This window comes from Triturus cristatus, chromosome 3_2, assembly GCF_964204655.1.
Source record: "Triturus cristatus chromosome 3_2, aTriCri1.1, whole genome shotgun sequence".
Classification (NCBI taxonomy): Eukaryota; Metazoa; Chordata; class Amphibia; order Caudata; family Salamandridae; genus Triturus; species Triturus cristatus.
In genome coordinates this window covers 67,044,001-67,116,089 of record NC_140584.1, presented here as the reverse complement: position 1 = coordinate 67,116,089, position 72,089 = coordinate 67,044,001, and positions in this window count along the sequence as shown.

Here is a 72,089-nt window from a genome sequence, read left to right as displayed (position 1 = left end):
CTTTTGAGTTTATGTGCGAAGGATTGTGATTTGATGTTTGCATGTATATGTGTGGAAAATGAAAGGGAAACTTTTTCATTCTTTGCTTTTGCTGAGAGGTGCACAGTGCAGAGATTCTGTAAAAGAAAATATGGTGAGTGACTGATATACTTCTTAATCTACAAAACAACTTGAAAGATGAGTTATTTAATTGTGAGGGGATGTATGTAGACTATTTTGATTTTAATCAGACTAATGTATTTTTCCTGCTAAAGTGTAGGGAGTACTTTTTTTTCTCTACAATCTTATTGACAGTGTGTGTGCATGTGGAAACCATTTTGTGATAAGGATTTGTTTTTTTCATGTGTTTGTAGACAGATAACTATGCAGTTTTTATATTTTGGTAGAATTAGAAACCAGTCATTGTTTATGAATTTGTGAAATGAGTTATGTTTCGGCAGTAAAATGTAGTACTCCTTGTAGATGAAGAAATGTGTTTTGGTATAGTGCAAGGGATAGTGGTGCTTGTTTAGAAACACACTGTTAGTGAGGCTTTGACACAAAAGTGCAGTCCTGAAATATGTAGATTGTGTGCAGTTCCCTTACCTCTTCCACAGTAGTGAATGATTTTTGGTAAACTCCTAGGTATAGTGGTTGTTGTCTAGAATCACAATGAGTGTGTGTGCATTTGGGAACCACTGTGAGAGAAGGATTGGGTAACATCGTGTATTTTCTGACAGAGAGCTCTTTTAAAACCGGTCATGTTGTCAAGTTTTAGTAGCATTAGAAGCCAGTCTTTGCTTATGTGTTGATTAAATGAGTCAGGAATTGACACTAAAGTGCAGTCGTGAAATATATAGATTGTGTGCAGTTCCCTTATCACTTCCATTGTAGTGAATGAGTTTTGGTAAACTCCTAGGGATAGTGGTGCTTGTCTAGAATCACACTGTGAGTCTGTGTGCATTTGGGAACCACTGTGAGAGAAGTGTTTGGTAACATCGTGTATTTGCTGAGAGAAAACTGTTTTGAAACCTGTCATGTTGTCAAGTTTTAGTAGCATTAGAATCCAATCTTTGCTTATGCGTTGATTAAATGAGTCATGCTTTGACACTGATGTGGTGTACTTTAAATATGTAGATTGTGTGCAGTACCATTAACTCTTCCAGAGTAGTGAATGAGTTTTGGTAAACTCATAGGGATAGTGGTGCTTATCTAGAATCATATTGTGAGTTAGGATAGGATAGGATAGGATACGTATTTGTAGAGCGCAGCGAATGCCGAAGCGTCTTGGCGCTAGTACCACACAAAGGGGAGAAGAAATCCTCAGATACCAACCTCTTGAAAGAGCCTTGTCTTTAACATTTTTCTGAAGGTCTGATGGTTATATATAGATTTGAGAGAGTGGGGGAGCTTATTCCAGAGTCCGGCGGCACGAAACGAGAAGGCTCTGCCGCCCCATCTGGTTTTCCTGATCCGATTGATCTTGATGAGACCCTGAGTGCTGGATCTTAACACTCGGCCGGCGGTATAAGGAGTGAACAGCCTCTGAACATCACTAGCCCCGCCTCTGAAGACAGCTTTGTGTACGAGGCAAATAGCTTTGAAATCTATACGCAGACGGACCGGAAGCCAGTGTAGTGCCATGATACCCTCTGAGATTGATCGATCTCTTGGGACATCCAGCAATAGCCTTGCTGCTGCGTTTTGGAGAGTCTGTAGCCTTCCTATCTGCGCTTTGTTTGCCCCTAGTAGCAAAGCGTTGCAGTAGTCCAGCCTAGAAAGGACAAGACCGACTATAACCGCTTTGCGCATTTCTGCGCAGATGTAAGGAAAAATCTTACGCAGCGTCCTAATAAGGAAGGAACAGGACGATGCACGGCTGTTGACATGAGCTGAAAAATTCAGCTGATTGTCAAATATCATGCCCAAGTTTCTTACTTTGGGCACGGGGCAGGGACACTCCCCAGCCTCTGCCGGCCACCAGGATCTATTCCACAAGGGACTGCCATGGCCAAACTCGATAATCTCGGTTTTCTCTGTATTAATCTTCAAGAAGCTTTCCTGCATCCAGCCCATCATTTCTGATAGACACCCATGAAATTTAAGGGCTAGGTCAGTAGAATATTTCGCTGCAGAAACTATGAGCTGAGAATCATCAGCATAGGAAACTAACGGGAATCCGTGCTTCCTGACAAGTTTCGCCAAGGGAGTCACATAGATGTTGAACAGCGTGGGCGACAGTGCTGAACCCTGAGGAACACCACACGGCAGCTGAAAACTATCCGACTGTATCCCATCCCAAATTAAGCATTGCTCTCTTCCCTCCAAAAAGGAGGAAAGGAGGGACAGTGCCGTCCCTTGAATGCCAGCCTCCTGAAGCCTCTGGATTAACACCGTATGATTTACGGTGTCGAAGGCAGCAGATAGATCTAGCATTACCAAAACTGCCTTACCTCCCTTATCCACAATACTGCGGATCTCCTCCGCCGCCACCAGAAGGGCTGACTCAGTGGAATGCTGTGCCCGAAAACCGTGTTGGCTTGAATCAAGAATATTGTGGGTAGCCAGATATTCTGTCAAGGTTCTATTTAGCTCCCTTTCCATAATTTTAGCTGCAAAAGGGAGAGCGGCGATTGGGCGATAATTCTTGAGTATGAGAGGGTCTAAAGAAGGTTTCTTTATTAACGGTCTGACAATTGCACTCTTCCAGCTTCTCGGGTATATACCAGACTCCATGACCTGATTTATCAGGACACATAGTTCTTCAGCAATCAGGTCCAGCGCAAGGTGCAAGACAAGGGGGGAGGGGGGGCAAGGATCTTTAGGTGAGCCTGATTTCATCAGAGTGATCAGACTGCGAGTTTCCTCTTTTGTGATAGGAGGGAAAGTGCTGAGGCCAGGGATGTCCGCCCCAGTAGATGTTAATATCTGACTGTGACTATCTGGACTGGGATGCAGATTTAAGAAGTCCCTATATATTACCTGCACCTTCTCTTGAAAAAAACGGGCAAGTTTCTGGCACATTTCCAGGTTTGGCCGATAGCTGCTATCTGACAGCGGTTTGGAAAGAGCCGTAATAGTTTTGAAAAGCTCTTTGGCTGAGTTCCCTGCGTCCTTGATCTTGGTCTCAAAAAATGACCTTTTGGCGGATATAATTGCCTCTCTGTAAACTGATAGAGCATGGTTATAACTGGCCTTTTTGTCAGTGCTATAGTCGACTCTCCAGAGGCGCTCAGCCCTTCTACAGATGCTCTTCAGGACCTTAAGCTTACTATTGTACCAGGGGGCAGATGGCTTAGTTCTGCTTGAACCAAGCCGTTTGACAGGCACTACTTCCTCAGCCGCCTCCGCGAGCCATTTGTCAAAAAGCAGTGCTGCCTCAGAGTTATCTCTGCTAAGGAGGGGGCGTGAATGACCCAGAACAGCAATTAGATCATCTGCCTTCGTCTGAGACCAAAGTCTAGCTGTTACCTTCGGTGCTCTAGAGCGGGAGGACGCTACTGCTGTTTCCGCTCTGATGGCAAAAACTACTACGCTGTGGTCAGACCAAGGAAGGGCTGAAATGTTCCTAATTTCCAGGTCAATATTGTTCGTGAAGATACCATCTAGGGTGTGACCCATTATATGGGTCGGACCAGTGACCACTTGGTTAAAGCAGAGGGCCGTTAGATTATCCAGCAGTAAGGCAACCTCTGGTTGATCACTAAGTTCTAGATGGTAGTTAAAGTCGCCCAGAAGAATAAAAGGGTGAGGATCCATTCGGGATTCCAGATGGCTCATAAGCTTTGAGGGGAAGGAGGATTTAGGCCCAGGTGGTCGATAGATTAAAAGACCTTGCAATTTGAAAACATTTCCCAAATATATATTAAAGTAGAGTGCCTCTGCTGGGAGATCAAGATATGTTTCCACTCGCAGATTAAGATGTACTTTATGGGCCACCGCTATCCCCCGCCCCTCTTGCCTATCCTATCTTGAGAGAAGGCCACATAGCCGCTGGGTAGAGCAGTATTCCAGTCAGGACCTGATGTATTATCGGTCCATGTTTCGGTGAGAAAGATAATGTCAGGGGAGCGGCATTCTACCAGATCAGCGATCTGATATTTATTCCTGTGCAGAGAGCGGACACTTAAAAGAATGCAGCTTAGGTTTTGAAACGGATTGGTTTTAATATGTTTATGCGGGGTATGCATCCCGCTACTCCCTGCATCGGCTCTATATCTGTGTGCACCCCCCTCCCCACTGACACCATTTAGCCGATAGCAACAACTAGAGCACGTCCACTCCTCTAAATCTTCCTGTGTTGGTAGCGGATCATGACGTCTACAGGAATCCATATCTAGAGCCAGTAACTCCGCTCTATCATAGTAAAATACCTGACGTGCAGGGGTCCTGGCACTGGGCACGTCTCGAGCGCTGACAGGCGCAGACGGGCTTGCCTTTGGCGGGCCTTCGGCGCGCCCGATGCGCGCGGCCGGTACGCGGACGTCCCAGTGCCGGCTTTGTAAACATGCAACCACGCCCCCAGCTGACGTCTCAACCCAGGTGCAGTGTGGACCCGCCTAACAGCCGGGTCCGCTTGGGTCGAGCGTCGGGGCTGGCAGCAAGAAAGAGGACTGAACACGTGTATTTTTCCACCCACCAGAGCAGCAAACAAAGGTATGATCACTATTAGATAAGGTGCTTAATGAGGCAGAAAACGCAATGTGCAAAACCGCAATATATCAATGAGTTATTAAAACATCAGAGCATGCTGTAAGGGGAGAACGATAAAAATAGTAATGCAGACGATAGATAAAAGATTCACAACACTTTAAAAATGGCAGCAAATTAAAATAATGTTTCGCGCTTTACTGGGAAGAGCTCAGGCAGGCTGTGCAAGTTACGGAATGAGGATACAAGCCCCCTTTGTGTGTGTATTTGGGATCAGTGTGAGAGAATCATTTGGTAACATTATGTATTTGTTGACAGATAACGGTTTTAAAATCTGTCATGTTGTGAAGTTTTAGTAGCATTAGAATCCAGTCTTTGCTTATATGTTGATTAAATGAGTCATGCCTTGACACTGATGTGCTGTACTTAAATATGTAGATTGTGTGCAGTTCCCTTACCCTTTCCACAGTAGTGAATGAGTTTTGGTAAAGTCCTAGGATAGTGTTGATTGTCTAAAATCACACTGTGAGTCTGTGTGCATTTGGGTAAGGATTGTGAGAGAAGCATTTGGTAACATCGTGTATTTACTGACAGATAACTGTTTTAAAACCTGTCATGTTGTCAAGTTTTAGTAGCATTAGAAGCCAGTCTTTGCTTATGCGCTGATTAAATTAGTCAGGCATTGACATTAAAGTGTAGTTGTGAAATATGTAGATTGTATGCAGTTCCTTTACCACTTCCACTGTAGTGAATGAGTTTTGGTAAACTCCTAGGGATAGTGGTGCTTGTCTAGAATCACACTGAGTCTGTGTGCATTTGAGAACCACTGTGAGAGAGGCATTTGGTAACATCGTGTATTTGCTGACAGATAACTAATTTAAAACCTCTCATGTTGTCAAGTTTTAGAAGCTAGTCTTTGCTTATGCATTGATAAAATGAGTCAGGGTTTGACACTAAGGTGCAGTACCATGTACTATTCTGTTCACTGTGGCAGAACTGAAAATGTAAAAGTTTTATCTAAGCACTGTCCTAGAAGTAGTCTGATTATTTAGTCAGTTTCTAAGTACCAAATAGATTGCTTCAAATAAAAGTGTTCTGACATACTATACACTTGTCTTTTACACCTTCAATTCCCTAGTCAGTATCCATACACTTCCAGGAAATATCCTGTCACTTCCTTTGCAGTCCTCTAGAGACCCATTCAACAGCATGTACTAATCCATTCACTGTGCCAAAACCCAAACACTTATAAATTCACCAAGACACTCTCTTTCCAGTACTCTAATGATTCAGTCACTGCCTAAGTATTCATGCACAGAGCCAGGTCTTAGCATATGGACTTCTTCAAACCCCTATCCACTATGCATGCAGCCTTCTAACCACCTAGACACGTGTCTTTCACACTTTCACTCCTCTAGTGACTCATTCAGTACCAAGTACTAATCCATTCCCTGTGTGAAAATCCTAGCACTTATAAATTCGCCTAGGCACTCTCCTTGCTGTACTCTAATCATTCAGTCAGTACCCAAGTAGTCATGCAGTGAGCCAGGCCTTAGCACATGGACTGCTTTAATGGCTATGCAGTATTGATGCAGGCCTCTAATCACCTACACAGTTGTCTTTCACACCTTCAATTCTCTAGTTAGTATTCATACTCTTCTAGCAAACACCCTGTCACTCACCCAGTGTGTCTCCTTATAGTACTGTAATCATTTAGTCAGTTAGCATGTAGTCTTTTAGTGAGGTAGGCTTTAGGGCATGAACTGCTTCAAAGTAGTATGCACTATGCATGTAGTGTTTTAACAATCGTCACACTTGTGGTTCAGGGCTATAGTTTCTTAGTCAGTTTTTATATAAAATGTGTTTGTACAGTAATGGAATAGTATAAATTTGAAAGTTATTAATATACATTTATTTGTGATTCTTTTTTACAGATACAGAACAGGAGTGTTTCTCATCTGTTTGCACTCTTCTCATGCAAGATTGTTTGGATGAAGGGTCCTTAGGTGTTTCATCATACTTGCTGTGCCGCACAAGTATTTTTTGTTAGGATCCCCTCGTAACAGAACTCCTTGGCAAATCTTGCGAATGACGAAGGTGGCATTGGGCTTTGTTTGCCCCTTGGAAAAAAATAAAAATTTCTTCACCACCGATGAAAAACGTTGTGGGCGTGGTGCCTTCTTCAAAAAAAATTCCTCAGATTCGGTAAATATTTTAAAGCGGCAACATTTACAGTTTTTGTAAGTTAAACTTATAAAATGTTGTTAGCTGTATACATTTTATATATCTGTGATTTGTTTCTTGTGGTATTTTGTTAAGAATACCATGTTGGTTTTTTTTAACAATCTTTTTGATTTTCCAGGTCTGTCGTAGACATCCGTGGTTTCCACAGGAGTGTTCTGCTTTGTTGTTTTGTATTATTGTTGTTACATTTTGTTTATTAGTTTATTGTTTAGATTTATGTTAATAAAAATATAAAGTTTGAAAATAGTTTATCGTTTATATATTTATTATTATAAAAAATAAAGTTTGAAAAAAAAATGAATAATGTTTTTGGTTGTTCTCTTAACTGCTGTGTGACTCTTTCTTGTTCTTATTACTGTTATTTGATGGAGTCCACCATGGTGTTAAATTTTGGGGCACTTATCGCTGGAATACTAGTGATATCTGTAGTTTGCACCAACTTCTGAATAGTGTGTTAGATTGATCTCAACTTTACTTCTGTTAAAGTGCTGATAATGAAATGGAGAGTAGCCGTTCCCGTGCAGAAAGACATGAGGTGCACCTTTGCGATTTATTCTAAATACTAAAATCCTGTATTGTATTGCACTGAGGTATTGGCTGCACTTACAGTGTACACACGAAATCTCATAAGAAATCTCATTGTATTTATATTGATTGGGAATAGTGCATCAGGTGCTGGATCTTGACGAGATACACTGCTCAGTTCGTATATTGTTCTGCATACGAAAAAAACACATCACAACTTTCACACTAATTGCAATGCAAAACAAATTCCGGCGATAAGACACGTTAGCACCAGGGATTTTACACCTGCTTTCTGCTGGTGTTAAGCAGGACAACTACCTGCACCATGAAAGGGAACACAGCCAAGGCACAGGCACTAAAAACTTTTCTCTTTTGTTAACCCCCCAGGACTATCCCTCTGCTTTCACTCAGAAGCGCCGGGACACCCCGTTGGGGTAGCTGCGCGCTATATAAAATACACAAAATAAATAAATAATAAAATAAATAAATAAGAGCCACACCAGAACACCCACAGGTGTCATAAAGTCAATGAGCATGATACAGGGATACCCATGAGGGCCAGAAGACTCATCTCAACAACTCCAGGACTGCCAATGCCCCCCAAACCCATATCTTAGTAAGTGTGTCCCTGTGGTCATTGGCTTAGCGTGATAGGCACGAGCCCTGCAACATCACAGTGTGCTGTCACCTCAGCGTTGGCAGTGAGCCTGTATGTGTAGCTACGTACGCATCCTCCTGCATGCACAACTGGTGTGTGCTGGTCTGGGGTTCACAGGTCAGTGGAGGGGTGTGCCTATCCGGCAAGGGGAACGGGGTGTCACGGACATGTCCGTGTACAGGAAGTGCAGTAAGTGTGTCTCTGTGTTCTAGTGTGGCCTGTTACAAGAGCCGCAGCAGTCGAAGTTGTAAAATGGCGTGTACCACCTCCAAACGGCACTGTGATGTTGTTGTTGGAATGTAGCAGGACATGCGCAAATAGGCATTACAATGGTGTGCCGTACGAGTGCACGAGATACAACAGCTCACTGTACAAAAGTGTGGGGGCTCATGGGAGGGAGGAGCAGCCGTTTGGCAACATAACACACAGTGAACTCGACCATGTGCCCCATGCTGGGCATCTCATCCATGATGACCATGGTCGCAGACATCCCACAACACCAACGACTGGCCTTTGTACACATCCTGTATGAATGCAGCGTGGTTTTCACTTCTATGCTCGTTCAGTGGTGTGATGTTGGCGGGTTGTGTGACTTGTGCTCCTTGTTGGTGTGTTTCATTTTGGCCATTGTTTGTCTATACTTGTGCTGTACTTAATTGTGCATGTGTGCCATTCTGCCCATCACCCCTCATCCCCCTACTCCCTGCTTCTTCCTCTTCCTGGTGCTGTTGTGTCTATAATTTTGTTGCTGCACACATAAATACATGTAAAGAATAAATTAGAATAGTTCCTTGATTCTTTTAGGTTTCAAAACTTCTCTATTGGTTTCTTTTTAATTTTCCATATGAACCGTTTTTTTAATATTCAACAACACATAGAATACGTTGCACTTCTGACTTCTATCAACACACTTTCTAGAACATTCTACAACACGTGCAGGTTAAAAGTTCATCAATTTTTTAAAACTTTACGATATTTTTTTGTAACATTTTCTTGAACATTTAATGACACGTGCAGGTTAAAATTTGACGATTGTTTTAAGTTCGAATAGTGCCTTCTAAATGCAAGTAGCAGGTGTGGTTGAGCTGAGCAAATTTTATCTTATGATATGTACTCCACGTTGAAACTGCTTTTTCTTAACCAATCACAAAGATGCTTTTCCACAAAACTAATGTGCACCCTACTTTTAAAAAAGAATGCTTTTCATGATATCTTCAGAGATAAGGTATAGATAGGAATTAGCATTTAAAAAACCTTTGAAATTCACTGAAAAAAACATAGGTTTCATGCATGTTATAGTTAGGAATTGGCATTTAAAAAACCTTTGAAATTCACTGAAAAAACCAAAGGTTTCAGGGGTGTTATAGTTAGGAATTGGCATTTAAAAAACCTTAGAAATTCACTGAAAAAACCATAGGTTTCAGGGGTGTTATAGTTAGCTGGACATTTCCCTCGTACAAAACCATTGAAATTCCCCTGTTATAGTTAGTTCAGCTAACTATAACTCACGCCCCCGCAATGCACTGCTGATGACGTCACATATTACATCACTCATGACATGGTCAATGACATGTAATAAGTAAAACAGCTAAATAGGCTCGATATATATTTACACACACACACAACAAAAATGTTTTTCCTACAGAAACGTGGTGCGAACTAGAACTACCCTGTAACAACTGCACTGGGATACAGAAAACTTTATTGCTTCAAGCAATAAACAAACGCGTTTTGGCGTAGCGCCTTCATCGGTGTTACTGACATTCGCACCACAGAGTATTTAAAAGCAGGCTACATAGTCATTGAAAACGGACTCACAGATCGATTTAGCCCTTTCGTTGGGCGCCATTTTAGCTTAGTCATTGTTTCATTGCATATTGCATTTATCATCAATTTATCACTTGTCTGCCATAAAACATTGAAATTTAAAATAGCAACATTATACATCTCATTTTGCCATCAGTTTTAACTTGCAACATGTGGTATGAGATTATAGGGTTATTTTTGACAGAGTGATTTCGCCGTATATCGGCTTTAAAGACACAATATATTCACTTGTGTGTCTACTTCACTAAGCCATCATATGTTTTAGATGGAGTCCTAATTCTATGACAAGTTATCTCTGCTGACATCATTTTAATTAAACACATTGTAAATTTTTAGGTCGTGTATCGGCTTTTTGTTATGACCAACGTTCACAGGTGTACTGCCAATTCTTTCCCGCTATTCAAGCCTTTTGGAAATTTAGTTTGGAGATCGATTATATATCGGGACTCTAATCTATGCAGTTTCTGGATTCTATCACCACCTTTCGTGTGAATGCTCACAGAGTCTAAACCGAAATATTCCACTAAATCCCTGTTGCTGCCATGCATGGCTGCGAAGTGTCTGGCTACTGGGTAGGATTCATCTTTTATCACAATGGCCCGCATATGTTCCAGAATGCAGACCTTGACTGGGTGAATGGTGCTGCCTATGTATTTTAGCCCGCAGGGGCACACTAAGAAATAGACTACATGTGAGGTGTTGCAGGTTATACATTTTTATATTTTTCTCAGTTTTTTAATATCTGGAATCTCATATCCCAGGACTCTCTTACTTTTGCTGCAAGCTTTGCATATTCCGCACATAATATAAATATATTTTTTTTTTGCAATATGTATATAGGATTGCATGAATTCAATTTGTTTTGCTAGTAAGCAAGCACGAGACTTGCCAATCCTTTGCCCTTCTAGCATTTTAGAGGCAGGATTAGATTTGACTGCTCCCCCCCATCCCCAGCATGAACAGCCTCTCAGACCTTGCGTTTGACCGACTGTCTATAGTATATATGCTATTTTTGAAAAACAGCACTTTTACGTGGAGTTTAATTGCATTTATAAAGCTCTTACTACCCCTGATGAGGCGTTTTTATGAGCATAACAGCTGCCATGTTTCGCTCTGCGGGATGCAACCTTGAGCTTTCTCCAAGGCTATGCAGGTCCTGGTAAATTGGCTAGTTGTGACCTATATTTTGGACATGACTTTATAATTGCACTCTAGGAGCCACGTTTCTCTGCTTTTGTCTGTGTCAGCAAGTTCTTTCATATTAGGCTGCGCTCACAAGTGACTGACAGCCATTTTGGCTTTTTGAGACAGATATGACATCTGACTGGCTATTTGAAGTTCCTACATGTCCTTAAGCTATACTTTTCTTCCTGGAAATGCCCTGATTTCCCTGTAATTCAGTCCAGAGATGTCAACTGCTCCCATGTTAGGCGAGAGTAGCTGACCACTCCTTTACTTTCTAAGGATTCAAGTCATGCATCTATGTGAAAGGAAACCACAAGTGTAAAGTACAGAACCAGGATTGGATCAGCAACGATTCCTCACACGGAACAGTCTGAGTGCTCTGCCGGGTTCTCTCTGCCCAGATCACATGGAGAATAACAAAAGGAGACTGCTGAACAGCAGCACTACACACTGCACACAGAATGTATCTCCCAGAAGCCCAGGGGTTATCCTTGATATACTAACAACCAGCCAGATTACTCTGGAGTTTATGTATGATATTGTAATTGTATTTATATAGCTCTTACTACCTCTGACGAGGCATCGAAGCACTTTACATCGAGCAATGCGCTGCCCCAAAGTAAATGGTTGTTAGGTTCAGGGGTATGGATTTTAAGGGATAGGCTGCGATGTTTGAAATGAGGTAATTTGCAGAAATACAATAGTGATGAAGAAAAACACGAGTGTGACTCAAGTTTAAGTTTTTTTTTTTTTAAGTTTAATTTTGTTTGCTTGGTTCATTAAAACCATTGCAATACAATTAATTCAGGATTGCAAAACAATTGCTTCACAATCATTAAAATGCATTTATCCAGCTTAAACAATCAGCAAGTTATCAATTAAAAAATCAGCTCTCATAGCTATAAAATGCAGTCTAACCTTAAACATAAAAACAAGCAAGGCAAGTGCTGTCTAAATACGTTGGTTCTTGTGGTGCAGAGTGCTAGCATTCTATATCACTCCCGGGACCTTTTAAGGAGAGAAAGTTTACTAAAGTGCTTTTAGTGCCTCAAAAATCACCTTCCCAATGATTTTTCGAGCTTTCGAGCCTCTCTGCTACTTCCTGACTTCTATTGTCTTCACCTTTTTCTTCACGTTCTTGAAGGATTTTACCAGCGCACTGTTACCTGCAAGATCCACAGGGTTAAAAAATAGCACCTCAGCCTCTCTGCATGACCTTATCGCTCTCTTGATGAACTCCCTGCTTAAGTAGCTTCCGATGTTCATCAAATGTGACATTGCAGAGGCACAGCATGTGTATGATGTTCTCAGGTGCCTCATCGCAGAGCCTATATTTGTTCACGTAGTCCTTTCTTCTCCAGTGCGGGGAGTGCACTAATACTGGCATTATCCCCAACCTAAGTTTTAAGAACTGTTCTTTGGTGTAGATACTATAGGGTATTGCTAGGTAGTCTTGTGGGGATAGTTTCTTTGCAATTGCTGAGAGTTAGCCACCCCTGGCTCCATCTTGCCAGAGTCTGCTTGTCCTCGTGTAGAGACTTTAGTTTAGTGTTTAATTTTATTATTTATTTCAACTCGCTGCAGCTCAAATGTGGGGCCCAGGCAGTTGAGAGGTCCACGGTGTCAATTGACCTTTGTAAGAAAGCTCTCATGGGGGATTTTTCCATCCTCAATATTTCCAGCCAGAGATAGTGACCCAAGGAGCCCGCCTTTACAAGTTTAAGGCTCTGGCAACAGCTCATGAAAGCCGCCTGTCTGACCAATCCAGCCTAATTTGCGCAGGAGGCGCATATGCCGGGAGATGGAAGACAGCTTTTTACATTTTTGAGGCTGTATCTCCGAGAGCCACACTGTCCCAGCCCTTCAGAGACCCACTTACATAATCCAAAGTTGGGAGGATTCTGACTTGTGTCATCTGCAAGATTGGATAGAAAGAAGAGCCCTTCATTTTCCTGTGGAGCAGGCCCATGCCATCCCCCAGTCTTTTGCCTTTCCATTTGATTTCCATTTAAGCTACAAATCTACCATTAGGTATTAAGAGGTCTCCCAGATATGTGTACACATTGGTTTGTTTCACTTCTTCTGTGCCAAAGCGCCAATTGTCTTTTTTCCGCTATTTCGTTTGGAATGTGAGGGTTCAGGTCTTTCTCAAGTTAATAGCTAATCCATCATTTTTAGAATATTCCAAGATTGCATCAAGGAGTCGATGCATTGCCACTTTTGTCCTGCTTATCAGAACTAAATCGTCTGTATATAGGAGGTTTGATGTCATGAAGCCTCCCAATTATGGTGCATGACTATTTGCTTTCTTTAGTAAGGGCTGTAGGTTTGAAAGAAACAGATTGAAGAGAGTCGGGACCAACACACATCCTTTTTGTACACCCTGTTCTAGGTATACGCCTGGACAACCCAGAGCTATTCCCCAGTTTTACCCTGATCCATGTGTCTGTGTGCAGCTTTTGCAGTGCCTTTAAAAGGCCTCCTGGTATATTCCAACCTGCATGATTTTGCATGATTTACTACGGCTCACCCTGTTAAATGCAGATTTATAGTCTATAAAACATTGGTGAACAGGTTTATATGACATTGTGAAGTCGCTTAGAAGGAAAGGGGCCATAATGACCCCGTTTGTTTTGTAAAACCAGTCAAGTTTGGAGGGGGAAATGTTATGATCCTCGGTCAACAGCAGCAGTTCCTCCAGAATGGTTCCTGCAAAATATTTAGCTTCGTTGTCAATTAATGCCACTAGGCTGTAATTCTCTGGCTTGTTTTTGTCACCTCACCCCACCCCTTTGAATATTGGCAATATCACTGAGTCATTCCATGAACTGGATAGGAAAAAACTTGAAGGGTGGCTCTAAATTCCCAGCCCAGTATTACCGTTCTTCCTTGAGAATGCAGGGCCAATTCCGTTTGGGACACGGGCACCTTCTCAACACCCTTTTGATATTTACCTCCAGATGTTCTGTGCGCTGGTTGTTAGATTATGTTCGGATTTGCTTTCAAAATAATGGCTGGATTGATGGCTCGAGGTCTCACAGTTTGGCCTTATTGATGTAGCTGTGATTATGTTTGGGCCTTGTTCTCTTACCCTGGTTTATCATCCTCCTCCTTTTTCCCATTCAATGATACTTCTAGGAGATGTGAGCTGAGGTTCTTGTTCCAAAGTTGTTCCTTATCATTATAAAGAGAACTGTACCATTCTGCTTGAGTAAGTAATGTCCCGTGTGTAAAATGAGTGGCTATAAAGCTGGCCGAGGTGGCTTCTGAAATATTTGAGCTTGACATGCGCGGTAAGGGATTTAGTTTTTTTAAGCTCTTTTTATTAGGCAATGTAACAAAAAGCACAGCTATGCAAATCAGCAATGATATACAATCAAATTTAATATACAGATAGATTATTCTCAGCATGATGTTACAAAACAGATTCATCAATCAAGCATCTCACCCTCGACGAGTAATGGGCCATTTAGTTTTTCTTTGCTGTGTTGTAATTCCACGGTGGGAGACAAGCAAATCCCACCCCTCTACGTATTCCAGGCAGTCCATTTACGATCCCATTTTTTTGGGCATCCTCTATGTTTCAACACATCCTGTTAAGCAATCATGGCTCTAGCCATATCGGCTACCCGGCCCCTGACAGTTGGCATTTCACCCACGCCCCATTTTTGTGCGATGTTTAGTTTTGCAATGGTCAGAAAAACAATAGAGAGAGTGAGGGTAATGAGGATCCCGAACCACCGGTCAGAATATGAGTATATAACAAAGGAGGGAGAAAGATTCAGTCGAAAGAGATTCAATCGAAAAGAAGGGGGGAGAGATAGAGAAAGGAATAATTCAGAGCAAAAGAATTTCCTATTTGGAAAAAGACCCATCACTCACCAACCTGGTTGGTGACATGCTTCATCATCTGGGTCCCACCCGGACCGCCGAATGCCGTCAGGGTGTGCTTCGACGCCTGGAATTCCAGCGGAGCGGGTTTTCGTGTATATGGGTGAGTGAAAACGTGAGTGAGGAAGAATAAAAGTGGTATTTAAAAGTGTCAGCGGTGATCTTCCTAATAATTTAATATGAAGTCTCTTGGCACAATTAAAAACTGTGAATAGATATCGTAACTGGTATTAAAGGCCAGTGATATCAGTGTTGGTATGTGTGTGTGGTCAACATGTTTCAACCTTTCTAGTAATTCTTAGGTTTTCGTCAGGACCAGGAATTTATATGAGGAACGGGGGGTCTGCACTCGCTAAGGTGCACCCACACCCTGAACCTCTATGTACTCCACCTTTATTAGAGAGTAGTTTGTTGTGCCTTCAAGCCGTTCTTGAAGTTAACGAATGCATTCGGTAACTGTGGGACCCCGAAGTAGGTGTGTAAACGGGCGTACCGGTGAGAGAACCAATGGTTCAGAGCCCACGCTCCCCACGGGAACCATGAGGCTTTATATTTAGCCTCTTTAACATTCGAATCATCCTTCAAGAACGGCTTGAAGGCACAACAAACTACTCTCTAATAAAGGTGGAGAACATAGAGGTTCAGGGTGTGGGTGCACCTTAGCGAGTGCAGACCCCCCGTTCCTCAAACAAATTCCTGGTCCTGACGAAAACCTAAGAATTACTAGAAAGGTTGAAACATGTTGACCACACACACATACCAACACTGATATCACTGGCCATTAATACCAGTTACGATATCTGTTCACAGTTTTTAATTGTGCCAAGTGACTTCATATTAAATTATTAGGAAGATCACCGCTGACACTTTTAAATATCACTTTTATTCTTCCTCACTCACGTTTTCACTCACCCATATACACGAAAACCCGCTCCGCTGGAATTCCAGGCGTCGAAGCACACCCTGACGGTATTCGGCGGTCAGGGTGGGACCCAGATGATGAAGCATGTCACCAACCAGGTTGGTGAGTGATGGGTCTTTTTCCAAATAGGAAATTCTTTTGCTCTGAATGATTCCTTTCTCTATCTCTCCCCCTTCTTTTCGATTGAATCTCTTTCGACTGAATCTTTCTCCCTCCTTTATTATATATTCTAGTTTTGCAATGGCCCATCCCCGTGAAACCCATGCTATCTCAGTCTGGGTGAGGTCTGTGGCATTCCATTTGTTTAATAGGCATAGTTTCGGGGTAACCATAAATGTTTTTTCCCCCCGGCGCTCTGCAATTGATCTGCGATTGTTTTCCAGTATGTTTGGGTAACTGGGCATTCCCAAATAGTGTGAAAGAAAGTCCCATCCTGCCGACACTGTCTGAGACAATAGGGGTCATCTCTCCTAGCAATTTTGACCAGGACTCCCGCGGCAAAGTAAACATGATGCAGGACTTTTAGTTGGACTAGCCTCAGTCTCATACGGATGGCTACCTTCCTTGGGGAGGCCAGGGCGTCTCGCCTGTCCTCTTCCTCTAACTCTCTCAGATCCACCTCCCAGCGCTGCCGCAGGCGGGTTAAAAGATCAGGGCGGTTGTTAATCAGTTTTTTTATACGTTAGGGATATGGCCTTCTTAGCCATGGGGTCAAGTATCAATCTATCCTCTTGTGCAGAAGCCTCAGGAATTGGACCACCCCCCGGTATTGCTGATTTCAGTGCGTGGCTAATTTGCAAATATCCAAATGTTTCGGTTGGTGCAAGGTCCACAAATGTGACCAATCCCCCAGAATTCCACGTCTCCCACTGTTGAAATCCCAATCAGATCCCACTTATCAAACCTGGGACACACCCTCAGCCACCCCAACTGCTCAGGTTTCCAGAGAGGCGTTGTGCATGTGATTCTGTTGTGCCAGCCCAGTTTTTTATTGACCGCATGCCAGGTTTCAATCGTACATGCTGTCTGGCTGGTAAGGCCCAGTTTCCAGGGGTTCGTGTATAATGCCCTGTGATATCGACCCTGTCCCATTAGCCACCAATCCAAATTCAGATATCCCCGATCTCCATGCACCCAACGATTGATCACCACGAGTTGGGATGCCGAGTAATATGACCTATGGTCAGGCAACAAAATTTCCCTGTCATACCATCCCGCCGATAATTTCTGGAGTGCTATACACAGTGCCCGGCCATCCCACAACAAGGTAAGCACTACGCTGTAAATATTAGAGAAGTAGGCGTCAGGGATTCTGTACGGTGTATTATGTAACACGTAAAGAAAGCGAGGTAACGCCAACATCTTAAAGAGGGCTGCTTGACCGAAAAGAGTCAGTGGGAGGGAATGCCAGTGTTTAACATCCGCTCGAGAGCACATCAAGGGTTCTAGTAAGTTTGCCTTGTGAAAACGATTGGGGTCCAGTGTAATAAAGATTCCTAAATAGCGGAAGCCCTCTGAAGCCACAGGGATCTCATATTCCCTAGGTATGTGAGGCTGCGGGCCCCGCAGTAGGTATAATTGCGACTTGGACCAATTGATTTTGTACCCTGTGTGATCACCAAATATACGGAAAATATGAAGGATAAAATGAAGAGTGGTTGTTGGAGAGGCCATATATAACAATATGTCATCCACATATAGCGAAATTCTGTCTTCATGATCTTCGGTCCATTTGAGTCCCCGTATGAGGGGATCTCCCCTCACCCAGACCGCCAAGAGCTCGAGCACCAGGGCAAATAATAAGGGAGACCCCCTTGCTGAGTTCCCCTGCCCAACTGAAACTGTGTGGATGTGTGCTAGTTTACTACCACTTGAGCGATTACACTAGTATAGAGTAATTTTTTGTTTTGTTGAATATTTTTATTGGCATTTCATACTTACAGTACAGAAACAATACTTGTCTGTGAAGTAAATAAGCTCTTTCAGTGGTACATCAACATCATGTTCATTTAGTAGCGGTAAACAGTCAAATAGCGGTTCCACGTTCCCAAGGTTCACCCTGGGCCCTTTCCCCTCCCACCACCCATCGCCCCCGGGGGAGATCATTGTGATTCAGTGAGCGTAGGTCCGTAGTGTGTGAGCCACGGCTTCCATATTCTTCAGAAATCTTTGGGACAGGCCCGTGCTTGATAGGTCGTTTTCTCTCCAAGCATATACATATCCATACCCCGTCTCCACTCTGTCAATGACCGACTCGGTATAGCCCCCCATGCCTTGGCTAGGTCCCGCTTTGCCACCACCAATCCTAGCTGAAGGAGTGTTAACTTTGCTCTGGGGAGATCAATCTCCATTGATATTCCCAACAGAACAAACAGGGGACTCAGGGGAATCGTCCCTTCCAGGATAGCTCCTAGCTCTTCCAGCAGGGTCACCCAATACATTTGAATCTGTGAACACTCCCAGACCGTGTGGAAGAAGGTACCTTCTGCTGCATGACATAGCAGACAGTGGGGTGCTTCCGCCCTCCCTATGCGGTGCAGTCGGGCTCTGTTGTAACACACTCTGTGTAAATATTTGAAGTGAATTAATCTAAGTCTTGACTTGATGGCCAGCTCCCGGGGATGCATAAGCGCAATTTCCCAGTCCAGATTCTCTATCTCACCCAGATCTAAATCCCATTTTGCCCTCAACTTCCCCAAGGAATCCAGCTTGTTGTTGATTATGGTTCTGTATGTCCAGGAGACTGCCTTTTCCCCAATCTCACCCGTCAGGATGCGACCCTCTAGGGGCGCGTATTCAGGAATATCGTTCGTGCCTGTGTGTTGTGTCCGCCATGCGTGCACTAGCTGTAGGTATTGTGGTAAATAATTTAATTACCGGGACTTAATTTGATACAGAAACATAATAAAAATAGCTCAGTAAATAAGAGGCAGAATCCGTGGTATTAGAGGTTCGGAATGGGCTTTATTCCAATGGATGATTCGAATCGGTTGCTCCAAGTTCCATCACCACGAAGGTTCAGGAAGTGAAGTACATACATTATTGATAATTATTCACTTTTATACAATAGGCATTACAGTGAAGTAAATGCAAGAGGCGTAACAATTGATAGCAAAGATAACATTTCACATACGTAGCTGAAAGAGGCGTAATTGGGTGTAACAAGGAAAACGTCATTGGTTATGATGTCACATATGGGTGGACCTATGAAATAATTTCGCAATGTCAGCAGAAATACTTGGCAGAGATGCGCGCGCAGCAGTATAACGTGTGATTGACGTGCAACTAGGGGGTGAAGGGGACTTGACATTTAGCTCTACATGTGGCGACAGATGTCTGGAGGGTCAAGTCAACCTAATCCCAAATCATATCTAACATCCTATGTTTAAAGAACTATGTTATCCAGAAGAGAGGTCTCTTAGAGTAGAATCTTATTCTATACTGACTATACTGACTGTTAGTGCGTGTACAAGCGTCTAAGTGTCTACACTAGATGCGAGGGCAGGAATCTTCCATAGTAACAGGGCTATGAATTACTTGCATGAAGACAGAGAAGCCGGGCCTTTGCTCGGTAGCTGGAAGAATGTTTACTGAAACTACTAGACAGGAATGCATTGGGCAGGGAGTAGAGCAGATAATTTCGAAGGTGAAATACAGTTTCTTGGCAGGCAACAGGCTGATGTCAGGCTTCGTGAGCCGCGCAGGGAATGAGACAAAGTTCATGGTCACAGATGCAGGCTCAGACTGGAGCTTCAGAGGGAGAAAGCAGGAAAAGCTTGAAGACAGAATCAGGGCCTACTTGCCTGGACTGTAAAATGGCATAAGTAAACCATATAAAGGCGGTGGCCTTTCGTACTTAGGAATGGAATATCCGGTTCATTCATGGCGGATCTGAAAGAGGACATGTTAACGGTGGACGCACATGTGTTTGCGTCTTCATAACTGGAACTGGAGGGAGTATACATGTACTTGTGATTCATACATGAAACCGTTGGGGTCCAAGATAGGGGACATAACTGATCGGAAAAATCCATATTTCCACAGTATTAATAGCGTTGGGTCGGATTCATATCATACTCAGTTTGGAGATATTAGAAGGTTACCAGCTCCTTACGATATAGTATGTCTTTAAGTTGTGAGATGCCTAGCAAGTCCCATTTCCGGAAACCTTGCAGTTTCACAATTTCCTTGAGTCGGTTACCCAACTAAAGCGGGGTTTCCCTAGTCATCCGGCCTTCCCATTTCATCTGCTTTTCTGCCTTTTTCCATGCCGCTATCACAATCTGTGTAGCTGTTAGGAGTTGTATAGAGCCCCTCCCTCCATAAATGTAGTGGTGTATGGGTGCACAAGAAATTGCACGCGTTCAAGTGCGTATGTGGGGTGGTCTCTCTCCGTATGTTCCCATTCGTTCACAATGAGATGGGTCGCCCAGTAATATGCTCGAAGGTCAGGTAGGGAAATGCCGCCATTATATTGGTTGCGTTTCAATGTCGCCAGCACTATCCTCTGCGGTCTCCCGTCCCAAAGTAACGTCCGCAATGTGTCGTCTATTTTGGTGAACACCTCATCATAGTATAGAGTAATTTGATCCATTTTATGAAGTTGGGTCAGAAGCCCATTCTCTCTAGAACCGCGAGCATGTACTCCCATTCAATGGTGTTGAACACCATTTTGGATTGAAGGACGACAAGGCCACCTTTTCTCCGATCGTGTGTTGTCTACCCAGCACCCCATGTAGGCCATGGGTTGATAGTTAGGGTCGTACACGTGGGTTGAGGACTCACCTTCATCTTAGTAAGAATAGGGGAATGATCTGAAATCCCCCAGGCTAAGCAGCGGGCCTCACTGAATTCTGATAGGTCCTCAGTGAGTGTAAGCGTGTAGTCTATTCTTGATTGGCTGTTATGTGCCCCTGAGTGAAAGGTAAATTGTGTGGTGGTGGGATTAAAGTGTCGGCAGATATCTGCAATCAGAAAGCTGCTAGGAACCCAGCCAGTTTAGACCCAGAACCATGGTTTCTTCAATGGGGCAATTGGTCAAGTACGCCATCCACAGTAACGTTGAAGTCTCCCCTCACTGCTAACTAGGGGTGGGCGGAATTTGCGAAATTCACTTTCGCAAACTATCGCAAAAATGTTAAAAATCTCCGCAGGCACGCGGAAATATCGCGAAGACGCAATAGTCTTTTTACCGCCTGTTGGCGGTATTTTCTGCGTGATCGTGGCTCGCCAACTTACCCATGCGGTTGCTCACGGGCGCGAGATCTCAATCATCTCATACTCTCGCGGTGCATGATCGCGAGAAGAAAGATGTGATCGCGCGACGAATGACGTGATCGCATGACAAATGATGTTAATGCGGGCGCGAAGTGTCGCGAGACAGCGCAAATGGCTACCAACAATCCAACATCTCGTGAAGAGCGCGACCGGATCGGGAAAACTTGTCGGCGAACGCGGGGATTCAGGTAAGGCGATCGCGCGCATGCGAGAATGTATTTTTTTACAGCACGAGCAAGAAAAAAAATTCAGGTAAGATGCGGATTGCGGAAATTTTGACATTTTCGCGCTCTCCGCAGAACGCGAAAATGTCAAATTATCGCAATTTCCACGAGCGGAACGGAATTTTAGCCCAGGCCTACTGCTAACGTGCCAATTGGGAGGTCGAGGATCAATTTGCTAAGGTCTTGTAAAGTAGACTGTCTCAGCGCGGGCGGAGGACATAAACAGAAAGCACATTAAGTATTCGCTTTTCCCAAGAGCCAGATACTGCCACACATCTGCCCTGCTCGTCAGTCCATATTTTCTTGACCATCTAGGGGCGGTTCCTATGCAGAAGCACACCAACCCCCCGGGAGCCAGTGGTAAACCTCGCATGTGTGGTCAATTGATAATCCCACCTGTTCAGCGCCTTGCACGTATTGTCAATCAGGTGGGTTTCTTGCAAAAGGACTATATCGGGAGCCTGCCTCTTTAGGTATCGAAGGACTATTCCACGTTTGAGTTTGTCCCCAAGCCCATTTACATTCCACGAAAGGAACTTAAGTTCCGTGCTTGATCCTATTGGAGGCGGTGAAGATGTGGGCTCTGTATGTCAGTAATGGCGCACCTATGATGGTAAATTTCATGCGCTTTCGTGGTATGTGTTAGCAGCTGGAGTAAACACATGTTATGGTGTGAGAGCGGATAGGGGAGGTGTATTCCATGCTCAATTATGATGTTGGGAAGTACCAAGATATGAGAGTCTAACATCAGCTTTTGATCTATTATAAGTGTAGCATTGCTGTGGTGAACTAAAATTCCTAAACAAACAACTAATCCTCCCACCCAGAACTCCCTCCACACCCTCCCTGCCTCCCTGCATAACAGAATCCAATGACCCGCTTCCCCAACAGTACAGAGTGCCCATCGCCCTCCCGACCCTGAATTGGTGGAAACATTTCTCTAGCCGCCCCTCCCATCGCCTCCCTGTAATCAAATCAAAAATAAGCTTTATTCGGAAAGTTGATTTCAATCCATAAAAGCGTATACATTATAACATATCATACTGAATACATATACACATAAAAAAGTTTATAAAATCCTATATGTACAAGATATAGTGCAAGGAAATTATCGGTACAAAATTGGAAAAAGCGAAAGCAACTTTACAGCTCGAAAATATACAAGTCGTTATTTCAAATTTATCTGCCCTGTTATTAAAAAATTTTGTGAAACTGGAGACCAAAAACAATATAATGTGCGCCCCCTACTGCGTTATTAGGATGCAGTTGGGGGATAAAACCAAAACAACGTTTGGAGCTATGTCTTTAAACCAATAATACTGTTTGTCCATCTGTTCACCTAGAACCTAACTGGGAAACATTTATATATCATGTGAAGGCGATAAAGAGAATCCACCCAGCAAATATATAATACAATATTAACAACTTTAAAAGTCCATATATACAAAGGTGCTAAAAATGAGTTAACAGTTTCTTAGGGCAAAATAGAAGAAACGTATGCCCCCTGCTGCTTTTTTAGGATGCATTGGGGGATAAATCCAAAACAACGTTTGGTAACTGATGTCTGCTGTTCTTCTAAAAATTTGCTCTATTCACAAAGAATCTAGAACAATACTATTTCTGTGTTTAATCAAATGTTTTAAAAAGACGGCAACATTGTAATTTATACTGTTGTTATCAAGACATTGTAGGGCCAAAAATGCTGGTCGACATTGACGAATTCCCCAAAGTTTAAAAATTGGTTTCAACCATCTCTTTCTGTGTTCATCATAAAATTTACAAAATAAAATGACATGAATTGTTGATTGCACAGAAATGGAATCACATGGACAGGGTAAAAGTTCGTTAGACCAGTTATTGACAGTTGGAAAAGTCACCAGCCTATGGAAAACATTTAGACGGAAGCGAGTGAGCACAAATCTATCATAACTTTTATCTGTGTTTTGAAGATATAATTGCATGCCTAGTGAAGTATAATCATAGATTAAGTCACAGGAGTCAATATACAAACAATAAAGTATACTCATCACAGTCCAGAAACACCTTGCTCGCTCTTTGGTGCCATCCTGTTACATCTCTACCGGTGGTCGGGCCATATAAACTACTATTATGTTGCGAGATAAATGTCAATCACAGTCCATCTTGTCCTCCAGGAGCAAAGCCAACACAGCGGGATACTAGAGCGGTGGTCTATAAGTTGAGTTCTGGCTCAAACTGCCAGGGTGGTCTCAGGAGCCACCCGTCCTGTGGTGGTCTTCCAAGTCAAGGGTGGAGTCTTGTCTATGCTGCGTCTTCATCCCTTGCCCGTTCTAACCACTCCAGTCGTCCCTTCGCTCCCACTCTCTGCCAGCTATCGACCCACTCCATTGCGTCTGCAAGGTCTGTAAAGAACCAACTTTTACACACAGTTTCGCAGGAAACAGCATAGCCTACTTGATTGCTCTGTCTCTTAGAGCTTCTTTTATCTCCAAAAAAGAACGTCTTTGTATGTGAACTTTAGCGGTGAAATCAGGAAAAACGTGATTGTGCAATTTTAGTACTTGATGGGGGGGGGGGGGGGGGGGGGGGGACACCGAGCCGTTCGGAGGATATGGTCTTGATCACAAAAATTGAACACTCTTGCTAGGATAGGTTAGGGGCGCCCCCGGCTTGGGCCTACCCCCAGGGATATGTTAGGTTAGAGAAGTAGCTGGACAGGTGTTTAGACTGCAGGTGCTTAGTCACGAGATCTTCAATGAAGAGGTCCACTGCTGGAGCCTCTGCCCTTTCCAGCACCCCAAAGATGCAGACCTTATTATTCCGCAATCTCCCCTCGTAGTCGTCGAGTTGCATCACAAGGAGCTCAGTGCATTTTTGTAGTTCAGAGATTTGTTTTTCCAGATGGAAACATCAGCGACCAGTTCTTGTATGACATTCTCCATCTTCTTTACACCGGAATCTATGTTACGCAGGTCTGCTCTAGAATATGTCTGTGGCGTATGCCGTTGAATGCTGTGGGGACGTCTTGGAGCGTGGGTGGCTCCTGAACACCTGCCTTCTGTTGGGTGTCCTGGTCCGAGAACGAACTAGGCTGTTTCCCATCCTGTGCCTTCTGCCAAGCAAATTTGCCAATCTTTTGCTGGTGCGCCCCACGGCTTCCCTTGACTGTAGCCATTTTGGACTTATTCCTTTGAACTCCACAGTAAGGGGTACTCCCAGCTGCCTACCATCCCCTATCAGAGGGCCTTTGGGCCTAAGCATCAAAGCAAAGTGTTCCAGGGCACAGTTTTTCCTGCCAGCCGAAGGGTCTACACCAACTGTTGCTCAACTGCAGAGGCAATATTTATTGGTGGCTTTGAATGGTCACAGGTCTCTTATTTGGACCCTGTCTCCCCCCCTCGGGTCCCAATCCAATCTCGTAGGGGTGAACCCCCATCAGATCCCAATAGGTGATCAACTAGCGGTTCGCCTCTAAATAGCTGGACAATGATCGATGCCTCTGGTCAGGCCTCCATGCACATTGAGGAACTGCCATCCCCTCCATTTCTTTCATAATATTTGGGCAGTCCAAATGAAGAGCAGCCCTCTCCTTGGCTGCCGGTAGCTCCCTGCGCATTGCCCCAGGTCGAGGATGCACTCAGGAGCAAAGTTGCCGGGGGAGCATACAACGATAGAGCCTTGCCTATGCTTCTCTTGCACCAATTCACTCACAGCTCTGAGTGGCGCAAATTATGTCTCTCCTCGTGTGTGTTTTAAAATTACCAGTGGACCCTTGTAGTCTGCGTCACGCATCTCACTCTACGGGGGAGAGGGGAAACCAGCTCTCTGTCTGAGCCGACAACCGATTATGCCCCCTGCTCTCCGGATCCCTCCAGCTGCCTCCACACTTATGGCCAATCGATCAGGGCCCCCACCGGCAGCCATCCGCACACTCCATCATGAAGCGGGACATGTACCTATTACGTTCCCGGACCCACCTCCATACATCCTGGCACTTGGTTTGCTGGAGTCCATGGTTGCTCCGCCGCCACAGGCCGCAGTGGCGTCAACTGCTCCTTCCGCCTACAAAGTGCTGTCGGGACCGTGAAAATCGCTCCTCGCCGCCTCTGCGGCTTCGCGTACAGTAATTCTCCTCATGTGACCGGATAACTGGCAGGATAGATTAGGGAAAAAGAGACGCCGGAGCCGCACTAATGAGCGACCATTCTCTCCGACAGTCGGCCATGCCCTGGTAAGGGATTGTTGATATGGTTTACTGTCCATCAAAAGTTGCCCGAGTTGCTTCTTTATGCATCGCAGAGTAATTTTGCCCAGAAGGCTTCATTACTAATTCTCAATAGCTCCCACTTTTTCTTTATTTTTTTTTGCTTTCCGTAAGTCTTCCCAAAGGTTCAAATCCCTTGGGGCATTCCTCAGTGCTCTCCAAAGTTGGATTGCTCACCATGGTATTTCCGTGATAGGATGATTTCTCCTTGAGGCACCATGTGAGATGTCGTTAATTCCATGGCCTATACAACAAGTAACTACTGTTGTTGCAAAGAGTCTTGTGTATTTGTCTTTAAAGTAGTCCCAGCTCCTCACAGGACCATGCATTGCATCGGAAGTATGAAGTCGTTTTTTTCACCCCTTGAGTGAAGTCTGGCAAGGAGGTGGGTGTCCATTTAATCCTCGTATTGTTGATTATGTAAGACACAGTCTCCTTATCAGGCAGATGCTCATGTTCCACTGGGATGATCGAAAGAACTATCTCCTGAGGATGGTGATCATTTTCGATCTTCTATTCCAGAGCAAACAAGATTACCTGTTGCATTAGAGGTGGATCCATCAAGGTGTAGTCGATCAAAGAGGCTCCAGCTTTAGAGTGGTGTGATAGCCCCAGGGGTAACAAGGCCGTTCAGGATCCTAAGCTCCAGGTTCCCTATTAGCAGCTGACCATTCTTGTCATTTTTATGCAGATTTGGGCTTACTTGATGCTGTATTCCCCAGGCTTGGTCTTGTGCTGCCAAGGCCTCGTTGGGCGATGGAGCTCACATCAGACACATGTTAAAGTCTCCCGAGACCCTGGAGCTTTTGAGAGCTCCAGTCTTGCTTTTCTGCTGGGGTGAATGTAAATGTTCACTATTACTGTGGTGAGCATTAGGCAATCAGAGGCTTTCAGGGCTAATTCCACAACTTGCAATCCATTGTCCTTGTCCTTAAGTTTTTTGCACTCCTTCTGAATATATGTCGATAAATAGATTGCAAGGCCACCCTCTTGATGCCCATGCTTTTGAGCTTGAGTTCTCGAAATATAGAAATTTGAAAAGCCCTCCAATGGGACGGATGCTAGCGCCCAGGTCTCCTGCAGAAGACCTACATGAAAGGTGCATAGAAACTGTACTGTCTGCAATTCATCCAATTTTCTGGCACACCCATAAATATTCCAGGAGCATATTCTTAATGTATTTTCATCTCTATTTGCTTTTAGGTTTTCTTTGTCATTGCCACTTCCTAGTTGTGTTTAGTGAGCCTGTTAACCAGCCCCATTGTGGTTCATTGATGTTGAGAAGGTGCCGGAGTGGTCTCTTCCACCGTATACAAGGTCTGTCCTGGAGATTTGCTCCCAGCATTCCTTAGTACCGAGAAGACCCTTCTTGTCATCCGGCTTGATCTGGGTCCCTCGTTCTGGATTTGTTCAAGTGGGTAGGGTTACTCAAAAATCTTGAGCAGATATTGAGAAATCCTAATTCTTAAAGGTCTCCACCTCAGTCATAACATATTGTGAGAGCTCCAGGTTTATTGTGATACCCTGGACCTGGGTTTAAGAACTCGACTACTAAAATGTCCTTTGTTTTACATTCCCCAAAAATGGAATCACGTGAGTCAGCTTCAGGATGTTGCTTCTGTTTAGGATATCGAAAGGGCCTTTGGAAATGTAGCCCTGGCAGAATAATGTGCTCTCCACTAGCCTCTGTATTGTGGCCTGAGTTTCATGGGCTTGGGTGGTCACAGTTGTTACTAGGCCAATAGTTCCATGACTAGGAATTCACTGATTTGTTGCTAGTTTGGAGGTTTCTTTTGCATTAGTAGTCTGCGAGACTGCATTTGTTATCGTTAGCTGCCCCACTTGATCTTTAATGTCCAGAGGTTTTATTTAAGGATGATTTGTCCAGTTTGTTTTTGGAGCCGCATTTGCCTTGATGCAGGAGGTCAGTGTAGAAGCGCTTTTGATGCTCTTCATGGTTTCCCACCTAAAAGGCTCATCATGTGTTCTGTCTTCATCCTTCTGCACCCTCTATGCTCTCTTTCCTGTTGGCAATGAAGTGCTCTAAAGCATCCTTATGGTGACAAAAAGCACTTTACAGAAAAAGCAAAAGAATATAACACAGCAAACATGAATCAGTATAATGCAAGGATGGATGACGTCGAAGCCCAAGAACAGCATCATGTTCAAAGAAATTACAGAACATACACAAGTCTAATCTAACAAACAGGTTTTCTTTCACTTTTGTGCAAATCCATCCATAAAGCAAGGAAGTTTACTAAGTACTGCTCAATGAAAAGGAAAGCCATTTCAAAATTTTGTGTTTGGTGGATGTGTAATTTGCTTTGTTAAGTAGCTTTCATTCATGTCTGTTTACAATACTGAAGAAAGTCACTGTTAGCGTGAGGCATGCATGCAGTGGTGATGCACTGACCTTAATGATTATCCTTGCATTGCCCCACCCTGCAAATCCTTCAGATATAGATGTCCTTCACTTGTAGATGTCGATGGCAGAGGACTTCCATTTCATGTCCATTTCCCTGCATGGGTCAACACAGAAGACTCTACCTGGTTTCCAGCACCGTCTTTTCTCTCAAGTTCTCTCCTATATCAAGCTAATTTCTAATGAGAACTTGAAAGTAGCCAACTGATGAAAATATAAGAGGTACAGAGATGGAAACAAAACAAGTTAAGCAAGATTGTCACGTAAATTGCCTCACGTTGAAGTTACAGAAAGAAAAAGTAAATAAGTGCCCATGGTAGACAGCGCCTGACATTTGACCTCTGTCTTTGAATGCTCAGCAAACGTGCTGAGATAAGAACAAGATTTAAAGGCCTGTTTACAGAAAACAAGTTAGTTGAAGAATACCGTAAACACAGTTTAGGCAAAAGGTAGGACAAACTGAACCTGGACAACCTAAAGCAAATAAAGACAGCAAATGGAAAACAAGAACATGTGAGTTACAAACCATAAAGCCTATAGCATGCAATGGGCAGAATGCAACCCTAGGTCAACTTTCTAAAAGTCCCCAAGATGTTTGTAGGCTGTGACCTAAAAAGGGGCAAAATAACTAATTTCCTGCACTGTCCTGGAAGTTCCTGAACCTACCACATCCACAAATCTGTGCTGACCCACTGCTTGGACTCCTCAGCTCTCTGGCTGTGCTGCCTTATGGAACAGATGAATTCCTCTGCAATCAGGTCCTGTCACAAAAAGATTTGCTCCGCAGAGCCCTGCCAGATCCACTTTTTCCTTCCAGTGCTTTTATCCTTTTGTGCCCATGCCCTGGCCCTTTGCGACTCTCACTGTGCTCCGCTACCCTCCAATGCAAAGATAGACCCCATGTTGGAGCATGGTGTGCACTGCTGTTTACAATTGAACCACCAGCTCTTTGGTAAGGAGGGTTGTGACCGGTGTGTGATGCATAGGACAATGGGGTAGCTGTTTTGTGCCTGTGGGCCTGCTTATCATCTCCCCTTTGCCACTAAGGAAAAATACTAAGGAATATTTACAAGGAGCTTGTGCCGCTGCGGTGTCATTTGTTATTTTGGGATGCAACAGTGGCGCTTTCTTTGCTCCATATTTACAAGGTGACGCATCTAGGCAGATGCATCACTTTTCGTCGACCAGCATCAGTTCTTACCTTTGTCGGAATCGGCTGTGTCTCGTTAGTTTGAATTTATGCAAGGTAGGCGTCCCCAGTAAAAATCTCCCATAAGATGAATGCAGTGGTATTTGGGACATTTTGCAAAAGTGATGCACCGTCGGGAAGCGGGCCGCTGAGCTTGAGATGGATCTAAATTCCTACACCTCTAAACCCGAGGCAAGGGAATGAAACATTGGCTGTGGTATAGGTGTCTGACAACTAGAAGTGGCTTGAAACAGTGAAATCTACAATCAAGTCACATCTCCTCAATAGGTAAGTGCAAACATAAGGTAGGTAACACAGAAAATATCCATCACACACCATCACAGACTTGTATGCACTCACAATATAGTTTCACATAAACTGTCACACATAAGTAGGCACAGTGGTACATATAAGTACACTATGCCCACTTATATGTGTGACATCCAGGGCCAATGTAATAGAGTGCAAGGTGAGTTTTTCACCTTTTTACACTATTCCATTGGTCCTCATATGAGCCTACTGCGTCAGTCAAAACTGATGCATCGCCTCTGATTTCTGACGCATTGCTGTAGTTGCGTCAGTCTTATGACCAACTACAGCAATGAGCCACTTTTGGGCTGGATGCCTTGCAGCATCCTTCCCATGAATCAGTCAGAATTTCTGATGCAACCTTGGGACCTTGCACCATGGAGCCCAGTGTTGTAAATACGGCGCAGCCAGAGTGTCATAAGGTTTTTTGGCACAGGCGCAAGAAGTTTAGATGCATCGCTGCCTTGGCGCAGGGATGTGTCATTTCTTGTAAATAAGGGCCTAAGTGACTACAACTGCTATAACTCACTTGTAAGGATGCTAGAAGAAAGGCTATGCACCAAGGCATCATATTAGCTACTATTGCACAGCAACCAATTTAACCCAAGAGGCATGTTTACAGGAACTTACGCATCACCCTCTATGCATCAGATTTCTTGTGTCTGCCTCAAATGCCCTAACAACCCCATGGATGCGCTGTATTTACAATACAGTGCTCCATGGTGCAAGGATTCCCGGATGCGTCAGAAATTCTGACACATCTTTTGGCAAGAAAGTGACACATTGCTGGAGTTGGTCGTAAGACTGACGCAACTCCAGCAATGCGTCAGAACACAGAAGCGAGTCCCATGTTAAGAGACCTGCATCAATCTTTACGCTCGTTTTGAGAATGCATAGGGAGTTTGATGCAGTCTAGACTTAGAGTGACGCAGTGAAAAGCTGTAAATTTCACTGCGGCAGTTCCACGTGGCTTTTAACATGGGAATGCCTACCCGGTCTACATTATACCTATTACAGGTATAATGTGGGGTAGGCCTCTACAAACTGACAAATTGGGCCCAATGCGTCAGTTTGTAAATATGGAGCAGTGTGGAGCACTGATTGCTCTGCTGCTACATTAAAAAAAATGACGCTGCAGTGGCGCTAGCTCCTTGTAAATATGCCCCCAATGCCTTGCACTGAGGAAGTTGCTGAACTCTTCTTCCTGAAGAAGCTACAACCAGCGAAAGCGTTTGATAGAGGACCAATAAATCTTTAAACAAATATATACACATTTACAATGGAAATAGAAAACAAACTCGAAATAATTCATAGTTTTTGAAGGCCAGACTATCACAATAACTAAAAAGGAAATGTCAGGTGTGTACAGTAAGCAGCCTCACATATCATACAAACAGCATTTCACCAGGCGGTCAAGATGCACTGATTAAGGGTATGAAAATTTGAAAGTCTTTCATTTCATGTATGCTGGGAAAACTTTGACAATTTCACATCATGCAAACCTTTCTTCCCCTTCTATCTCTCCTCTATTCTTCTCACTCCAAATAACTGAGTAATATCTACCACTAAAATTACCTTCATATTTCACGATACTAATTCACCACTAATCCTTTATGTGTTTCCGGAGTAGCATGCTTCAACACCCCATCAGGGGCAACAAGAGCTATATAAATATAAACCTTTTTTCCTCTTCCATCCTTCTGCTATCCTTCCGAATCCAAATAACTGACTAACCTATCCACCACTTAAAATGTACTTGCATGTTTCACTATACTAATTCAACACTAATCCTCTATGGAATCCGGAGTAGCGTGCTACTTGTCAAAAAAGCGCTTCGATGCTTCGTCAGGGGTAGTAAGCGCTATACAAATGCAATTACAATACAATACAGCTATTAAGACACTTGTAAAATATTTCCTGTTTTTACACTAAAGGTGACACAAATCTCTCCAGATTTCTCGCTTCTTTGCAGAGCACAAAACATTCGATTTGAAACCGACTTTTCACCAGAAAAAGGGATATTTCACCTGAATGGCAATTTGTATGAAGCTGGCTCTGTATATACTATTCTAAAGTAAGGTATAGTGTGCACAGAGTCCAGTGGAACCCCAAAGGTAGGCAGAGGTAAAAATAGATAATAACTTACTCTATATTTGTTGTAGTGTGGGCAAGCAGTTAGGCTTTATCAGAGGGCAGTATTAAGCATTTGTTGTACACACTCAGGCAAGGAATGATGTTACACACTCAAAGACTGAACTCAGACCAATTTGTTTGCATCAAAAATATTATTTAGTAATTTTATTTCTAGAACCAAGCCAAGCCTGGTGCAGCTAAGTGAGAAAATACTTTGCAATACTTATGCAATTAATTACAGTTCAATGCAGGTTCAAATGCAGTTGGTTGATTCACAGGTAAGTCAATAATCAGAATTAATTTCCAGTTACTTTGTAGATTACAATACTTGTTACTTCTTGGATTCCTTTTTAAGTTTACTTTTGCTAATCAGTGTGATATGCCTAGAAATCACACCGAGACATTTCCTAGACAAAAGGTAATTCACTTTTGGTAGATCTGCAGTTTTTCAAGTTTTCATACAAATCAACTCCACACTTAGAAGAATTTTCAAAGAAAAGCAGTCATTGCAGTCCTATGGGAGGAAATTAAGTAATCGGTTTACAGTAAGTACTCGTTTGTGGGAGTTGGTATATAGGATTAGAACCAGGGTTCCACAGGGTTGAGGATGCACTGTCAAAGCACCCTCAGCGGCACTAGTACGGCAGAGTGCTGAGGCCCAATGTTATCCAATGAGGGATAGGGGGGCCTCCGGTTGCTGGCTGCTCACAAGCAGGCCACAAGGTTGTGGGAGCAAAGCTACTGTTGTTAGGCTCAGGGCAAAGGGGATCTGGTTTAGCACACAAGGTTCACCCACAGCAGCACAGGGGTTGCCAGGTGCAGGGTCTTGTTTTGATGTCAGGTGCCCTGTTTTCAATGGGAGTTGCCGGTTTTGGATTTTGACTGCATGCTCGGTCCAGGAAGACTTCTAGGAGGAACCAAGAGCTGGACAGGTAAGTTGGAGAGCTTGGGACGTAGGTGCATCTCGGGTTCTCTTCTCCAGGGTGCAGGGTGGCTGGATAGAGGGGTATCTTTTGTGGTCGGATTTCACCTTACCGGGCCACTTGCCATTTGGGGGTCTTCGTGCAGAGGCTGCAGGCAACATTGGGGAGTCCTGGTGGGGTCAACCCACAGTAGACTCAGACTCTGGAGCGCTGGGGGGCCTCGCTGGACCAGTGGGCCACCCGGATTCGGGTTGTAGGCGTTGGGTGCTATGGTGGTTCCAGGCATCGGGTTTCTTTTCCTCAGCAGGCTCAGTGTCTGTCTTGGTAGTTTCTTTTGAACAGAGCTGCTGTTCACAGGAGATCCGGTCTTTGTTGAAGTCAATCCTCCCATGGGTTCTAGAGGTCGCTGGCTGCAGGACAAGGTGACTTTTGGCACAGGATCTCAGGAAACCAAAGATGGGCTGGTAGGGCTGTGGCCAAGTCAGTTCTTCTCTGCATTCTCCTCTGCTGGGCATCTTCTTTCGTCCTTCTTCTTCGTAGGTTGCGGGAGTCTGTCTTCTTAGTTCAGGGCTGCCCCCTAAATAATGTATTTAAGGGGTGTTTGAGTGGTCTTGAGGTCAGTATCCAATGGGCTACTGACCTTACGGTAACTACACCCTTGGTGTGCTCACCCCACGTGAGGGAGTGGGCACAATCATTAACCCTAATTGGAGAGTGTTTGCAATCTGAAAGATGGCGGGAATTGAAGAGTGAGCTTCACCTCGCCTCCCCCACCTGAGGGGTGGGATTGGCAGAGGTGGGCACACCTTCTGGGCTGTGCTAATTTTTCCCACCTGTCTTTCTGCCAAAAAACGAGGGGAGACAGGAAGGGGGCCTGCTCCTGATAGTAGGAGAGGCTGGGGATTGCGTTACAAACATGTCTTGTGGTGACAGGCTGGTGTTTACCAGTGAGGGAACCTATCAGAGGCTTGTCGTTTTTCAGGGGGCATGTCTAAGATGGCACTAAGTGCATTGTATAATAAATCCGACACTGGCATCAGTGTGGGTTTATTATGCTGAGAAGTTTGATACCAAAATTCCCAGAATATCCAGTAAAGCCATTATGGTGCTGTTGAGTTCGTAATGACAAACTCCCAGACCGTATACTCTTTTATGGCTTTGCTGCACTTACAATGTCTAAAAATGGGCCTAGACACTGTAGGGGAACAGTGCTCATGCAACTCTACCCTCACCAGTGGTATAGTGCACCAGGCTAGAGGGGGGTCATACATATACATAGGCAGTGGGTTGCAGGCATGGCGTACAGGTATGTGCCATGTTGACTCTTCACTTTTCTCTGCACCATAACACGCAGCCTGCAATGGCAGTGTGTGTGTGTTAAGCTACAGGACCTCTAGGGTGGCACAATATGTGCTGCAGCCCATGGAGGCCTTCCCTGGTCACAGTACCCCCAGTACCCATGGTACCTTTTACAAGGGACATACATGTGGCCAGAGAGGTGCCAATTGGGGGTACAAGGTACAGTTTTGGGAAAGAACACAGGCCCTGGGAACCTGATTTGCAGGGACCCAGGTCACATCAAGTCAAAGTGCATCAGAAATATGGCAAAATATGTGGGGGTTACTACAACAGAAACCTAGCTTCCTACACAATTCAAATAAAAATGCATTTTTTCCCAGTTCTGACAGCAACATTCTAAATTATCACACCCCTAGAACCACTGCCAGGGACCAGGGATATAAGATCGCCCGCCTTTGAAAAAAATATCTGGCAATATGCACCATGGAAACCATTCACTGGAAATGAATCATGCAGTACGGAAATAACATTTGCCAAGGATCACACGCTTCTTTCCCAATAAAAGGAACTCTTCGCTATTAAACGCATCTTCCTGTAGCAATAGCTTTCTCTTTCCCACTGAGGACTCTTCTACAAGGACTTGTGCCAACCTACCGTTCCGCGGTCTTCCAGCCACACAAAATGGAACACAAAAACGTCTTTCCGTTTTTGTTATAATTATCTCTTTCGATAGAACCACTTAACCCTGGATGTCATAACAAGACAAAGGCATTTTCCTGTTTGACCTGCTGGGCACCACAAAACATGATCTGAAAAGAAGAAAAGAACTGCAGTGCTCGAGTAATTCCTTTTAATTAGATCAGAATCAAGCCAGCCTTTTTTGTGAGCTGATGACTTCTGGCAAGGGAGCGTCCTCATTAAATTCCTCACCGTATTAAGCTGTATTAAGCTGGGAGAGTCGGGAGCCAGGGAGTCGGAAATCATACAGGCTGCAATGTGGGCGGAAAGCATTACTGTGGAGAGCTATTTAAAAACCCAGGGCTGCATTACAGCAGCACAACCTCTATTCACCAATACCGCATTGATGCACACCGGATAACTGAAACAACGTGCAGTCTTCCCTGCGAGCCCACACTCCATGCACCCAAATAAAATTAAAAAAGCAAAACAGAAAACTAATTTGAGGAGAAGAGGAAGCCTTTTATCCGATTGTTCTTTTTGGGTCTGGGACCCCAAAGCTGGGTTTGCAGACTTAAAGGTTCCGATTGACTGGCCGCAAGAGAAAATGCGCTCTTGCAGCTGTCATTGCAAGAAATTAGTCAAGGGTCCCCACATCTTGAAAGAAAAAAAAACAAAATACCACATATGGTCATGGTGGGAATAGCCTTAGTCCCCAAAAAAAGATTTTTTTTTTTTTTTTTTTAAAGAACACTGATTCCAAGCTAGGAATCTGGACCCATGTTGTGTCCCCTTCTATGAAACCAATGGCCTCATGTTCGATCTCCTTGGTAGCCAACAACTCAGCATAGAGTTAAAAGACTGTACATGCCATTTTAGAGTGTAGATTCTGAGGACTTGATTTCAAGTTTGGGAACTGTGGACAATTTTGATTACTATTTTAAATATAAAAAATGATAAAAGTCCTACTCAATTTGCTGTCCAGGGGTAGGCTAGAGTCAGATTGCTTTGGAGTGTTGCGTTGGAAAATGTAAATATTTTTCAAAAATGTGACAAGACCACAGACTAGAATTCAAGTCTGCAGACTTAATACACCTAGCAACGAGTTCAGGGCTTTTTTTGAAGTCAGTGAATTTATAGCAGGGTTTGCTAACTTTTTGACAATTTAAAGGACATTCTGAGCCTTTCAGAATATCAAAGTCAAGTATTTTCGTTCACATTAAAAGGTTACGCAGTAAAGGAGGCAGTTTGCGAAGAGGACTCGTTGGCTGGTGCTAGTGCTCCATTCACTCTTGCATTCTGATATATTTTAAGCTGAGCCATGGCACAGAGACAAGAAATGTGCAAATTAAGGTTAACTCTTCAAATCATTACTGGCACAACAACCATGCTAACCATAACCCCAACCTTAAAGTCAATGTTCATGACCTACAACATTTATACCACCGGGTAACAGCACTTAAAAGCACAGCACCATTAAATGACAACACATACGTCAATAAATAACAAATGCTAAATTCTCAGTTGTCTCTTTGATAGTGGTAATTGTAACGTAATATAGAACCTGGTTCTAAATCATTTCTGACATTTGTAATTGCACCTGCCTCATTAAGGATGAGGTGATGAGTATTGCATTTGTTGTGCGAATTATGGTTTGTGATGTCATAGTGTGGCTTTGCACGGGTTACTTCATTTCTTAAGGTTCTGTGGACCAATAGCTGTGCATGTTGGCCTTGCACAAAAGGAATAACAACAGATCCTGCCTTAGAGGGGACTGTACAGCAGGACTATGGGTGGCATCCAATAATGATATTATGAAAGATGACTTAAATGCAGCATGTCTTTGGAAAATCCATTCCAATCAGGACTTGTTGAAAGCCGGCCACATCAATAAAAGGAATTCTTACCTCTGCATCATTTTCTTTCACCTCATTCTCTGAGATTATGGAGAAGAGTGATCAATTCAGTGGACTGAAGAAATGGAACTAATATAGAACTAACAGAGACATCTTTCAATGTGAGTGGTATTGCGGATTCTATCCTGTGTACGAATTCAAGAAATCCCACTGCCTCCATGCAGTGGCGGCTCCTCTGCTAAGGCGGAGGAGCATCGCCTCATTGCTCCGCTTCAGGAAACATAAAATGATAACTTGTCTTATCATTTTATGTTTCCTTCTGCTGCAGCAGCTTTATGAGTGGGGCAAGGCTGCTCCGAGGACAGAGGAGCAGGATAGGAGTGATTTGCCCACTCCTAAGTGCACATGACTGTTTGGTCGGCACTCTTGGGCCACCCAAAACAGTCATGATCACTTCCCATATTCTCCATGCAGGCTACATTACAGCCTGCATGGAGAACATGCCCAGACCCCCATTACCAAGCTGAGTGCCGATCCACGGCACTCAGACCAATTGCAACGTTGCAACTGGCTATCCAGAGCCTGGGAGCTGAACGCTTCCTACTGCTTCCTGTATCCTGCTGCAGGACCGGAGCAGGAAGAAGAGGAGGGAGGAGAGGTGGCAGCCGGATGTCACATGTAAGTGAGTTTATTAAACTTTTTTTGCCCCGCACCCTACCCCCATGGCCCCCGACCCTGCCCCCACCACCCAAGTCCGGTTGCAGCTGCTACTGCCTCCATGGACAGACTTATCAGACCAAGCAAATAAATCCGATAATGAAGGCAAAAAATCAGGAACCAACTCATTTGGAAAATTGAGAAGATGAATCCCACCAAGTCACCATGTTTTACAGTTAATATAAACAAGGAAGTTGAAATAAAGTCATACAGCATTAGGTTTTTGGAGATCCGACACCATATGTGGACATAAGAAAGAAAACCAGATCCCAGTGAGGCTTAATAAATGGGACAAGCAACCCCAGCCAATACTCTTCAAGTAATTCACAATGTGCAAACCCAATCAAGTTTTGGATGGGCAGAGATAGTTTGGAGATGGGACAGGTTTTCTATGCCAAATTCTATCTAGGGAAAACAAGGTTTCAGTAACGGCCACTAATTTATTGTTTATTCTGTGGATCTAGATGCCTATGTCAGTCCATGTGTAATGGACTAATGCATCAGTTCCTCCTTAGCTAATCAAGCGTAAAGTTGTCTTTTTAAATCTTGTTCTTTAAGACGTCTTTTTGCTCTCCTGACCATTTTTGTTCTGCATTTAGGGAGGTGTGATCTGTTCTTCCATCAAGAGTGGTCCAGTATTTTTCTCCTCTACAAGCATGCTCTGGGCTAAGAATATTGAAACCATTTATCTCTTTGTCTGCATAAATGTCTTCTGACTTGCAGTTTTTCCTCCCTTTTGGTGTTAATTTGCATCCACATGGTTAGAGACCTGGCATTTTAGCAGGATTACCCCCAGAGTTTTTACTTTGTGCCCTTCTGTTTTTGACCGATTTTTCATTGGCTATAGGACTCTTGGCACTTTACTACTTCTAATCAGTGCTAAAGTGCATATCTTCTGTGTAAATTATGATTAGGATTGGTTATATTGGTTATCCATGATTGACATATTTGATTTACTGGTAAGTCCCTGGTAAAGTGCACTGAATGTGCCAGGAGTTGTATATCAAATGCTACTAGTGGGTTTCCAGCACTAGTTGTGCCACCTACATGAGTAGCCTTGTAAATGTGTCTCAGGCCTACCACTGTAGTGTCTGCACACTCAGTTGTTAGCTGCCAAGTTGACCTGGAAAGTGCACCCACTTGCCAGGCCCAAACCTCCCCTTTTCTGACATGCAAGTCACCACTAAGGTATGCCCGAAGGTACCCCATGGGCAGGGTGCAAGTATGTGAAAGGTAGGACATGTACTGGTGTGTGTTACATGTCCTGATAGTGAAATACTGTATATTTCATCTTTCACTATTAAAAGGCTGTCTGTCCCATAGGCTAACATGGGAGATGCGCTGTAACAACTTACAAGTGTAACTCCCCATTGAGAAAAGATAGAGAAATTGAGTTTAGGCTCTCTGAACTCAAAATTTACTAACACGTCTTTTGTGTGTTTGAAAATGCCACTTTAAGAAAGTGAGCATTTTCTTGTTCAACCATTCTGTGTGCCTCTGCCTGTTTGTGTATTCATTGTCTGGTGTTGGAGTGACAGGAGCTGTGGATGTGCATTCATTCTAGACAGTCCCAATTTGAGGTTAACTTGTGCCCTGCCTTTTATGGGTGACTCATAGTTGGGCTGAATAGACCTGATCTGCATTTAGAGTAGTGGGAGGAGTTCTACTAGCACCAGAATAGGCTGTGTCTCCTTTGCACAAAGCTGTCTCCACCTCCTGTAGGGAAGCTGGGCCAGAGAGGACAGGACCGGTTTGGACTGGGCTCAGAGACCCTTGCCACAAACAGAACACCGTGAAAATTGGATACAAGTTTTGGATCTTAAACCCCAGAGAATTAGATCACTTCTGGACTCAAGAGAAACTCTGCCATGTAGAAGAACTGGAAAGCTGTAAGGAGGAGTACTGCTCCTTTACTGTGCGGACTTTGCTGGGTTGGCCTGCAGTTGCTGCTTCTTCCAACAAGAGGAAAAAAACTGGAACTTTGCTGTGAACCTGCTTGAAGACCAGTTTCCAAGGGCTTGTGTGTGCTTGCCTCCTGTTCTGAAGTCTAAGGGCCGCAAAGACTTCACCTGCATCCACTGACCAGCACCTGGACTCCTCGATGGACTCCTGCCTTCAAAAAGGTGCCAATTCCAGTTCCTGGGACCTGAGAATTGTGTGGTTGGTGCTGAAAAGCAAGAAGAACAACTCCAATGCTGGCTGTGATGCTGCAACCTGCACCGAGGCCAGGGGCACTGCTCGTGAAGTGCACGACGCACCACCCACCTGGACCGCAGCTCCGACGCTCTTCGACGCCTGCAGTTACAGGCCTTCCCAATGCCAGCACTCGCACCAATGCCATCACTGCCAGCGCCAGCATCACGTTATCTTGGAGTTGATAACCGACGAGGGTAACTCCATGAACTCTTAGACATTGCATCACTGCACAGGAACCGACGCCTCATCGCATGCGCCGCCTAACTTCCCTTGTCCTGGATTTGACACCTCGCCTCCTCACGGACTCAAATCTCTCGCCGCCTCCGTGGCGGAAAGGAACTGGCTTCACCTCACCTCCACGACACCATGCATCATCTGTTGACTTCGTCTCCAAGGTACTGTTGTTTCGGGGACCGCGTGACTCCATGTCTGACCCGTGCACCTCGTGGTCAGCGCCGCACTTCAGATTTGTGTCTGTCACAATGTCATAATAGCCCCAGGTGGAGCTATTTGTGTCTACAAGTTCTATTTTTGAAGTTATCATTTAAAAAGTGATATCTTGATATATGTATGTTGAATTTTTGTCTTTTGCTTTTGTTTGGTTTAGACAAAGATACTTTATTTTTCTAAACTGTTGTGGTGTCCATTTGTAGTGTTGTCACTGGGTTACTGTGCGTTTTGGGTACAAATACTTTACACATTGCCTTTGGAATAAGCCTGCCTGCTCATGCCAAGCTACCAAGGGGGTGAGCAGGGGTTATCTGAAGTGTGTAATCCCCTTACCCTGACTAGAAGGAAGGGTCGCTACTTGTACACCCATTTCTAGCAGATACCTAATGGTTTTTTGTACACATGGTAATTTTCGTGCTATGTTTCCTTGCTGCAGAATGCATATGACCCCCACCCCTTAGTTTTATTCTGTCTGCATCTTCAGATCCCAGCTCACTCATGTTCAATACCACAGTCTGACCGCTATCTAGCTAGACACAAACATAATGGTTGTAATCACAGTTTCTCTCTCTGTGGGACAGTAGAATGGAACAAGAGGCACTTGTTCGGCTTATGGCTACCAGATATAAAGCTTAGGTTGGCACCACAAAATTACCTGGTCCCCAAGTTGAACTGGAATGTTATGAACCACTTGGAATAGTGAACAATCTTTTACCTGTAAGACGTTTTGTGTTCAGATGATGGAGGTCTGTAATATGCCTCAACCTTAATAAATAACTGGAGGCCTACTGAGCCACTGCATCTTGCTCTAGTATTTGGTATGGTTCTCCAAGCTTTGGGAAGCTTATCAGACGAGCAGTTATTCAACATTGAGATTTTAAAGCATCCATAAGAGACGTTAGGCACAATGTCCCACATTTTTTTTGCATTTCGTATGATGAGCCTGGAAGCTGTCGGCTGACCCAAGAAGAATGTGAGACAAAACAAGTTGAAAGTACTCTAACCCATCTCTCTGATTCCACCCACTCCTGCAGTCTTGGGGGTGAGCCATTATGCCCTTGAGGAAGTTCCTAATTGTTGTGACATTCTCATAATGTTCTACTCTGAGATCTCAGTAGGTTTCTGCCATGGGAATTGCCAAATAACCTTTTGGCTATACTCCACTCTAGTGTTGTGATGGACTTGGTTCACTTAATTTGTTGGCTTCGAAGATAAGTAACACGTTGACATTAAATGGAGTGGTCTTTCCAAAGGGCCTGCTGCTATGATTCAGCCATCTTCATGCCCGACTAGCTTATTGGTCTATGCCTAACATTGGGAAGGACTCCCAGAGAAGTGTGATATATGGAGGTTGCATGCTCCTAATTTGTTTTTTGGCAGTTATTAGACTATATTAAGGGTGGGATTAGCCTGGAACTGACTGCCCTTCATTTAAAAGCTCATTTGGTCCTTGGGCAAGATTTCTACATGTGATGGCTCATTCTCACATTGGCTGATTCAAGCACTTCACACCTCTTGTCTACTTTTGAGAACTGTTGTTTTCTGTCCAATCCTTGTCTATTTTATGGCAGAGTTTTCTTCTGGGGTGACAGGATCAGCAAGGAAGTTTCACCTGAATATGTGGATGGGGAGTCCCTTCAGCCACAGTCATTGAAGGCTGGTCACAACCTATCTCCAGCAAACAAATGAAAAGCAACCTCATCTTACTCCCCAGACCCATTGTTATGCCTCTGATTCATTTCTTATTTCACATCAATCTGGGCTGCGTGCTATTTTACTTTGTTCGGAGACATGGAATATCTTCGCCAGTTATTACAAATGCGGGATGTTTAATCATGTTCAGAGTTTGGAAAATAAAGTTTACACATTTCATGAGTCTTGAGCCACCTGTGCAAATCGCTCATTAGATTGGATTTCCGCTTACGAACACTAAAGCAGCAGTGGCTGTCGCAGGTCCACATATATGAAGCCACGCGAGATTTTCAGGCTATTCACAAGAAGTAAAAGTGCATTCCATCGATCTGAAGGCAAAATCATTTCGTAATCCGTGGTTATCCTGAAAAGGTGGACTGCACCACTGATGCACACCTCCGCAGTTTAGGGGAGCCAATTATGGCCTTGATAGGCAGGGATTCGGGTTTCGGGGAAAAAGGTATATAATTACGCTGTCTGTAAAAACAGCTCTGACTTGATGGAAACACATAAAAAACTCACAACATGATTGAACGACAGAGTTTTTTGACGCTTGAGTTTGATGAGTTTCAGTGGTTATCAGTTAAAATTGCTTCTACTCACAGTCCCTAATGGGATGTTGATTCTCCGCTTTTCCATCCGAATTTTCAAAACAACAATTAATCAGCTTTATAAAAAGCTTTGGAACAGATTTTGTGGAAAAAAAATCTGAACAGCTTCCAAGGGAGAAAAAAACCCGTTGCTTGGCAATTACGCGCCTGCGGAATCGGTCGTATCTTTCACAGCTGATGAGGCTGTTGCCATAGAAATGCTCGGGATGGTTTGCAATAAGAGCCTGTTTGGCTTTTGTTAGAAAAAAAAGGAAAATTGCTGCGCAGAAACATCAGCAATTTCTCTCTGCTGTGAGTTTAGTTACCAGTCAGGTACTTGATGGTTGAAGAATTTCAGGCTACAATTTCGCATTCTTCTTATCCGAGCTGCCTGGAATGTGAGAGCCCCGCGCGCATGTTTGAGGTGAATGATAGCCCGGGGTGCATACGAGGTAGCACTGCAGCCGGGTCCGAATCATACTCGTTTTCGCTCGTCGCCCCCTTAAGTCTGTAAGTCAGGGCCGGCTGGAGAACCAAAACCAGCCCAGGAAAAAATGTTAAAAGCAGCCCTAATACCTTCCTCTCCTCGCTCTGTCTCTTTCCATCTTTCCATTGTCTCTCTCCTTTTTCTACCCCCACTCTACTCCCTCTCTGAGCTCGCGCTCTCTCTCCCACTCTTTCTTTCTCTCTTTTGAATTCCTCTGTGCTTTGGTAAATTAACCTCGGAAAGGTTGGGACAGAGGCACCAGCAGCGGCCATAGGCTTTTCAAACCGGTCCCCGGTGGCTCCATCTCACCGAAGGAATGCCCGATGCTATAAAAGGCCAGTCTAACCACGAAGTCTCTCTTGCTCTGCCTCAAAGGTTCCCTCTGTGAGTCCCCGACTCTCTCTGGCACCCTGCGGCATCCTCGCGGCTAACGTCTTGCCTTCCCCTGGTCGTCCACAAGTTACCCCTTTGTTCGCAGTGAACAACAATAACATTCACCCTTCTTGCTCTCCTCCGCATGGTCAGTGACTGGCTACCGCCCCCTCCCTATGACCTCACCAACCCCCGGACACAGGAACATAAAAACATGGTATCTTTGGAAGGCGGGAGGTCGCAAGACCCCCCGGCCGTATTTATTAAGTATTAAAACAATAAACTTTATAATTGCACGATAAACAGTTATACAAAAATCAGCAGGACATTAGATACATTATTGTCAACAGGTGTGAGTGACAATCCTTAACAAAAACTCTAATACAGATTGTTTCCTAACCGAGTCTAACATCCTCCTCTGCATTTTTGTATACTAACATTTCTGGGCCATATGGCAAGGTCGCTAACCGGTGTCAGGTCCTACTAGCTGCGCCTCCCCTAAAGATGTGCGCATGCGCAGCCGGGCCCGGTAATTAACCCGGTCCACGCCGTGAACTTCATTTACCCACTAAAGGAGGGCCCTTACTCTGCGCCATTCAGTGACGTCATGAGTATGCGCGCGCGGGGTGGCTACCAGCCTAAGGAAAGCGTGACTCCCCAACCCGCGCCCCTTTGAAGCACCAGTTACCTTGCCCCTGAAGTTCTAGGAGGGGCCAATGACCCCTCCCCCTGGGCGGGAACCTCCATAGGATGATGCCCACCCCCTCAGACCTTAAAATAGTTGCTCACCGGTCATGACCTTACCGCACGCCCCATTCCTAATAAATACGACGACCTATGGGAAAAAATTCTAAAGGACAACTACACTGACTAAATCATACATCATGTATAACACCGTAGAGCTACAAAAAGGGAAAAAAGGGGCCTAAACACAATTGCAGCAGCAACACATAATACAGTACCATTCACTACAATGGGAGAGAAAGGCCTACGAGAAAGCATCATCATCAACATAACATTCCAGATACAGTATCGGTCACTACAATGGGAGAGAAAGTCCTACAGAAAACCTCATCATAAAATAAACATTTCAGTTACAGTTTACAACGCCTGAAAATTAAGCTAACATCCTAGCAATGTACACACTAAATCGGACTAGTAATGCATCAACCGCGTACTCCAGGGATGGTGGGTGGGAAAACAAGAAGCCCTGAGCCCAGGGCACGTCCGGTGTGGGGGAGCGACCAAGGACCAAGAGGGTCACCTGGGCGCTCCCCGCTTCTTTATCCCTCGGCAGCCCGCCCCCTCCCCCCCGACCCGGATGTCGATTAGCGACATCCGGGTCAAGGGAGGGTGGCAACCAATCGGTGGCAGGGCGCGCCCCAAAGGACACGCCCCACCCCCGAGAGGTCCCGGAGGTAAGGGCGGTCGCCGCACCGCCATGCGGGCGGGGGGGCCAAGAGCCCCCCCTTTTCACATGGTCAGTGACTGGCTACCGCCCCCTCCCTATGACCTCACCAACCCCCGGACACAGGAACATAAAAACATGGTATCTTTGGAAGGCGGGAGGTCGCAAGACCCCCCGGCCGTATTTATTAAGTATTAAAACAATAAACTTTATAATTGCACGATAAACAGTTATACAAAAATCAGCAGGACATTAGATACATTATTGTCAACAGGTGTGAGTGACAATCCTTAACAAAAACTCTAATACAGATTGTTTCCTAACCGAGTCGAACATCCTCCTCTGCATTTTTGTATACTAACATTTCTGGGCCATATGGCAAGGTCGCTAACCGGTGTCAGGTCCTACTAGCTGCGCCTCCCCTAAAGATGTGCGCATGTGCAGCCGGGCCCGGTAATTAACCCGGTCCACGCCGTGAACTTCATTTACCCACTAAAGGAGGGCCCTTACTCTGCGCCATTCGGTGACGTCATGAGTATGCGCGCGCGGGGTGGCTACCAGCCTAAGGAAAGCGTGACTCTCCAACCCGCGCCCCTTTGAAGCACCAGTTACCTTGCCCCTGAAGTTCTAGGAGGGGCCAATGACCCCTCCCCCTGGGCGGGAACCTCCATAGGATGATGCCCGCCCCCTCAGACCTTAAAATAGTTGCTCACCGGTCATGACCTTACCGCCACAGGCCAGCATTGTTAACCGACGATCTGGCCTCCCCCGTACCTAGACCTAAGCCCGGAGCGCACTTACTTTGCAAATCCCTCCAACTAGGCCCAGACATTTTTAAACCACCAGACGTTCTCTGCCTCAGTCAAGTGTACCCCGTCCCTCAGGTAGAACTGCTCGCCCCAGAAACACCCATGTGGAATCGTCCGCAACCGGGGGGCTCAAAAAATAGTTTGACCGAGTCCCCCCCTCGCCACTGCCACCGAGGGATAAGTTGCGACCAAACTACTGTGGAACCCGGGCAAGTCCTGGCCACCCACCCCGCAGTGGAGATGATCCCCTCAATAAGCATGCGCCTCCCCAATTTGACCAAATCATTCTCCCCCAGGTGAAGTATCACCACTGACGGGGGGCGGGCAGCTGAGCTAAGAGTCCCTGGAAAAGTTCCGAAACTGGCTGAGGCATAAACCCCCCCTCCCGAAGAATGAGATATCAACCCCTTTTGCGCCGCCTTCATCCTACGGTCTCTTGAAAGAAAAAAAAAAAAAAAAAAACATGCTCCGCACGCCTAACATAAGAGTGGCTCACAATCCAAGTCACCAATTTCTTGTGTCCTCTGTGCTGTGCTGCTGTTGGTCGTTGGCGCCCGGTGGCGAGTTCCTCCCCTGCGTGACAGGTTTGAGAAACTGCAAAAAACCAGAAACATACCAGGCGTGAGCAACGTCCTGTCACAACATGTCAATTCGTACATAACTATTGTAACGTTCGGCCGACCATCTCCCCAGTCTCTTCACATTCTCAACTGAGAGACCCCTCGCCACTGTCAGCAAAGCTCTAAGTACTTTACAACATGTGTACCCCCACATACCGTTTGTAGCAATTGGAATTGGGTGACCATCTCCCAATTCTTCTAACACTGTTCACATGCAGACCCCTTGTGATTGCCTCCGTGGCAGCGCCTACCTTAAAGGAGTGTGTGCCAAAGTCCTTCGGGTCAAGGTCCACCCTGGCAATAGTCAACTCCATGACTCTTCTGAACTGGTATTTGGTTAAAGGGGGGGGGCCGTCAGCCTGTAGTAGGAGCGACCCACCCAACAGTCCACCTCGCTGCTTGATGAAAGCCTCTACACGGAGTACCGGGCAGCAAGGATTATCCCTCGCCCTGTGCAGTACCACAGTCTCCCCCCGTGACCCCTGATCAGTTTTTGATCTCAAAATTGTCACCCACAATGTGTCTCCCTGTATTGTTGTGTCCAGGAATTGGATACCCCCCTGCCTATCTGCCTTGGAGAAATTTGGCATTGTTTGACGAATCCTCACCAAAGTTTCAAAACTAGTTCAACACTCAATTCAGCTACCGCCGCAAATGTTTTGGGGTGTTATCCATCAAGCAGGAGCAGCGAAGGGGGGGGGGGGGGGGGGGTGGAGGGGTGCCCAAACGAATTTTCCACATGTTAATATACAGTGGAAATTAGACGTGGCTACGGCCTGAACTGCCGAACAGAAATACACCAAATTTGACAGGAAGGTAGATGTTTGAATATATAAGGAAGCAGAGGGTCCGCGTATTTATATATATATATATAGACACGCATGGTCCAGAAAGAGTGCTTTTTGTTATCTGGTGCAAAGCCATTCAGTAGTTTTGGAGCTATCAGAGATTATAAAATGTGTGTATCTAGGGTCCTGTTACATGCCATCCATGTTCTGCTTTGCAGTTTAGACCTCTAGAGAGCATAAATGAGGCCGGAATATATTTCTGGCGGGATTGGGCCGTCAGTGTGAGAGAAGGCGGTGATAGGTGTTTATTATTTTAAGTTGTGCAGAGTACACCACAATGTGAACTGTGCAGTGTTTTTATCATGTTTCCACTGACTTACAACTCATCACCTGCTACATCTGCTCCCTTTCCCCATGTCCAACATGCCCACTGTTGATGTTATCTCCTCCCACGCGCCCTATTAATGTATCACATGGAGCATTAGGGGGTTGGGAAATCCACGCAAGCGACCACACATACTGTTATATCTGGATATACATAGCATTCACATTGCTCCTTTACCAGAGACTTATTTGAGTGCTGGCACTAGTACGTCCTTTGCAGAGAAATGGGCTTCTCACAGACTATATTCACATACTCCTCATATACACAGGGAGCGGGTGCCTACATACCGCAGGGATCCCTCTGTGATGTGTAGGGGATGCTACACTATCATGTGGGTAAAGTTGTATACCCATCCATCACACTTGTGAATTGCTATGTGCCTAATACAGATGACCCTGGTGACTGTCTCTGGAGCCAAGTTACATCCATTGGCCCATCTTTGCTATTATGGGGCGATGACCTTAACACAGCTTTCTCTGTGGAAGTGACAGCTCATGCATACCGCCCACCTACTGTAACATCGCTGGCCATCACCTCCGCGATACCAGGGAGGAGCATAATCTGCTTGGAGAACACATCCCCCGAAGACTAAAGAAGGCACTTTGTATTTAGGTGTAAATGAGAAGTGGTCTAGGCTATCTCCCTAGTTGATCTCAAGGGGAGTGGAGTCTTGGGTGTGGGAGGTTTGTCATCTTGCATGCACATACTCTGACCACTCTCCAGTCCTACTTGTGATGTCCATTCCCACCCAGACCCCCCCGTGGCACGAACCGGCACCTGTCCTCGTGCGAGCTTTTGGATCACCAATGTATTGAGGAACTTCACCAAGAAATCTCGGATTTCTTTTATCAGAAACGCAGTCTCGGTACCACAGATAGGTATGGTATAGACAGCATTCCAGGACCCGGTTATGGGGCTATGCCTTGTAAAAAGTGGGAGATTTCTGCGTTCCCTGCACCATCATCTGGGCCACCTGGAAGACTACTGTAAGCAATTATAATCCCAAATGGGTTCTCTGCAGTAAATATGCTAGGGCATACAGGGAGGGTAAGACCACAGGACACACTCTGGCCACTATGCCCAGATGGGAATTAGACGCCAAACCCATTCTAGGAGTCTGGGAAGAGTCGGGGGCCCTACACATGGATGCTACACATCCTCCAAACGTTATACACTTTTTACAGCTTTCTTACTACTTCTAAAAGGGAAGAACTCATTGATGCTGCCGCAGATCGAGAAGATGTGGTCTTGGGAAAGCTGGAAGGGAAAGATCCAATATTATTCATGGAGACCTGTCACCTAGCACCTGAAACACGTACAAATGAAAGTACTACCTCTAGTTGAGATTCTAAGAGCTCTGTGGATACAACAAAAGAATTACTCTGAAGCAAATATACCAAGGCACCTTACTTACTATGTAATGCATCAAAGGCAAACAGATAGATGAAAGAAGAAGCAAGAAAATTATGCTAATAGCAAAACAAACTAGCTACGTTTGCAGATTTTCCCATGAGGACCATTAAAAATGCCCGAAACACTAAGTTTGTTTAGTAGCTTGCAAGTGAAGAGTAGACTGCACAACTTGTGCCCATGCAAGTAACGAACAACCTCAAAACCAAGTGATTTTGAAGTCGGTAAATATGTTCTGCCGAGTGCGCTGTAGTAATGCATGAGATTATCCCAAATGAACCTGTATGACCTTTGGGTGGCAGAATGTGTGCACAATGGCTGCCGGAGTTTTCCTGACACGCGGGTAGCAGAAGAGCCACTTCCTGCGCACAAACTTGGTTTCAGCAGTCACGGTGTGGAGTGCAGAGGGCTCCGAATGTAACTCTAGCTCCTGCGGGGTGCCTAGCAAGTGATTTAATGCAGCTTTTGTGCGTTCACATTTATCCAAGTTTTGAGAAGCCCAGAGATCCAATCTTTGGGTTTTCTTTCCACACGCGAACTTGTTAACAGAGCCAACTGAACAAACACAGATAACAACAATGACCGAAATGAAAGAGGTACGTAATCTGCGTGTATATATTGGGGCATCAACATTTGTGATCCCTTTTCTCATTGGGCACGACTTTTATGAACTTCGAAGGCTAAAAAACCTGAGGTTCTCAATGCCCCCCAAGGGGGCACCACCAGTCTAACATGCAGTGAAAGTAACCTTTCAGTCTCGCTGTGATAAATGCACACATGCGAAAAGAACCGAGGTGGCTGCTTCCCCGATTAACGGTATTAAGACTAAAACACCAGTACTCCTCAACCGAGGACACACACGCAAGCAATGCAATTACCATTTCTCCCAACAGCCCCCTTATCCCTGAACTGCACACCAACTGTGAAAATACCCGTTCCTTCGCATCCATAAAACACGATAAAACTGCCCGTGCCTGTTGCACCACGACATCTCAACTCCCAGCAACTTAACTTCCGAAAATCATGCTCCGGTTGCTCTCGCAGGCTCCCCCCCCATGAATACAGCTCCCCAACGACGCCGAAGCTTCCCCTCGTGCCGAAGCCCAGGGCACGTCCGGTGTGGGGGAGCGACCAAGGACCAAGAGGGTCACCTGGGCGCTCCCCGCTTCTTTATCCCTCAGCAGCCCGCCCCCTCCCCCCCGACCCGGATGTCGATTAGCGACATCCGGGTCAAGGGAGGGTGGCAACCAATCGGTGGCAGGGCGCGCCCCAAAGGACACGCCCCACCCCCGAGAGGCCCCGGAGGTAAGGGCGGTCGCCGCACCGCCATGCGGGCGGGGGGGCCAAGAGCCCCCCCTTTTCATTTGCCCTCTTGTCTGTGACGAATGCCCCTTTCTCTTGCCCGTCCCGTTCCATGCTCACAAGCCCTTGCTTCCTTTTACCCTGTTGCCTGAACGCTATGTTTTAATTGTATCAGGGGTATCAAATGTGTTCTGTGGAAGTAAACCATGACTGTAATTCCCATAATGCATTTGGATATCAAATGAAAGCCCGGGTCTAGCAACAGAGTGTCCTGATGGCTTGGAGCGAGGTATCATGCCGACCTTTGCCGGTCCCATCTCTATGGAAAAGTGGGACACCTTACTGATAACACTTCTTTACTGCAGCACACGCATTTCAAACATGGAGTGGTGCGCATAGATTAGTATTCTGTACAGGTTAGACACTATTTGAACAAGTCAACAGATACGTTTGTGCTGTGAACATTTCATCAGCCTACACAGTTTTTTTTGTGTGCCAATAAATAACCATTCACCCTGATATCAAAGCCCATAGATTAAGAAAGGAACAAGCCAACCCCTCGACCTAGGCAAAAGATCTTTACTTTAGCGGAAGGATGTGTGTAGCTCAGGGCTTTAAGTGGGATGAAAAAGTAGGGTGTCTCTCAAAGGGGCGAGACCGATGTAATTAAGGACGTGGCTTAAAACACCTAAGCTAAAAATCTGTGCTTAGCATAGTGTGACGCCCCACTGCTATTTTGCTGTTTTTATCATTGCATCTAGATATATGTATGTATGTATGTATTGGCATTTATAAGGCGCATAAATCACCCGTAGGTTTCAAAGCGCCCGCAGAAACTCCAATGATGAACAGGTAGTCAGACTGTGTTAGAATAGCCAGGTTTTCAGAAGTTTGCGGAATTTCAAATGGTTTGGTTCAAGCCTCATAGGAAGAGGGAGAGTGTTCCAGATCAACGGGGCTATTTTAGAAAAGGATCTGTCACCGTTTCTAACAGTTCATACTTTGGGGACGGAGAGGAGGTGCTTGCAGGATGATCTGAGCGTTTTAGCCGAATGATAGGCTATGAGCTTGTTGGCGAGATATAGAGGGCCTTTGCCGTTTAAAGTTTTGTGAACCAAGCAGCAAAGTTTAAATTCGATGCGCTTTTTTATAGGAAGCCAATGTAACGACTTCAAACTGGGGGCCGAGGAAGTACGAGAGGGGAGATCGAGGACTAACCTAGCAGCGGTGTTTTGCAGGACCTGGAGCTTGTTCAAAAGATTTTCATTAATGGATGCAAAAAGTGCATTACCATAGTCCAGGCGGCTAATAATTAGTCCCTCGATCAAAGGCAGACGGGAGGGAAGGGGGATCCATTTGAAAATTTTCTTGAGGTTGCGCATAAGCCCGAAGCTGGAGCGCACAATGCTATTGATATGGTCAGACATAGAGAGTTTGTTGTCAAACACTATCCCTAGATTTCGGGCTGACGTCTTGGTAGGGGGGCACGGGCCTAAAGTTGGAGGCCACCAATCGTCGGTCCAAAATTTGTGAGCGTTTCCAAAAAGTAGGATCTCTGTTTTGTCTGCATTAAGTAGCAGATAATTATTTGACATACACTCTTTTACCGTGATCATACATTGTTGGAATCGGAGTTTAACATTGGTGGGGTCAGTTCCAAGAGTGATAAGAATTTGTGTGTCATCAGCATAGGACACGGTTTCAAAACAGTGTGCTTTGATTAGTTTAGCCAATGGAGACACATAGAGATTAAAAAGCGTAGGACTTAATGTGGAGCCTTGTGGCACACCCTTGTCTACTTCCTGATCTGAAGAGGAGAATTTGTCGACTTGAACTTTAGAGCTACGTCCCGTCAGTAAACTTTTGATCCACATTAAAGCTGAGCCTTCGACACCCACCTCCACAAGACGTTTTAGGAGAATACTATGTGAGATGGTGTCGAAGGCAGCAGACAAGTCTAGTAAAACCAAGATGGAGGGCTGTTTTACATCGAGGGCGAGTCTTATATTATCCACCATTTCAAGTAGAGCAGTTTCAGTGCTGTGAAATGCTCTAAATCCAGATTGAGAAGGATCCAACAGTTTGTTGGTTTCTAAGTGTTTGGTGAGTTGGGAGTTGATCAGAGATTCCAGAACCTTTCCAAACAAGGGAAGGAGGGAAATGGGGCGGTAGTTTAAAGACAGAGTTGGGTCAGCAGATGGTTTTTTCAGAATGGGTCTGATGACGGCTATCTTCCAATGAGAGGGCACGGTCGAGTGAGAGATTAAGGGTACTGGTCAAGTAAGGAATGAGGATGGGAGCAACTTTGGAGATAATTGAAGATGATGCCGGATCGTTAGGGGAGCCAGAAGTAATTCTAGTCAATGTAGATGTTACATCATGTTCTGTAAATGTGTGGAAGTCCTTCAGAATGGTAGACGGAATGGGAAGAGTTATGCTTATTGGCTGCTTGCAAGGTAGGTCAGTGGTGATGGGGTTGACAAAAGTTTAATAAATGTCATTGACTTTATTATAGAAGAATGAAGAGAGAGTATTGACCCATTCATAAGAAGCAACTGTGGCAGGTAGACAGGACGCAGGACTAGAGAATTCTTTGACTATTCTATAGAGTTCTCTATGGGAGTTTGCAGATCGATCTATCCTGGCACCCAGGTAGACTTTTTTTGCAGAGGCAATGTCCCTCATGTATTGGCGATGGGATTTTTTATATTGTATTCTATCGCTGGGGTTTTTTGTATGTCGCCAATATATAATACAACAAATAACATTGCACATACACCAAGCCAGGTCTATTGGCTTTGCCAATGGGTGTTAGTTGCATAAGATAAATTAGCAACAACTATGGCTTTGTTACATATAATGATGAAAATGCTTCCATTCTCAAATTATGTGACTGTGAAAGAACTATAATGAGTCTCTTTGAAGTTACATCAAAGGCACTAAAGGGTGGTACTGCTGCAGAGCCAAGATCATTTTTTTTGCCTGAGCACCCACAGGACCCGGCCCACTTAAAGCCCTGATATAGCTGATCTAGAAGAGGATTGAGATTTGCGAAGTCACAGCATGAATTCATATGGCCATCGGACAATTTCACTCTTTTGGGGGACTTCAACCTCCACTCCACTTTGATGACCCTCTACAGACGTCGGGAACCAAACCTACTGAGGATCTAGCAGCCTTTCAACTTATACAAAAAGTCAGCGAGCCTACCCACACAAGGGGGCATCTGTTAGATCCTATCTTCTCAAATACGGAGGACCTAAAAGGAGAGAAACCTACCCCTGTCCCATGGTCAGATCACTTCCTTATACCTTTTACCTGGGCACCGCCCCACATGGTCCCACACACGACACCCATCTACCCGAAAGTACGTCCCTTGTCTAAATTATCAATTGAACACTGGACCACAATACTAGAAGAAACCAGACCGGTGTCTTCTTCGGATGCTGTTATGACCAATGATAACCTCAACAACTGGCTTAAACAAGCATTGGCATAGCCAATAGGTCTCGCCTTTGGGACCTTATAAGTGTTTCGCCATGCAACAATTGCATAACTAAATACTTATAAGGTCCCAAAAGCGAGACCTATTGGCTATGCCAATGCTTGTTCATTACGGGGCTGAGAAGTAGTAATTGCATGCACGGGAAGAGGGCTCAAATACCAGTCTGAAACACAATCCAGACCCACTACGCCCCTGCCTCCTGGACTGTCTATCTCTAATAGGATCCCAAGTGGCTAACAATCATGCAAGTTCGTAGACACAATTTAACTGAACCTTGCAGACAATTGTCTTATGAACATGCATAAGCTGAAGAATTTAAATACGCTTTTGTAGCTTAAACTCTTGAGTTAATGGTTTAGGAGCTTCTAAAACAAGGAGGAATGAAAGGGTTAATCACCTGCACATGCCGCCGCTGCTGGAGTAAACAGAGGCAGGCAGGGGGGAGTGCTGGAGGGGGGTTTCGCAGTGCAAGGTCTCTCAGCCATGAGATGCTCACAGCTATGTGTGTGTGCTTGGAGGATGGGGGAGGGCTCCAAGTGTGAGGAGGGAGGGGGGAAGCCGTTAACAGGCAGACAGAAGGGCTTATCAATGCCTTCGTAAGCACCAACGAAGGCAAAGGAAAAGGAACAGGAGCGGAAGAAATGAAAGAGTGCAAATGGATAACGTAGTTTGCACCTTTTTAAGCAGCAGGCATTCCAAAAAGAATAGAAATGGGGTGAAAGCCATCCATCCAAGACAGATTTTTATTTCTTTTCCATCAACAAAAATCTTCATTTAAAAAACTTTGAGATATACAAACATAGGTCAGGGAACTGCAAGCAGCAGAACTTGAAAGCGTGGGTGGGCATGATCATGAAGAAGGTAAGCACGTGTTTGTGGGAAGGGTGAGTAGCTGGTGTGATGGGGTTCCCAATTCCAACAAAAACAAGAATAGGAAATTATTATGGGGAAATAAAAAGAGAAATTCAAGCTGAAAGAAAAAAGAAGCAAAAAAGACTCAAGAAATAATTTCTTATGGAGCCAGAGAGAATGAAATCCCGAAAAGAACTGGTTAAAGAAAACAAGCGCGCGCCGCGAACCATGTTCTGAAAAGGGAGGAGGGAGATGCGAGCAGAGCATATGGTGTGCACTTTCGCAGCCACTTTGATGTTCTCAGTGGCCGCGCGGCTCACTGAGAACATCAAAGCGGCCGCAAAAGTGATCACGCAGGCAGACAAATGATGTGCGCGCCCGGCGCACATGCACTGTAGCTAGAGGCCTGAAAAGCCACTAGTTTGCACTTCCAAATCCCGCTTACTAAAACTCTCGCCAGAGCAGCGCTAAAGCGCTGGCTCAGGCAAGACCTAAAAATCACTAGATGCTCTCATTCATGTAAAAAGGACTCAAGCGAAAATATGAAGTGACCGGAAGCCATGATACTCTGCCAAACTTCGGGGCCTAAGACAATCTTGCAAAAAGCTTGAGAGAGATTGGAGGAAAAACTTCTCGATTGACAGGAAACTTAATTATAGAGAAAACATTACTTTATACAAAGCCGAAATCAGAGTAGCCCAGGCAGCCTACTATGAAAATAAAATCTTATCAGCCACTAACTCCGCCCGTGAGATTTTTGGTATCGCCAAAACTCTCTCCAGAGTTCCCCCTCCACCAGTTATCCCCGATACCTCAGGTGCGTGGAGTTCTTCTCCAATAAACTCTCCTCCCAGTCTGCATCCATGCATGGAACAAATTGCCAAATGGATGAATGTGTCCTTCCTGAAACTGATTGGGGAAAAAAGTGAAGTTATGATTCTGGGCAATCGTTCTCCCCTTGATCTAAATGCAATTTGGCCGACCTCTCTCGGCTTAGCCCCCACCCCCAAGACCCAGTTAAAAAGCCTGGGTGATTGGATTGACCAAGACCTCACATTTAAAGTACAAGCACGGAATATGGCAGCCACGTGCTATAGTATCCTGAAAATGATTCAGAAGGTTCTACCCCTTCTTCCTTTCCAGGCAAGGAAAATTATGGTCCAAGCCCTTATCCTGTCCCGGTTGGACTACGCGTACGCCCTTTATCTGGGTGCCCCCGCTGCTACTCTCTCCAAACTCCAAACTATACAAAACTGGGCAGCAAGACTTCTGTTAGGCATTCCTAAACATCATTCAGCCAAACCTGCTTTGAGATCACTCAATTGGCTGCCAGTCTGGGCGAGAGTCAATTTCAAAGCCCTATGTATTATTCACAAGTCCCTAGCTGGAACAGGCACCGCCATTCTTCATAGCACCATCAAGTCCTACCGGCCCAACAGAAGCCTTCGCTCTAAAACTATGAATCTTGTCATCGTCCCTAGGATCAGGAAAGCCATAAGCAGAGGTCGGCAATTCTCTTTTAACGCGGCCATGCTCTGGAACTCCCTTCCTCCCCACCTACGTGTAGAAACTAACCACCTAGCCTTTCGCAAACTGTTAAAAACGTTGCTTTTCCCCTAACTGGTGAAACTCCCCACTACTGCTGCTACCAGCGCTGGGATGCCTCCAGGTAGCCATGCACTATATAAATGCTATTTCAACTCAATTCAATTCAATATGAATTCTGTATCAGATTCATCGTTCGATCAGTAGGGGCATTGCCTCCTTGAGACCAGAACAGATTCCTTTGGACCCCGGGCGGTGCTTACATTTTCAGTGTTACGCCCAGGGCACTAGTCGGGGGTACATGCAGGTGGACGGCGTCCACGCACTATTTTCAGAGGGTGGACGCCGTCCACCCTGCCAAAAAGTTGGGCCCCACTGAAAAATATGTTGAATTCGCCCCGGTGTAATGTACAAACACCAGGACACACACAGCAGCGCCTGCACGTTGTCTGTTTTTGAACCACAACAACGTGCAGGCGGGAGGGGGTTTTCTTTGTTCAGCCTTCTGCTGGGCCCGTAACAAAGGCCTAATATGAGGGGTCATCAGGCCTCCTTTTGTTTTAGTCTCCTGGCTGGCAGCAGTCAGGAGCCTCATACCTAAAAGCAAATGCAGAAGAGGGGAAACAAAGGCTCACACCTTGTTAGCACTTGACATATACTTAAGATAGGCACCTTTTCACTTTGTTCAGGCTCTGTTTAGGGGAGCAGCTAGAGCAATACATTTTTGTATTTCTGTGTTGGCTGTTCCACAGGCTTTGGGACTTCTACAGGTCTTTCGACATTTCTGGTCATCCCCTTTTTTTGTGGTTGTAAATGCAGCTGTGAGAATAGCCACAAGCACATCTCCCCCCCTCTAAAAAAGAACATGGATAGCTCAAAAACCTCAAGCAAGAGAAATGGATAGGCAGTCCCACTGGTAACTGACCCACAGCTCCCCAGAGGAGAGATTCAACCTAAGATGGTGGCAAAGCGGGAGCCGCCTACCCCAGAAGAGATACAGGAAGGGATCAGAGGCGGAAGCTAAAGGAACCCATTTGAAGACAGCGAACACAGCAAAAAAGAAAGAAACCAAGCATTAGTTAATGCATTAGGTTTCACCTATGTAATTAATAATAAGCTGTTTTTGTTATAAGTTGTAGCTTGCTGAGTAGTTGTACAACATATGTTGCAGAAAGTATGTTAAAGTGTTGTGACTTGTTTATGTACAAAAAGGCAATGTATTGTCCTGTTACTAGTGGTATAATGCAGGTAAGTAATGGCAACATTTTGATAAATGAAATGAAAGAGGGAAATAATGGAATTAATTTATGTAATAGCAATATTGTGTGTTTAGAGGAGTTCTGACAACTTTTGGGCCTGGTGCCGCTGCACCATTGATTATCCAATTGGAATGTGGAATAAAGCACCCCAGGAGTATTCACTTGTGGTCGTAATTCATCGGGTTGGATGGTGCAGGGTTGGTAACCCTTCTGAACACAAGGGTATGTATTGATTAGCAAATCATTATTTCCCTTGGGAGTAACGTCCCCAACCTTGCACTCCTGAAAGATTTCAATAAAGTTCTGGATGATTGTGTTCAATATGTACTTTTCTTTATTAAGCGGGTTTCATAGTTGTAATCACTTTTTCATGAATTCAATTATTAGAATTGGTTCCATACTATTAAATTCATAGTATCATTGTGTGCCCAATGCATTTCGGGCTTTGCCCTTCTTCAGGGGACTAATTTTCTGAAAGTACAAGAATAACAAATATTGGCAATACATTTAAACCTGTTATTAGCATGTCAAACATTGATAATGAACTGATGTAAAAGTGCATAAACAGAAGTCTGTTAAGTTCCCTTCTGATACCAGTTGATAAACGGTTTATGTTTCTGTGTGTATTTGAATGACCAATAATGAATGTTCATTGACATTTGTTAATAAAGAAAGTGCTTTGCTTAAAAAGAGTGTTAAGAAAAGTGTTAGAAAGACGTAAAATAAACGTTAAAAGAACGTAAAAAACGTGTGTGCAATGGTGGGAAGAACTACCCGAAATGCTGGATTTCTGGCATATTTAACGATAACCTGCCGGTACGGTTGGCGTGATGGTGTTCAGCTATTTTAAAATATGCTCACGCTGAGGCAGATGAAATAAAATACATTTCTAACCTGATTGATGGTCGTCTTCCTCACGTTTCTACAACGCTCGTGTATCACAAAACAGACACTCGTTATGGTGCTGGGAATGAGTTTACCTATGAATGAACCGTGTTAAAAGTTACTCTTTAGATTGCAATAACGGATCATAACAAAGCTTCAATCGGTAACAAGATGCTAAAAGCGGTGGTCGCTTACCTTGAGTTTGCTTGTGTTACGCGCGTGTCGAAAGTAGAAAGCTGTGTGTGAAGTTACGGTTTCCATGGAATCGTTATAAACACTGACGTAGGAGTCAGGTGTTGACTGATGGTGAAAAAATACTAGTGAAGGGGAATAAAGAAAAAATACTACCAAATCGTGAATTCATTCTGACTGAAGACCAACTAAATTATGGTGTGTCATGCGGATGTGGTTTAAAACACCCGTTGTGTTCATACTGTATGTTTAAGCGGGTAAAACTATGTACTTGGCAATCATTTATATTATCGGGTGTAATTTGGGAACTATGTCTAAAAAATTGGTATGTGAATGCCGGTTTGGATTGTGTTCTCTAGTTTCTAGTAATGGTCCATCAAATAACTTTGAGCTTGAAAAAGTATAAAAAAATGTAAACAATCAAAATAATCAAATCCATTAAATACAATGATGTACATTAATTGTTACTGTGAAATTGGCACTTATAGTTCGTGTTTTTGGAAGCTGTACACCGAGTCACCTCAGGGTCGAAATAATAAACAAACAATAAACGATCAAAACTGTCATGACCATTGAAAAATTGCGAAATCATGAGTGTAATTAGGTTCTTACTGTGAGATTAACACTTATTGGTCCGTGTTTCTAACCGTCCGCTGCACCATTCAAATCATGCCCCTAGAGCCTGCAAGATAACTGCATTTGTGACTGCTTGTTTAATAGTAAAATATAGTACTATTTGGTGTTTAGAAGAGTTAGGACAACTTTTGGTCCCGGTGCCGCTGCACCCGCTGCACCATTCAAATCATGATCCTATTGCTTGTAAAGTAACTGCATTTGTAGCTGCCTGTTCGGTAGAAAATATTGCAATATTTGGTGTTTACAAGGTTCCTAGAGCTTTGGGCCCCGGTGTCACTGCACCTGATGCACAATTGAAATCATGACCCTAGTGCCTGCAAGATAACTGAATAATTGACTGCTTGTTTAGTGGTAAAATATAGCAATATTTTGTATTTAGAGGAGTTATAACAACTTTTGGTGCCGGTGCCGGTGCCACTGCACCCGCTGCACCATTCAAATCATGACCCTATTGCTTGTAAAGTAACTGCACTTGTAGCTACCTGTTTAGTAGAAAATATTGCAGTATTTGGTGTTTACAGGGGTTCCTAGAGCTTTAGGCCCCGGTGTCACTGCACCTGATGCACAATTGAAATCATGACCCTAGTGCCTGCAAGGTAACAGTACTTGTAACTGCTCATTTAGTAGTTACATATAGCAGTATTTGGTGTTTAGAAGAGTTCTGACAACTTTTGGCCCCGGTGCCACTGCACCTGCAGCACAATTGAACTCATGGTCCTAGTGTCTGCTAAATAACTGCACTTGTTACTGCCTGTTTAGTAGTAAAATTTAGCAATATTCTGCGTTTAGGTGGATCCCTAGAGTTTTTAGCACTGGTGCCACTGCACCTGCTACACCATTCAAATCAAGCTCATTTTAACTGCAAGAGAACTGCAATTGTGTCTGCCTGTATAGTAGCTGTTGGAAGCCGGAGTCCCGGGCCCGCAAGACTGTCACAAAATGCGTGACACGGGACTCCCCACTCAACGTTAGGCCAAGTAAGGACACCGTTTGAGATAGCCCTGCTCACCCCCTTAGTAGCTTGGCACGAGCAGCCAGGCCTATCTCCAAGGCACAAGTGTATAGTATGTGCAACCACGCCCACAGCAACCAAATGGTGACACCACAAATGGACTCCACACGAGTTTGATAAAACAAGTATAAACTTTATATAAAAAGATATACGATCAGACCACACGATACAAGAATCAACATATAATAAAGGGTAATATTTGTCCCGGCTGGCTGGTAGGTTCAAATCCCAACTGCCGCTCTTAATATGCTATGCTGATCGTAATGCTAGAATCACACACTTTTCAATGGACAGACAATAGTGCACTGCATAACAATACAATCCTGTGCTGAACAAAGGAGAAATAATACAATGCGTAATGATACACCCCGGTACCTTGCAATGGGAAAATTAATGCAATGGATACCGCTACAATCATGTGCTGCACAATGAAAGAATAAGGCAATGCGTCACACCCCAATCACGTACTTTGCAATTAAGCAATGCGGCAATGCGCCCCGCTACAATCATGTACTTTGCACTTAAGGAATAATGCAATGGGTAGCTACAATCATGTACTTTGCAATGAAGAAATAATACAATGCGGGCCACAGCAATCATGTACTTTGCAAGGGAGAAATAATGCAATGTGTAGCACTACAATCGTGTACTTCGTTATGCAGAAACACTGTCGGGCGTCATGCGGCAGTTCATCAGCAGCAATATTGGTAATGTGTATTACGGCAGTCAGCCTCTTCCATAACAGTTGCCCCCACACGGATCAATGATGACCTAGATCGCAGCTTCTCACTCTGGCCCCAGCACTGCCGCTCCTTTGGTGAGTACGGGTCTCACCCTAAGCCGAAGCAAAGGCTCAAGTCGCCAGAAGGACTGAGAGGCCAAGAGAGTGTCCCTCCGAGCCCGCACCCCACCCAGGTAGTGTTCTACGATACCTGGGGGTGCGACCCCACTCTCCTCTCCTCCTTCAATGGACTGGGCCTGCCGTGTAGAACTTCCTCAATGGGCCTCAGCAGCTCAGCCTGGCAGCTCAGCTCTCCGGGGCTGCCGGTCCAGGCCGCATCTGTTAGGAAGGTCTCAGACGACCGCAGGGCACACGTACCACACGCCCCTCAGACTGCGTTACTCCGGATGTATGTTTACCACCGCACCCTCCGGGCCTCTTCTGGCGTGAAGCCACACACTCAACACTGAGGAGTCCTTACGTTGACTCCGAGTCCACGTTCACCAGGCACTCCTTCCCGCGGTCTCAGTTGGCACTAAGACACGCACACTGCGCTGCAGAGACTCACTTTCTTCCGGTACACACGATGCTCAGCCGATCACCTCCACAGTCCCAGGTTGCATCAAAGCATGCACACTGCTTCACTGAGACTTACTCCAACTCCGGTGCTCCAATATCCAGGCGCTCTTCACCAATGCCATGGGCCGCACTTCGACAAGCTCACCGTGTCCGAGCCTCACTTCTCCTCCGGTGCACTTGATGACCAGGCGCTCCTCACCAGCACCTCCGGCGCACCTCGACACGCACCCTGCCAATCCGAGACTCACTCCTCCTTCGATGCACATGCTGACCAGGCGCTCTTCACCAGCACCTGCAGTGCACCATGACACGCACCCTGTGTGTCTGAGACTCACTTCTCCTTCGATGCAAGGGCCGACCAGGCGCTCCTCAACAATGCCTGCTGTGCACCACAACACACACCCTGCGCATCCAAGTCTCACTCCACCACCGATGCACACACTGACCAGCTGCTTTTCACCAACGCCTGCGGTGCACCACAACACGCTCCCAGCGCGTCCGAGACTCACTTCTCCTTCTGTGCACACGTTGACTAGGCACTCTTCACCAACGCCCCCTGTGCACCTCAACATGCATCCAGCGCGTCAGAGTCTCACTTTTTCTTCTGTGTGTCCAAGATCACAGGGCACACCTTCCGAGGGTCTCAAGCTGCAACAACATGCGCCCACTGCGTTGCTTGAAACTTCTCCGGAAACTTTTATGTTCCTGTGTTTCCAAACAGGGAGCCAGCTCACATCGGGCCCTTGGGTTTACAAGACACAGCTCAAAGCACAGTCTTCTTCAAGCAGGGGGACCCAGCGCACACAGCACAGTCCCAACAGCCTCTTCCTTGGTTAAAACAGCAAACTGCAGACCAGCCCCAAGTCACAAAGCATTTATTGGTCCTTCCCAGCAGTCTCTTCAGTTGTTCCTTCCTTAGCAGAGGTTCCTCTTGACCACGAAATGGTTCTCAACCTTTTCAGTCTCAATCCATTTCTATACCATTCCAACGTTCAGGGGTTTCAGCTCTCATAGTTATACCCCTAAATGACTTTGAAGTTCGTTGGTTCAGGGGTTTCAGCTCTCATAGTTATACCCCTAAATGACTTTGAAGTTCGTTGCGCTGAGGGGTCCATGACCCCTGCCTAAATCAGTTCTGGGTGTCTCCCTCCCAGTGTCACCTTTCTCCCTTTGATACTGGGGGTCTGGATCCCTAATCACTCAGCAGGAGATGGGTCAATTGGTTTATAGCACCAGCCCAGGCCTTTTCACCTGCTGGGCTTTTCCTACCCCTACTCTACAGATGCAGGGCAGCCTGGTGCCATCTCAACCCCACCCTGGGTCAAGACCTCTACCAGCTCCTTGCACCTCTCAGATCCAGACAGCCAATCCACATTCAGCAGAGACACACAGAAATGCTTAAATCACAAAACTCAGCCTCTTTCTAAAAGAGTGGCTTTTGAACACACAGTGACAAAACCACTTTCATAGAAAGATGTGTTAGGACACTGAGTTCATACATACCAAATTTCACTTTTCCATTTTAAACGTATAAGAAACAAGGTGAACAAACACAATTCCCAGCATCCCCCATTCTGTCCTATGGGCAGAATGGCCTTTCACCAGTGAAAAACGAAATGGAGTGTTTTTCACTGTCAGGACATAACACACACCTCAGTATATGTCCTGCCTTTTACTTACACTGCCCAGGGGTTACCCGGGACCTACCTCAGGGGTGCCCGCTGTGTACGCAAAAGGGAAAGTAAGGCCTGACAAGTGGTTACACTTGTCAGGACAGCATGCTAACTTAGCACTCTGCGCGCAGGCCCTACACTGAAGGCCTGAGTTCCCTTCTCTGCGTGCCTCTGCATTACTAGCCCTCGCACACACAATGCACATCACTAGGGACTTTACTAGTAAGGCAAACATACCAATCATGGCCAACTAATTACCATCGTACTTTACATAGGGAACACTTGTACTTTGACACTGATCAGCAGTGGCTAAGTACCCAAAGCATCTAACAGCAAAGGGGGTAGAGGCAAACAGTCAGGGGTAATCACGCCAAGATATGCCACGTCTAACAGTAGCAAACTATAGCAATGTTATGTTTTTAGAGGAATTCTAACAACTTTTGGGCCCGGTGCCACTGCACCTCGTGCATCATTCAAATCATGACGCTGTTGTCTGCAAGGTAACTGCACTTATGACTGCCTGTTTACTAGTAAAATATAGCAGTATTAGGTGTTTACTGGGGTGCCTAGAGCTATTGTTCCTGGTGCTACTGCACCTGCTGCACCATCATTCAAATCATGACCCTATTGCCTGCTAGATAAATGCACGTGTGACTGTCTTGTTAGCTGTGAATTTCAGCAATAATCTGGGTTTAGTGGTGTCCCAAGAGCTTTTGGCCCCAGAGCCACTGCACCTGCTGCACCATTGAAATCAAGTTCCTTTTAACTCCAAGGTAACTGCAATTGCGACCGCCTGTGTACAAGTGAAATATAGCAATATCATGTGTTTAGACGAGGTGAGACAACTTTTGGGCCCGGTGCTACTGCACCTGCTGCACCATTAAAATCAGGACCCTGTTGTCTGCAAGGTAACTGCATTTGTGGTTGCCTGTTTAGGAACAAAAATATAGCAATATTACTGACCTTGTCAATGAACTGCTTCCCTTTCTTCGCAGCTCCTCCTGGTAGCTGCTGCCCCTTGCAGGTTTACTGACCCATGCAGGTTTGTGTTCGAGGCACTCCTCCATCCTGCCTGCCCTCATCGCTAGTGGGGAGCATCTTTGCTCACCTGCTGGTCTGCCTTCTGTCCCTGTGCTTTCTGCACTGTATTCCCCCCTGCACCTTACTCACTTTTTTCTCATTTTCTGTGTCTTTTTTCGTATTTGTTTCTAACTTCTCATCCTCTTCTTTTTCCACAATGCCCCTGCTCAAACCCAGTGGCCCTGCCCCCTTACAGAGCCACATTTTCCGCTTCCCACCTCCGGCACATCAAAGGTAATTCCATATGTGCCTGTTCGTGCCTGCACCATGCCCAGCACCATGGACCCTGGTTCTCGGACATCCACCGATATGATGCCAGCACACTCCTCACCCTCAACACCGGATGCCAAGCCGCCTGCCACAAAGCATCACTGAAAGGCACCCAAGGACCTTTCTCCTGAAGAAACTGCATCTGCACCCTCACCCACTTCCGCACTCCAGCTCCTTCCACTGCCCGGCCAACCCACAGTGCACCGACTGGCTCAACTGCATCCTTCTCAGCACACACTCCCTCCACAAACATTCCATGGAAATATGGGACCTTCTCGACTCAGGGTCCCCCAGAAATTGCCTTCCTCATGGAAACCTTGACGAACCCCAGCTCCACAGACGCCAATGCCAAAGCACACAATCTTCACTGATGGATCTCCAACTGCTCCGACGCACTGGCGCCCATCAAAAAAGCACCCAGCAAGCACCACAATAAAAAGCCAGTTAGTTCACTGCCGCACTGCACGTGTCCAGACACACCAGTAGATGGCTCAAGAGAAGGTGGAGAAACAGCAAAACCCTGGAAGCCCAGGCAGACTTCAAAGCCGCCGTCACCACACACCACCTCCTCTTCAAAACCACAAAGAAAATGGCCTAAGATCGAATTAACACCAACGTACACAACAGCAAAGAGCTCTTCACCATCATCAAGGAATTAGCCAACTGCCACAGCGAGACCACAGAAGTCCTAGCCTTCCAAGACCAATGCAACAAACTCAGCATCTACTTCCACCACAAGATCAAGCTGATCTACGACAGTTTCAACACCGAAGACCGGCCCATCAATCCTGCCACCACCACACATGATGCCCTTCAACAGACCCTGCTCAACTGGACCCCACTCACCACGGATGACACTTTCAAGACCTGGAGCACCCTCAGGCCCCTGCCTGCACAACATCTTCCACAGTGCCGCCACCTCCATCGCCCCCAAACTACGCCGCACCTTCAACTTCTCAATCAAGACCGTCACCTTCCCCGATGACTGGAAACATGATGCGATCAACCCCCTGCTGAAGAAACTCTCCACCGATCCGAAAGACCTTAAGAAGTTCAGACACATCTCCCTGCTCCCCTACCCAGCCAAGGTCATCGAGAAGGCCATCTACGCCCAACTCTCCAAGTTTATTGAAGCCAACCACATCCTGGACTCCTCTCAATCCAGCTGCAGTAGCAACCACAGCACCAAGACTGCCCTCCTCGCCACCACCGATGACATCTGATCCCTCCTCGACTGAGGAGAAACAGCAGCCCCCAATCTCCTGGACGTCTCAGTCACCTTTGATGCCTTCTCCTACCGCACCCTAAGCACAAGACTCCACGATGCCAGCATCCACGACAAAGCAATGGACTGACTCCATTCCTTCCTCACCGGTAGAACACAGTAAGGTAGACTACCACGGTTTCTCTCAGAACCCATGGAGAGCGGCTGCAGAGTCCCCCATGACTGCTCCCTGAGCCCCACCCTCTTCAAAGTCTACATGGCCTCACTCACAGCCATGGTCAGGAACCACAAGCTCAACATTGTCTCCTATGCCGATGGCAACCAGCTGATCTGCTCCCTCACCAATGAGCCCACAATAACCAGAAACAACTCCCATGACAGAATAAAGGCCATCATAGCCTGGATGAGAGGCAGCTGCCTCAAGTTCAACTCAGTCAAGACAGAGGTACTCATCCTGGAGCCCAACACCAGCACTAGGAATGAGTCCTGGGGGCCTGCCACGTTAGGGACCTCCCCCACACCCACAGACCACGCATGAAACCTCAGCATCATACTAGACTCCTCGCTCACGATGAACTGCCAGATCAACACCCTATCCTCCTATTGCTTCCACACTCAACACTTGATTCGAAAGACCTTCAGGGTGATCCCCATTGAGGCCAGGAAGACAGTCACTCAAGCTCTAATCAGCAGCAAACTGGACTACGGCAACTCACTCTATGAAGGCGTCACCCAGAAACTCCTGAGGAAGCTTCAGAACGTTCAGAACGCAACAGCCAGACTGGTCCTCAACATCCTCTGCTGCAGCCACATCTCCAGATACCTGCGAGAACTACACTGGCACAAAAGAGTCCTGTTCAAGATCCTCACGCCTAAAAGGCCTTCCATGACACCGGACCAGCATACCTCAACCACTGCCTCTCATTCCTCGTACCCACCAGACACCTCCGCTCCACAGAACTGGCCCTTGCCACCGTCCCTCAGGTCTGCACGACCAGGACTGGAGGAAGATCTTTCTCCTAGCGCGCCACCAAATCCTGGAACATCCTGCCTCTCCACCTCAGGCTTTCCCCGTCGCTGACCCAATTCAGGAAGGATATCAAGACTTAGGTATTCAACTGAACCTCAGCGCCCATCAGGACCTGCAGCCCCCCAATGCCTTGAGACACTCACAGGTGAGGAGCCACACTTAATAAACACTGATTGATTGATTAAATATTAGGTGTTTACTGGGGTTCCTGTAGCTTTTTGTCCCGCTGCCACTGCAACTGCTACACTATTGAAACCATGACCCTAGTGCTTGCTTGATAACTTCACTTAAAACTGCCCGTTTAGTTGTAAAATGTAGCAATAATCCGTGTTTAGTGGGGTGCCTAGAGCAATTGTTCCCGGTGCCAGTGCAACTGCTGCACTATTGCAGTCATGGCCCTAGCGCTTGCTAAATAACTGCACTTGGGACTGCCTGTTTAGTAGTAAAATATAGCAATATTTGGTGTTTAGTGGAGTTATGACAACTTTTGGCCCGGTGCCATTGCACATGCTGCACCATTTAAATCAAGCCCCTTTTAACTGCAAGGTAACTGCAATTGTGACTGCCTGTATAGTAGTTAAATATAGCAATATTAAATGTTTAGAGGAGTTCTGACAACTTTTGGTTCGGTGTCACTGCACCTGCTGCACTATTTAAATCATGACACTGTTGTCTGCATGGTAAATGTACTTGTGACTGCCTGTTTTGTATTACAATTTAGCAATTTTAGGTGTTTAATGGGGTGCCTAGAGCTTTTGGTCTGTGTCACTGCACCTGCTGCACCATTGAAATCCTGACCCTGTTGTCAGCAAAGACTGCACTTGTGACTGCTTGTCTAGTTTTAAAATTTTGCAATAATCTGGGTCTAGTGGGATACCTAGAACTTTTGGCCCCGGTGCCACTGCACATGCTGCCCCATTCAAATTAAGTCCCTTTTAACTGTAAGGTAACTGCAATTGTGACTGCCTGTTTAGTAGTCAAATATAGCAATTTTATGTGTTTAGAGGAGTTCTGTGAACTTTTGGGCCCGGTGCTACAGAACTTGCTGCACCATTCAAATCTGGACCCCGTTGTCTGCAAGTTAACTGCACTAGTGGCTGCCTGTTTAGTAGTAAAATATAGCATAGCTCTAGTATACTTACTTTATTTTTAACACACAATGTTTATTACAATGTTTAGAATATGATGTAATTCTACCCATAGCTACCTTAACAAATGCTTACATAATTATTAACTCTTTTTTTTTCCTCATCTACCCTTCAAATCCCCTCCACGCATCAATTTCCCTGCCTCCCCTCCCCACCCACACCAAGGCCTCCAGAGAGCCCCAGCCCGGGCCCTGCTGGGGTATGGAGACCCCGCCTGCCTATGGGATAGCACTCCGGACATCCAGGCAATAGTAGAGTTTCATCTCCTACTTCATTAAATCATCTCCGGAAAAAACACCAATAACCTTCTCCCCTCCAATTCTAACTCATTGGACCCCCAATGAATGATGCATCAAAGCCAAAGAATTTTAGTGTGATGCACACTCATTGTGTAAAAACTGTTAGTCTTGCTCAGGTTTGGAGAATATAATAAATTAGCCTTTCAAATTGACTTTCAGGGAGGATCCCTTTGTAAAAGAGACTGCAATTGGTATGGCCTTAAACCTGGGAACGAGAGCACTCATCTTGCACATCCTACATGCCGTTTTCTGGCCAAGTCTTGGAATATGGAAAAATAATACCCCTCTGGTACAGTGAATCTCCCATGCTCCCTGACTATGGAGAGTATCCTCTCTTTGATATTAAAGTCCTGAAAATTATGGTACGAGATCCGTTTCTGGGTGTGTATGGTTTTGATGGAACCTATGTGCTCATGCAATTGTCAATGAGTCAGCAAGGTCATGTCAGAACTCTGAGAGTAACCAAGAACATAGGTAAAGATAGGTTTAGCAAGCCATTTGATCATAGTCACCTCTCTGTGATCGCACCGTCTGCTGACTCGGACCCTTCTGGTACTCCCACCAAGGGCAAGTTCAGTCTGCTGGAGTGATTCTCGAGGTCCTCGCATTTTGTTTATTAGTTTGAATTTGATCTCCAATAGCCTCTTCTTTCTTTTCGGCTTGAGCAGACACAGCCTTGAGCATCTGAAGCTTAGTTTCTATTGTTTGCTAGAATCCACAAAGTCAGTCATTTGCTGCTCAATAGAGAGAATTTGGTTTTAATGTCACATTTTCAAATTTGGCAGCTAGTGTGCATTGATTGCTTTGAACTGAGCGAAGTTCCTTTAGAATAGTCTTGAGCAGAGACTTAGTTCATGTTGAAGTTGTAGAGTGTGTAGAATATTCCTTGGATTTGTCTGGCTCAGATGTAGAGGGTATGCAAAATATCAGGAGGTAGTTCCAATTGAACTGATGAGTCAGTCCAAAGTTACTCTCTCTCCATCATTAAGGCCTTTACTGAGAGCGTTGACACTTAGTTGGCCAGCTGACTGGCCTTTCTTTAAAAGCATGTGATTAAATGTATATGAAGCATAGCTAAGCAAATTATTAGAATTCTAAGGTCCTATAGGGTGTAGTTTCCGAGCAAAGTCTTCCTGGGCTTTCGCCTTAGCCAAAATATGCAGTGTTTGGTTTGCTGCCCTCTAATGCCTTCGGAGCATAGGTCATGACATTAGGTCAGCTGCGTCTTCACAATAGTGGTTGAGAGCCTTAATGTGTCCTCATGTAATGCAACTGGTGCTATGTAAAGCGCTCTGATACCAGATTCGTGTCATGTTCGCACTATATAAAACTCTGTAAAAAAAATGAAAAAAATAAAAAGTCAAGTAAAAGTCAGACTCTTTGCTTGGCAGTAAGCTGGTCCATATTTTTTTTTCTCCCTGCCACTTATAATACGAGATGCCACAGATTGAGACATCATTGTGGGTTGACTAAATCCAACATTCACTACTGATAAGGGTAAGGATTTACTATTTGCTAAGGCATCTGCTTCCAGCGTGCTTGCTGATATTTCAGCTACTGTAGTCATGTTCGCCCAATTCTTTAAGGCGGCAGCAATAGTTGAGGCATCTTGCTGGCCATTGAGCAATTGACTGGGGCTTGAGATACCACATCGGAGCTGAGTTCACGATTTAGCACAGAAGCTGCTTTTGTAGAGAGGTTAAGACCCACTGTGTGAGCTACTGCTACAGTCTCGGGGAGACCGTCCGGGGTTATGTTCAATTTACTAATCACCAGAGCAGAGATAAGGCACAAATTAAAAGTGTCATAGTAATCCGGAAGAGAGGGGATCTTAACTTGAGCTTCTTCTCCCATTTTGAGGCTAGAGCTTCCAATAGCCACAGGAATGCCCTCTATATGAATATTGTGGAAATTGCCATTATTGCCAAGGCCGTCCCCCACAGGCATTACAAGCCCTGGCTCAGATATGGCTGCTAGTCCTCCTAGTTTGACCTTGAGTTTGTAATTCCGGCCCCTCCCATTGTTCAATTTAAGGGGTATCCATACTTCGGCCCAGGGTTTTAAGTGGGCCAGGTCTCGCAGGTGCTGAGCAACTGCAGTGTTTTTTAACGGGTACCTCGAAACGGGTCTCTCTCGGGCTATGTTTTGTGCCCTGGTGGTCCATTTTTCCAGACTCCAGTGACAACAGGCCCATCGATGTGCACGTGTTCACACTGCTCGCTTGTCACTAGGGGAGAAGTTATGGCAAGACGTCATGCCAGGTGACCATTGTCGGGAAAGGGAAATCCTTCAAAAGAGAGTAATTTTCTCTCTGGATTTCCCTTCTCTTTTTGAAACTCAGGAACAGCAACATTGTTGTGGTGTCACCAGGGCTTTAGGTGGAAGCTTTTTCAATATTATATACAAGCAATAGCTGCTGCTTATTTATCTTATGCAACTAACAACCATTGACAAAGCCAATAGTCCTAACTTGTTGTCAGTGATCGAAGTGGGCGGGATCGGAAGGGCACTGCGTGCCCCTACTTCGTTAATTTTATACAATGCAATCCCCTACTTTTACGTTTTTAGTCATGCGTCCCAGCACGGCAGAAATAGTGAAAGCCTTTAGATAAGGTTCGGCCCTTCGTGGCCGTTCGAGAACGGGCGTGTGGCAGAGAAGGAAAAGGGCTCTGTCTCTCTTCCTTCTTGCCCAGGGAAGACAAAGACAGTGTCCGTTTCCGCTCTGCAGCTGCCCCCATTTCTCTCACGTCTTCCCCTTATTACCTCTTTTTCTGTCTTCTCAGTTGCTGAAAACTGTGACTTCAAAAACGGCTCTTACCCTCTCTTTCCTTTATTTGTTCCCCTGTGAAATGGATCCAATAAAAAAGAAGGCATTTTGCTGCAAATGTCTGTAATGTATTGAAGACGCTTCTCAAAGAATTTTGTAGTTCCTTATTTGGAGGATGAAGATAAACTGCGGGTACCAAGGGCCCAGGAGCACGAAAACCGGTAGCGATCAAACAGGCAGCATATTACTCGTCTAGTGCATAATTTGAATTGAGTCGCATCCAGGTGTTGATAGTGCAGCACAATTGGGTTATAGCTGAAGGCAGTGCAAGTTTCTCTCAGTGGGGTGGTATGGTGTTTAGTGGAGGAGAGGATGTGGCACTATGGCTAGAGCAGCAGAATTTGCAACTGGGGAACCAAGTTCAGCCTTCATGACAACTCCATCAAACCATTCTCCTGAGGGAGCACATTCCCATGCTTGACCTTAGAAGGCCCAGCTAGACTGTAGAATCCCTGGTGTCTTAGCACCAGCAGGTGGACCCTACTAGTGGCAAGTGTGGGTTAACCTTGAAGGCCTGTCCATCACAATTCATGATGAATTTCACCTACAGTCTTGCGGGCAGGCTTACGAAGCAACACACCCCAGAGTGACAGTGACTGTCACGGAGGTCACAGGACCCTTGAGGCCAGTCCGCCTTCCCATTGGTACCTCAATTGGCCTTGTTTCAGCAGTACAAGTGCAACTCACCATGGATTGGCAATGCAGGATTTGCAGGCTCACTAAACTAAGTTCGCAAAATTCACAGCCTCTCTGCTCCATGCACAAGAACTTTTAACATGTGCTGCCTGCCCCGGTGCCAGTAGAATTATGCAGCAAGAGAGAACAAAATTATGCCACAGTGCTGACTAAATTATGCAGCACCCATAAAGGCTGCAGCGTAATGCAGTATATTTTCTGATACTTTATTATTTTGACATTTTTATACGTACTGAAAGTCTCTGCAAATATTTTGCCTCAGTAGTACCAGTGTAAGTCAAATGCAGCAGTGAGAAAGGTTACCAGTCAACCTTCGCAAAGGGCCCCCCACTTCGCAGCAACACAAGTCACATTTTTTGGTAACTTTTGATCCATTTGAGCTACAAACAATCTATTAGTTAAAATCATCAGATTATGCAGCAGATGATGTATTATGTGACAAATATGGCAGAGCCATAATTAGGTGGAAAACATTTGCAAACTGGGATATTTTGTCATTCATGTTTGAACTGCTCATGTGGAAAAAGGGAGGAGAAGTGCTGATGACATAAAGTGCATGGCTCGGAGACAATTGGCTTGTACTTCCACTTTGAAGTGTATTTGGGACATTCTGTGATTGGAAACGTATCCCACTTTGTGAATACATTTTAATGTAAATAACTCATATTTAACCTTTAATAAACGGGTATCCATTGGTTGAATTAAATAATGTAATAAGTTGTAACTGGTCAGTGAAATACCAAGCAAATACTAAAAACTGGGATGTTTTGCTCTTTCTGGCCACACCTCTGACTCCGCCCATTGACCCAGTCCACGGGTTATTCCTGCCCTCTGATTCTCCACCCACAGTTCCCCTACTTCCCCCCCCCCCCCCTTCGACCACTGCTTGTTGTAGGCATGACGTATATATCTGGATGCAATGACAGAAACAGCAAAATACAAGTCGGGCAGCGCACTATTCTAAGCACAGATTTGTAGCTTACTTGTTTTAAAAC